Source organism: Haliotis asinina, chromosome 4 (assembly GCF_037392515.1).
Source record: "Haliotis asinina isolate JCU_RB_2024 chromosome 4, JCU_Hal_asi_v2, whole genome shotgun sequence".
Taxonomy (NCBI): domain Eukaryota; kingdom Metazoa; phylum Mollusca; class Gastropoda; order Lepetellida; family Haliotidae; genus Haliotis; species Haliotis asinina.
The window spans coordinates 43,879,782-43,946,133 of record NC_090283.1 but is presented as its reverse complement, the minus strand read 5'-3'; the positions used below and the strand labels follow the sequence as shown (position 1 = coordinate 43,946,133).

At 40.2% G+C, this 66,352-nt stretch overlaps 1 protein-coding gene across 1 annotated transcript; it reads left to right on the top strand.

Moving 5' to 3' along the window:
• The first annotated feature begins 13,966 nt into the window (after positions 1-13,966).
• On the top strand, positions 13,967-64,858 carry LOC137280963 (uncharacterized). The gene is made up of 34 exons (XM_067812138.1): positions 13,967-14,311; positions 16,799-16,867; positions 17,493-17,544; positions 18,657-18,724; positions 18,961-19,041; positions 19,607-19,680; positions 20,423-20,560; positions 21,146-21,281; positions 23,375-23,463; positions 24,003-24,115; positions 25,050-25,120; positions 25,569-25,655; positions 26,430-26,653; positions 27,730-27,830; positions 30,778-30,878; positions 31,873-32,010; positions 37,361-37,418; positions 37,706-38,047; positions 39,580-39,593; positions 41,082-41,150; positions 41,740-41,791; positions 44,046-44,113; positions 44,507-44,587; positions 47,766-47,839; positions 48,867-49,002; positions 49,575-49,663; positions 51,222-51,334; positions 52,157-52,227; positions 52,956-53,042; positions 54,015-54,226; positions 54,837-54,914; positions 57,904-58,004; positions 59,018-59,127; positions 64,709-64,858. Exons 1-34 carry the CDS (start codon positions 13,967-13,969, stop codon positions 64,856-64,858), a joined length of 3,792 nt encoding a protein of 1,263 aa, XP_067668239.1.
• Positions 64,859-66,352: the final 1,494 nt, after the last annotated feature.

Here is a 66,352-nt window from a genome sequence, read left to right as displayed (position 1 = left end):
ATGGTAACGTTTTGGGAGTAATTAGATAAAGAGACTCCTAAAAAAAAAGTAAAAAATATTCCTTTTAACCATACTGAATCTTTCTCATCATCCAAAAAACAAAATTAACCCCCCTCCAAAAAAACCAAAAAAAACCCAAAAAAAAACAACAACAACAAACAAAACAACAAAAGACAACAAAAGCAAACAGAAACACGCTAATAATTATGCATTTAGTCCAAGCAAATTATTCGCATAAAGTTGTTTTCAAAGCGTACCCCTACACTAGTTAATATGCAACATGAACACCTGTTTCAGATCTGTAAAACAGTTTTGATGATATTTGTTTAATGAATAACTACATAAATGATAACAATAATGATGAGGCTATTTATATGGCACCAACACCATATTCTACATGTATGCGCATAGCGCTACAAATACATTACAAAATAACTCTGTCAATGGGACACAAAGCACAAGGCAGTGGATTCTGCTCAAGGTATGACTATCGGAAGAGCTATGTTTTTAACTGAGACTTAAAAAGTGAGAGAGTTTTGAGTTCTTTGAGTTCATTTGGAAGTTTGCTCCATAGACCTGCAGCATTATAATTGAAAGATCTTCGGCCAAATCGCTTCAAGTTAGCCTTCGGAATGTGAAAGAGATGGAAGGAATCTGAATAGTTTATACACCTGAGTGATCCATGGTAACACTGATATGCCAATACCAGTAGCTTGAAATACACACTTGCTTGTACAGGGAGCCAATATAAATTGATAGGCCATGGTTTTATGTGTGCGAAGTACTTCGTCCTGGACACAATCCTTGTCGCCGTGTTCTGTCCTCTGTAGTCTGGACAACTGTTCCTGTGAGATGTTAACCAGCAGACTTTAACGGTAGTCCAGTTTCGATAGGACTAGGCTTCTGAACCACCATGTGAGCAGCGTTAGGGGTCAGGGGATGTATGATACTGTCATTATTTCTCAGATGAAAATGGCATGCTTTGCAGATCATACTAACATGATGCCCCAGTGAGAGGTCACACTGTCCAGAAGGACTCCCAGTTTCCTGACACAGTCTGCAGCTGATACATAGACATGAGATTCTCCAACAAGCGTTTAGTGCGAAGCGGGGTGTATAGTATTAGTATAGTATAGTATAGTATAAGAAAGGTCCCAATCAGGTTTGGTGACCTTGGCCTTCATTTCAAGGTCACAAGGGGACTTAACGTTTTACCCTTGTCAGCAAGATATCTCAAGAACCGCCCACTGGATTTTCTTTATATTCGACAAACTTCATCCAGGAAAGACACAGGACCTAATCGATTTTGGTGACCTTCATATACTTTTCAAGGTCAAAGCGACACGTTGAAGGTACCAGCATATTAAACTGCATGTTAAGATTGTCAGCGAGATTTCTCAAGAACACCAATTACGTACCTGAATTTCAACACTACCAGAAACAGCAGGAGAAGAAGAGAATAAATTTTACCTCAGACAATGGCGAAGACTATAATGAATTATTTTCATTACATGAGCTACACACTGCCCTTGAGCAAGCTTATGATACAGCGTCAGGAGCTGATGGTATTCACTATCAGCTCCTGAAACATTTGCCCAAATCATGTTTGGAAACAATGCTAAATATTTTTGATTCAATATGGACTTCGGGAAATTTCCCGTCTTCTTGGCGTAATGCTATTGTAGTTCCTATTCCAAAGCCTGGCCGGGATCATACTGATCCGTCGAATTACAGACCAATTTCTTTAACGAGTTGTGTCTGTAAAACCATGGAGCGTATGGTAAACAATCGATTAACATGGTTTCTTGAAACTAACAACCTTATCACAAATATTCAGTGTGGTTTCAGGAAGAATCGTAGTACCATTGATCATTTGGTACGTTTAGAATCCTTTGTAAAAAATGCATTTATCAATAAGCAACATGCTGTATCGATCTTTTTTTATCTCGAGAAAGCATACGATACCACTTGGAAGCATGGCATTTTAAAGGATTTACATGGTTTCGGTTTAAGGGGTCGTTTACCTCTTTTTATATCACACTTTTTACAAGGCAGGCAATTTCAAGTCCGGGTAGGTTCTACCCTGTCTGATCATTACAATCAGGATCAGGGTGTTCCACAAGGCAGCATTTTGTCTGTGACCTTATTTAGTATCAAGATCAACAGTTTATCCAAGGTTTTAAACGATTCAATAGATGGATCACTTTTCGTGGATGATTTTAATATTTCCTGTCGCGGTAAGAATATGCATACTATTGAACGGCAAATGCAATTATGTTTAAACAAAATAAATAAATGGTGTCTTGAGAATGGTTTTAAATTTTCTAAGACAAAAACTAATTGCATCCATTTCTGCCGTAAGTATAAACCACATAAGGACCCAGAATTATTTTTAAATGGCACTCCTATCAAAGTCGTTAAGGAGGCCAAGTTCTTAGGTTTGATTTTCGACTCTCATTTAACTTTTCTTCCGCATATCAAATCCTTGAAAACAAAATGCCTGAAGGCACTTGATCTATTGAAAGTTGTGTCAAACTCAAAATGGGGAGGGGATCAAGCTACTCTCCTGCACCTATACCATTCACTTGTCCGTTCGAAGCTTGATTATGGCTCCATCATTTATGGTGGAGCCTGTAACAGCAATCTAAAACTCCTTGATTCTATCCACCACCAAGGTCTGAGACTTTGTCTTGGGTCGTTCCGAACTTCTCCTATTGACAGTCTCTATGTCGAAGCCGACGAACCATCTCTTACACACCGCCGTATCAAATTAGCTTTACAATATATTACAAAACTATACTCTAACGAATCCAACCCTGCTTTTAACTGTGTTTTCGATCCTCTTTATGAGCATTTATACAACAAAAAGACTTCTCTTGTTCCGCCTCTTGGGCACAGAATTAAACCATTCATTTCTGCTGCCGGCATTGAGTTGAAACGTATAGCGCCTTCTCGTCTTCTTTCTTCTCCTCCTTGGCAATTAGTGAGGCCACAGGTTGACCTCACATTAACAAAGTTAAAAAAATCAGACACAAACGAATTACAATATAAACAAGAGTTTATGCAATTAAAAAATAATTATAGTACATACAAATCCTTATTTACAGATGGGTCCAAGGATGGTGGCACAGTTGCTTGTGCCACTGTCATTGGATCCAGAACAATATCTTCTCGATTACCTGATAACAGCTCCATTTTCACTGCAGAAGCAAACGCAATATTAACGGCTCTTCAATATATTCAAAGACATCCTAATCATGTACAGTATATAATTTTTTCTGACTCTCTTTCTTGCCTTCAGGCTATTAAAAATTTGTCTTGTAAACATCCACTTTTAATTGACATGATTGACTTGTATAATGATCTTGCAACTGGCCAGTGCGACATCGTCTTTTGTTGGTTACCCAGCCATGTAGGTATTTCTGGGAATGCAATGGCCGATCTTGCTGCTAAGGCTGCACTCAACAAATCTGTGACACCACTTCTTATTCCATACAGTGACTATAAAGCTAGCATTAGAACGTACATTCGTGATCTGATGCAAAAGAAGTGGGACACCCAAGTGGGAATAAATAAATTACATGCCATAAAACCTTATATTGGTTACACTCACTTGGGTTGTCAGTCCAGATTTGAAGAGGTCATTATGCGACGATGTCGCATTGGCCATACGCGTTACACCCACAGTTATTTACTGAAAGGCGATGATCCTCCGTTTTGCATCCCTTGTGATGAGAGAACCACGGTCAAGCATATCCTGCTTGACTGTGTTGAATTCTCCATCACAAGGGATAACTATTTCAATGTCAAAACAATGAAGGATCTTTTTAGCACAGTTAGTACTCATTTAATTCTTAAATTTTTAAAAGAAATTGATTTTCTTATTGAATTGTAATTGATATGTTCTGTAGATAGTTGTATTTTAATGATTGGTAGTTTAAATTAGTAACTTAGATTGTTAGTGGCTGTACCCTCAAAGGGGGTTGAAGTATTGTAAAATTATTGTCCTCCTGAGAGGGTACGTAAGTCCAATACACTCATAGTCAATTTAAATCTACTACAAGTTTTTAATCGTAGAATATTTGTTGTTTTAAGTAATGGCTAAATTTCAGGATTATCGCCAATAGCTGAGGGGATGGTGTAAATCCAGCTAGGGTTCATGCAGGTAGCAGAAGTAATGTAAGTCCCCATGGGCCTTAGTATGGTGATCTACCTTCAGTTGTTGGCGATCTATAGCCCCGGTTTTATGTTGTATTGACTTCTTTAATTCCAATGTTTTATCTTTCAATGCTAGTTTTATGTTCTGTGATACTCTAGTGTTTTTACTGTCCTTCGCTGACAGGTTTTACTTTTTCTCTTTTTTCATCCTAACATTACTATAACTTATATTGTTCTCGTCACGATATGGCTGCAATATTGCCGATGTGACGTTAAATGTTAACTCACTCACTCACTCACTCTCAAGAACAGTTCACTGGATTTTCTTCATAGACTTTCAAGACTTCTTATGAATGAATTGTCTTTTTCAATAAGCAGTTTCTTCATTACTATTGCATATTTCCTAAAGTATGACATTCATGTCAAGGTCAAAGTGAGTAGTATTGAAATGATTTGTGCGTTTGAACAACTACAGCGCAAGATATGAAGAAATGTTGACTCATCATGGGGTTTTTTTGATAAAATTTAAGTTCATTTTAAATTACGACCTTCACTTTCATTCCTCGTTCAGCATCAGATGATTAGTATTGTAAGCACGGTTCAAGCCGAAACACTTGGTTAAAATGAACGAAACATTCAGCTCTGAGATACAGTCGTCTTATTGCCAGGTCAAAGATTTACCGGGAGTATTTAAAACGAAATTCCTGAGAAGGTTATGATGCTGTAAATAACATAACTGTATGCAGTGGTTGCCACCGGTCGATTATGAACAGCTGGTGTCATCACAGCTTAAAAGTAACTCATGACCCAATAGACTCAGCATTCAACTTATGCTGTTTTCTACGTTTGTATATCATAGCGGTATCTGTTTGTAAAATGCATAGTTTCTTTGTCATGGTAATTTTACAACACTTTCCGATGATTACATACTGTATTATTTATTCCAATATAACGAAATTGATATTTCACTCGAACGGAGAAAGAAATAGAAATAGCATTTGAAAGGACGTGATCAAGCCGCCGCTAATTTAATTGTCCGGAGCGTATACAAAATTCCAGTGGGCGCCATTGACCCAATAAACTAGGCTCCGAACCAGCGAGAGAGGATCTCGACAAGGGGAATCCCCGTATAATCAATCTGACGTTTCATTGGATGAAGCTAACGGAGACCGTTCAACCTTGTACATTAGTGTGTAAATGTATTGGTACCATTATGGAGTTTAGTATACAGGAAATGAGTGTTTGCTATAGTTCTGTTAGTGTACCCAAACAGAGACGATCAATATATTTCAGGCAATTTCATACAGTACTACAATAATTACTAATCCACAAACTCTCTCTGCAACTGTAACAAAGTGTGGTAAGTTAAGTAGCTAAAACATCGATCAAAAGATTAAACGATAAAGCTTCACTAAGTAATCACTTTTGTCATGGATAAGGACAGGTATGAATGAATGTCTACGTTACATTGGGAGCAACGTTTCGGGGAAGGTTCTGATACTGTTAATAAGCACGTAATCTCTTGAAGCTTTACTGTTTTCCACTTGCTTTTATCTTGACCAAATTCGAAATTCCTCTCAAGGAATTTTCATTTTATCCCGCAAAGCGGAATTGTCAAGTTCACTACACCTGATGGAATACTCCCATACCTTGATGCACAGAGAGGGACGGTGGGGTAGTCTAATGGTAAAACGTTAGCTCGTCACGTCGAAGACCCGGGTTCAATTCCCTACATGGTACTATGTGTGAAGCCCGCTTCTGGTGTCCCCGGCCGTGATATTGCTGGAACATTGCTAAAAAGCCATACACATTAACTACCTCTTGGTGTAGGGTGCCTTCGAAATTAACAGCATGCATTTTAACCAAGGATTAAACGATAATCGATTGACTGGTCACTGTTATCAAAGTCATGGTCCTCTTTAAGACCTCTTTTAAGACATTTGAAAAAAACTCGTGATCAGTCGCTGGACGAAAGCGACATATAGCATATCATATCATAACATGGAACGTCAAGCAAGTGTCTCTGTACAGCTTCAGATGTATGAGACTCCTATATTTGGATATTTGCCAATATAGTCTTTAAGCAAGGTAACTACTTAATATTAGGGCAAATGTAAGGAGTCGGTTACAGTTACATGTAGGTTACAGTTACGATGCTCATGTTGTTGGTCACTGGATTGTCTGGTCCAGACTCGATTATTTACAGACCGCCGCCATATAGCTAGAATATTGCTGAGGGTGGTGTAAAACTAAACTCACTCACTCATCAAGCTGGCAGAATGAATGAAACCATGATGTGCTGGTCATTATGCATCACAAAGATGCTATTTATTGTGTGAAACCCAAGTAAAACCAAACTGGAACAGACGATAGAACAAATGTCAGTATGACTAGTTATTAACGTTGACTAAATGAATAGAAATGTACTCATTTGGGTCATCTAAACATTCATAAATGAAATATTAACGTTTGGGGGTTGGATTGCCCTGGAGAATGGTACTAATAGCCTCTTCTACTGTGCGTTTGTAGTACAGGACAGCTCAGGATTGGTGTCCGGTTACCTCACTGATCAGTTGCTCGTCGAATCCTGTCCGGAGAAAATGATTTGTGCGATGTCCAGTCAGACCTGCAGTCTTCCGTAGACGTACAACGACTGACGTAACTTCATGTCTTCCCAATAATTGACCCACATACCAGACATCTCCAGTAAGTTTACCCAGAGACCATACATCGGTATGTGGTCCCTGGTTAATCCAACGGGCGTAAGTAAAATGCGTCAGTTTTGGTTCTTGAAGGGCGATAAGCTAGGTACATCACAAACAACGCCCCAACGCACCTGTCAGGTTTCTCCAGGTTTTCATACACAACAACACGTTTGTTCTCAAGACGGCAGAGTTTGAGTTATCCACTGTTAGATTTGGATGTTCGTTCGGTGTACAGCAAGTATCTCCCACTGCTACTTTCACACGCCTGAAACTATGGAATCCGAGAAGGGACATTGTCGCGTATCGCGTGTCGCGTGTCGCGTGTCGCGTGTCGCGTGTCGAATAACATTTTCTCTGTTCCTCCAAAGTGCGACTCACCCCAAAGGGCGTTGTCGCATTGTCGCCTTATCTAAGATATGTAAGAATTCACTAAAACGCGACACGTGACAATGCGACAACGCGACATTTCATCAAAATGTCGCGATGTCTCACTGTCGCGTGTCGCGCTTTATTAAAATATTGACCATAGTATGCATTTAACAAATTGACTGAAACGCGACACGCGACAATGCGACAAAATGTACGTCGCATTGTCGCGTTGTCGCCCTTTTTGTTACCGGTGCGCATGTGTAGAAAGTCAATTAATCTACGCATGCGTAGAAAATGTTATACTCTATTCCAGACTTCGCTGGTCTTTCGTTACCTTCAATGGTTTTTAAAATGAAGTAATGCTCGAAATGGCAATAGGCCTTCTCTTCTTGAACTTAATGCAAATCTTTCTTTATTGTTTTACATATTGCAAATGTACTTAGCCAGTCAAGTGTGTTCTAGCAGCAAAACGAATTAGTAGCGCAACTATTCATTGTAATCACGGCGCACTGTACCCCTGTCATTCAAGGCGGGGCAATTTGCTGAGCAGAGTTAGTCTGTAGTCACACTAGATAGTTTTTATCATACGTTCGAATACCAGCACCATACACATTAATCACTTTGAACATTTCGATTACAGGTTGTGATTACAGGTTGTGAGAAACTAAAATATTGTTAAAATTCAAGCCACATTGGCAAATTCATCAGGTGATGTCCTCGAATGGGTCACCATGTTCTATAATGTGGCTCCTAACAGTTTCGTGGTACAGTCCTGTCCGGCGCTGATGAATTTGTTCGAGATCTGCCTCTGTTCAGCCAGCAGTGGATGGATACCAAGTAGAATGAGATATCACGTAACCACCCGACACTTCAAAGACAGTTTAGGTCGGGTTTGAACGTGATAATGGGAAAACGCCTTACGAATGGACTGTTAGCAGATATTAGAACCAATGACATCACTTGGTAAAGTTGCTTACACTTGTAGTGCCAGAAACCAGCCTTCCCTCCCTCACACCTCTCACTCTTCTCGCCGCTCCACTCCACTCACCCAAGGTTTATTGGTATAAAGAGCACGGTATTTCATTACAATGATGTATTGTGATGCCCGTTTTCATTTCTGTTGAATCCTATTGTTAATCCTGCACATTGCCTGATTCACAAAATGCCTCATATTTATTTTCATACGGATACTATTTCCAGCGACACACATGTATTTGTATAGTTTCAAACCTACGGCTGCTATATCCAAAAAAAAATCACCAAAAGGGTCACTCTGAATAGAAACATTCCTTTAAGCAACGACACTCAACCACACTGGACTTCACGGCTAGATGTACGTTAATTTATTATTGTTCTGATTTCGATCTCTTGCTCTCTGAACCCTTTAAAAATATCGAAAAATAATCATGCTTGTGGTACATGTATATATTTTTTTTACATTTCGCCGTAACTAATAAACTTTTGATGAAATGTCGTATTCACGCATTGCCGCGCGTCGCGCTTTGTTAAAATATTAACCACAGCATGTATAATAAGATATTAACTAAAACGCGACACGCGACAATGCGACGACGCGACATTTCGTGAAAATGTCGCGTTGTCGCATTGTCGCGTGTCTGGTGTGACAAAGAGACATTAATCTGCATAGCAAATCGCCCCGCCTTGAATGACAAGGCAACCGTGTGCCCTGATTACAATGAAAAGTTGCGCAAGTATTTGTCTTGCTGCTAAAACACACTTCATTCACTAAATACATTTATATATAAAATAATTTTCAAACCAACAATGAAGACTTGCAATAAGTTCAAGAAAAGCAGTCCAACTGCCATTTCAAGCACTACTTCATTCTAAAAACCATTGGAAGTAGCAAAACGACCATTGAAGTGTGAAATAGAGTTTAACTTTTCCTGCGCATGCGTAGTACAATTGAATTTCTACGCATGCGCATCGGTAATCGGAAAGGGCGACAACGCGACGACGCGACAATGCGACATTTCGACATGTCGCATTGTCGCGTGTCGCGTTTTAGTAAATGTTTTACACATCGTAGATAGGGCGACAATGCGACGACGCGACATATTTTGACCTTGAAAAGTGTCGCTATGTCGCGTGTCGCACATTGGAGGAACAGAGAAAATGTTATTCGAAACGCGACACACGACATCGCGACAATGCGACAAACAGGCGAAATGTCGCGTTGTCGCATTGTCGCATTGTCGCGCTTTGGTTAATTTTTGCCTCAGGTTGCTTGTTTTCGAGAGATAGATAGATAGATTGGGTATTTATATAGCGCACATATCCACGCACTAGTGCATGCTCAAGGCGCTGGTATTTTTCCCTCGATCACCGGATGTTAATCTCAACAGCACATTGTATTTCAATCTCAACTCCCTGGGGAGTATACAACTCTTGCTGCCACTAGGCGCACCGAGTTTATTGTGGCTCTCTCATCCTAACGAGGTACCCAGTTGACAGCTGGGTGGACTGGGACACATAGTCACAGCACTTTGTCCAAGTTTACTGCACGTTGCTGTACCCGCAACTAGGTGTATGCACGTGTTCATGTGGTCACCATCTGGTCATATACCAACGGATTCGTGGGTTCTTTTAACTGCACAGGATTGTGTACTGTACACTAGGGGTTGTGACAACACTGAAAGAGTCTGCACACAAAGTTGACTCCAAGGTTTTTCACACCCGGTCACAGTTGGGCTCGATCCCGAAACCTCAACCTCGCTGGATCACTAGCCTGGCGCCTTAGCCAGCTCGCCCACCATACCCCATGGGCGACAATGCGACAATGTCCCTTCTCGGGTTCCATATGAAACTGTGCTCCTGGCGTCTGAATAATGCAAAATGTAATTCCAATCAGGGAGACAAAGGTGTCCAAGAGCTGAGCAGGCGTATTGCTGCCAAGACAGCCTGCAGACTACAGTACATCCTCCGCTTGTCTTGCACATTCAGCTGTTAGTCTTCATCACGCCATCCAGTGTGCTACGAATCTGACTGAAAGAATTGTCCGACAGAAGCTTGAAATACTGTTCAAGGTATTCGGGGATATTCACATCCGTCCACTTTCTTCACTTCACATATGAAACGTGAAACGGAATAATTCAGTTCATCGCAGGTCATGTAGTCTGTGTCCACAAGAATGAGGCTTATGCTGCGTTGATCTGCCAGCTGATTTTTGTTTTGTTGCCATTCCTTAAACGTTTTAACAGCCCATTGGATTTCTGAAATTGTGCTTGCGGCAAATCTGAAAAACTGAATCAATACACGTTTTCAATATAAAATCAGACTTTTATCATCACCAAGAATCATCAAGAAATAGTTTTTTCCTAATTTAGTATTCTATATGGAATAATACAACTACAGTGGAATCTGTCTGTTACGGACATGTATAGGACCGTCACTTTTGTCCGGATTTTTAAGAAGTCCGGATTGCAAAACTTATGTCCGTTACCGTACGCGTTCTGCAGAGTATCTGGTACAGTTCTGTATACGGTTTTGCAATACATGTATATTATTGTTGAACTGGTGAATTCAAGCTGCTAAACAAAGATCAGGATAAATAGCCACAAGCTGTTACGCAAAGAATGAGTTTAGTTTTAAGCCGCTATTTAGCAATATTACAGCAATGTCACGGCGAGGGACATCAAAAATGGGCTTCATACATTGTTCCCATGTGGGTAATCGAACCTGGGTCTTTGGCGTGACGAGTGAACGCTTTAACCACTGGGCTACCCCAACATCCCTCTAACACATCCCTGTAAAGACCGAAAGCTGGTCATTTTGCTACAATGCGCACCTCATTTAGTTACAGTTCGCTGAAATAAAGTGTTGAATAAAAAAGATTTATACATAAACATTTCTATGCTACATACCACTTAAAATCTGGTAAATGTGTGACTGATTTTTGGAAGGGACGTCTCACCTTAACAGTTTAAATTACTCAACTTTTATACGAGGAATGAAACGTTTCGAAGAAATTCGAAGAAAAAAGTAGCCGTACCCAAATAACCGAATGCATTCAGAGAACGGAGAGTCGGGAACCACATTACGGGAGTGCGTGGCTTGCATTTTCAACACGTCACCTCCAGGTCCTAGCTTGTTCAGGTCATGCATGCACGTGCTTTGAAGTTGAGGTGGGTTTTACCTTTACATCGGCATTATCCCAGCCATATAGTGACGAGATCAAGCATCCATTACCATTTTACATGCATCGTCCAGAAGAGTTTGGCTTTAAAAACAAATATTTTCATTTCACCACCATTTACAATCAAAAGATGTCACAGCACCGAATACACAAGCAAGCAATTTTCCCAATGAAACTACAATTTGTGATATAGGTCAACTTCCCTCAGGAAATCGTGAATTTGTGGTGTAGGTCATCTTCCCTCAGGAAATCGTGAATTTGTGGTGTAGGTCAACCTCCCTCAGGAAATCGTGAATTTGTGGTGTAGGTCAACCTCCCTCAGGAAATCGTGAATTTGTGGTGTAGGTCAACCTCCCTCAGGAAAGTGTATACAAGCGAAATAGTAACATCTGAGAAATTCTGAAATTGATATCACAAGCACCCTTCACTTAACTAAACCATAAATGAATTGGTAATTTGGACACAGATGCCGACTTGAGTTAATTCTTTCTTACCTAGTGACTGTTCATCATCTGTTACCAGGGGTGGCGGTGATTGTCTAGAGAAGCATGTACGATGTTAGAACTTTATGTTAAAAGTAAGTGATAACCCCTCTCCAACCCTCCCTCCCCAGAGGAATATGTGTGGCTCTCCACCCACCCCTTAAAGCCATCATCACCCAGACCCACAACTGACCCCTGACCATAAATCATGAACGACCACCTAGTCACATGATAGTTATATATGTCTGGATTACACTAGCCATAATGAGAGCAGAATCAGTCCTGTAAAATCTGACTCATTCACAGTCACGTCTTGTGACTATTTACTATGGAAGGCCACAAGTCCACACGTGTCAAGACAGCGATACCTCAGCAGCGATCTCAATCAGTGGCATGTCTGCTCATATATATGTTTACCTATGTGCCAGTCTTGAATCGAACTACTTATTAATGCTAACATATGTGATAGGAGTGCCAACAAGCCGTGCCATAGCTGGCTCCTGGATGGTTTAGAAATCAGATTCGCGATGACTAAGAACATTCGGTTTTTCAGCCAATAACGACTAGAGTCGGTGGACGTGTTTAAGAAGAACTTGATACGCCTAGTGTCACTGTGTCACTGGTTGAGTCTAGTCAATGCCAACGATGGAACGTGGTCATCTTCCTCAACCAAATTGGAACGTCTTCGGCTGAAAAAAGAGACGTTTTTGTGTATGTGAGGATGCCTGTAACAGGTTGATTCAGCTTCAGATACTAACCTAAAACTGATGCCAAGTTTAGGATGTGCTGTACCGTCACACGTTCTCCTTGGCAGGGGTGCACTTCATAAATGTCATAAGTGAATTGTCTATATTTTCTTACAAAAGAGTAATTATTATGATAATAATGTATTTATGTCTTTGAGTTTTCTCTGTACTTTCTGACAACAAGATTCAGAAAAAGCATGCTAAATATGCGGACCTCGCCTTTGAAATATCTTGTTTGCATCACATGTACTCTGTCATCAGGCTCCCCGTTGTTCTCGATGCTGTTAGTTTAATGTAGAATGCCTCGGTTCTCCACAGGCCGCACAGCCTTATTGACACTTTGGGTAATGTAGAAGGTTGCAGTGTTAGGGAGTCTATACATTCTCAGGGCAGCGTTTCCTGGGGGAAGTCCCATTCGCTGTCTGGACATGTGTGTACTTAGGACAAGGACCCTGAGCTGATGACACGCCTAACCAGTTAGACTGTGCCAGCAGCACCCGAATCCTGCCTGCTGCATACCATATTTAATCTGTACGAAAAAATAGTCGACTTTCAAACCGCCATTCCAGAATGAAAATCTTGCTTGAAGTGTTAATCTATACCAGTATACCATGAATCTGTCTTCCTGGTTATTTTTTGTTTTGTTTTTATTTGTTCTGACGGGATCGGGTGGTCAGGCTCGCTGACTTGGTTGACACATGTCATCGGTTTCCAATTGCGCAGATCGATGCTCGTGTTGTTGATCACTGGATTGTCTGGTCCAGACTCGATTATTTACAGACCGCCGTCATATAGCTGTAATATTGCTGAGTGCGGCGTAAAACTAAACTCACTGACTCACTATTTGTTTTGTTTGTACTGGACACTTCACTGAATTGAAACGCACGGTATTCAAGTACGTATAAATGCAATGCTGATATTTGATTTTCTTTTTTCCAGCATGGTGATTCAAACAACATCTTTACCTTTTGACTGACAATGACATCTTCGACGGCTTAGCGCAACGTAGATCATTGACGTTTATGCCGAAATGTACGCTATCCACTGGTTCCTTGAACGACGAATATTTTGAATGCCGATAGGCTCCCAACTACTTCTTTGTGAACCCCAAGTGTTGTCTGTATCAAGGCGTTCGTGGAAACCTCAAGGCGTTTCTACGTATCCTAGGGGACAATTCATTCAGAAGTCCATTTGTTTACTTGTTCTACTGTTTCATAACATTTTGAAACATTTTTACCGTTAATCAAGGTTATTACTAACAAAAATAACCATTTAAAGCAAAGGAGTGTGTAGATTTATTTGATTTACGACACAAACGTGAAAGCCAAAACAACAACAACAACAACAAAAATGGCAGACCGTCAACACAGCTTCCACGTCGCCGACTATGTGGTCTTCGGTGCCACCATCCTCATCTCACTGGGGATAGGGCTCTACTTTGCTCTGTCTGGTGGACGTCAGCGAACAACGTCCGAGTTTCTGGTCGGTGGCCGTGCCATGAAGTTTCTCCCCGTGGCCTTGTCGCTGGTGGTGTCGTTTGAGTCGTCAATCATGATGTTGGGCACCCCGGCTGAAGTATATGTGTACGGGGCTCAAGTCTGGATATCGCTGTTTGGTTTCCTGTCGTCGTTTATGATCTGCAGGGTGTTGATGATACCACTGATTCATCCTCTGAAAATCACCAGCGCTTACGAGGTAGGTTCAGAAATATACGTTATTCCATATGATCCCAAGGCAGGCAGCGCTTAGATCACCCGTGAAAATCCGGGCTAGAACTGATCTTCGGCAACCCATACTTTCCTTAATCTGCGTGGATTAGGTCAGGCTCGATAACTTGGTTGGCACATGCCACCGTATCGCAGGTGCGTAGATCGTTGCTCATGCTGTTGTTCACTGGATTGTGACTCCATTATTCACAGACCCCCCATAGCCCATGCAGGACACAAATGTAAGTCCCCATGGTCCCAGGTATGGTGATATACCGTCAGGTGTTGGCGATCTATAGCCTATTTTCATATTGTCTTGTCAGAATTTGAAATCCTGTTTTAGAGATAGACATTTGTTTTACTTCTAAAATACTGTGATATTCTCGGTGGTTTTACTGTCCTTCGTTGACAGGGTTTTCTTTATAATTGTCACGTATTCATGGTGAATTTACAGTTTGTTTTTAGGCACTATACGGCTAAACTATTGCCGATGTGACTTTAAATGAGTTTAAATTTTAACTCACTCACTCATTCACAGACCACTGCAACATAATTGAAATATTGCTGAATTCAGCATTGAATTACACTAGCCATATAAAGATACTGTGCATACGATCCCAGCTGATAAGTACGACACCAACGTCAAAGGTAGATATAAACTTTAATGGAGGGATCATGAGACCATAACAAGTCAGGAGAATTTCAACTGAAGAAAAGTTAATCACATTGACGTCACGAGTCCACAAGCGGGACAGGGGTCAAACGACCATGTCACAAGCTCAACCATCGGCATTGTCAACCATCGGCATTGAGAACGGCAGTGCATCGACGACGCATAGAGCCTATCAGACGTGTTAGAAAGGCTTGTGGGATGTCACGCCAGATTCTCTCAAGTTCCGTTTCAAGGTCAAGGACGTTATCTGCCGGATGAGGAAGACGTCGATTCATCTTGTCCCAAACATGCTCTATCGGGGCGAGATCCGGTGAATATGCATGCCAAGGCAGTAAGTCAACGTTGTGGTGTTGCAAGAAATCCATAACAACCCTATGTCCTGTTGGAATGTTAACCTAGGGCCATGACGCTGCAGAAGAGGAATTGCCACAGGTCGAAGAATCTGATTCCTGTAATCCACACCAGATACGTTGCCCTAAACAATCACCAAAGGAGGTCTTTGGCGTGCTGCTATTCCACCCCAAATCATCACGGAATCACCACCAAGGCGACTCCTCTCCAAGACACAGACCTGATCATCACTGCGGAAAAAATGTTAAAGCTGGACTAATCTGTAAAAACAACATCTCTCCACCAAACCAGGGGTCTGAGGACATGATTTAGGCACCAATTTCGGCGAGCTTGTCGATGACGTTGTGTGAGGACAGGTCGTTGGGCGAGACGTCGTAGTCTGACCCCGTGATGATGTAAACGTTGTCGAACAGTGTTGGGGTGAATAAGTCATGGGATGGTCCGGGCAGTCATCACAGCAGTCTGAACCCTGTGGAAGATGGGTCACCCCTATCCATCTGCCCTGTCTTGTAGTTGTTACACGTGGACGTCCAGAACGTGGCCGAGCGATGAGGTCATTTGTGTTCTGTTAGCGTCTCACCAGTGCAGAAATGGTGTTCCGGTGGCAGTGGAGTGGCAATGTGCAGCCACTTGTCGTTGAGACGTTTCCCTAAGGACCATTTCAGTGGCCCCATTATGTTGTGCAAACTTGGCATGCCATATGTTTCAATAGCCGTTTAATTTTTTGAACGATCGCAAGGGCAGGGGTTGTGTGCAAATTAATTTGCTCTGTTTGTCTTTCCCGGAATGCACGTGCAACAACGTATTGCACGTCTCACGGATGAAACCACTGACGTCACGGAACGTGGCACGTACATGCATGTTAGATACATGCCATTCACCTCTGAGGTTAAATTCTTATATGCCTACGCAGGTTTGATAAATTTACATTTTAAATTTCTGTATGCACAGTTTCTTTATGTGCCTGACATGTGCACAATAAAAAAATGTAGCAAACTAACATCGATATCAGTGATGCTGTTCCTGGATCAAAAAAACCCCCAAAAAACAAAACAAAAAAACACATTCATCGTCTCCAACGTCATGCATTGGAAATCAACTCTGATCTTTAACATATGTGATTGTTCAAGGGAATGCCATATTTGTATGTTTTTATATTTTAATTTATGTTAATGACTCAGCAGGGTAGCCCAACGTTTAATGATGTTCCATTCTCAAATCCCGGGTTCCATTCTAGCAGGTAATGCGTAAGAAATCCACTGAAACTTTTTTATTATTATTATTATTTTTTACTTTAGTATTTATTTTACTTTGATATATCAATGTCAACCATTCTTAATTGTCAAAGAGTATATAGTATTATAAGGAGACATCCAAACGGTTTAATATTATATATTATATAGCCAAAGTAATACAACCAAAGACTTAAGTCAGTGTTAATTTATGTTTTAGTATCTTGATGGAAGGTTCAAATCCCGTGCTGTACGTCAAGTGGGAACGGCTCTTGGTGTCCTCACATACGTAAGTGCGGATGCGTAGGTACCAGAATATATCCGGTCGTAAAGATGAACAATCCGTAGGAAACACGTAGAATATCGTAATTCAATCTGTGTCCAGCATCCTTCAATATTTTTAAAAAGTTTTCTTCCCTATATTTCCGTTTTTCCTATTCTCGTGGGATTCCTGTTCTTGTAGGTTTCCTATTCTCGCGGCAAACACGTTTTCTGCCGAGATCGCCAATGCGTTATACTTATATGATGTGGCCCAAATCTGCGAATGATAAAAATCTTGCAGTATTTCGAATATTGGTGAAATTTCACCTACTTGGATATATCATAACTTTTCCCCGACCTTTCCGACAGGATTTCACATCCATCCACGTCATAACGTTGCTTCCTCGTTATACCGCGAGAATAGGAGAGGACTCATTTAGTCAATGGCGGTTGGCATTATTTATTACCGGGCTTAACAGCTGACAGGTGCAGGTGTTAGAGGACAAGGCCCTTTATTTAAAAACAACAAGCATTCATACGATGAGAACTGTTCGTATTACTAGTATGTTTTCAGCCGATATCCGTAAGTACCGCGAGAATAGGAAAGGCCCTCCTACATAAATATTTCAAGTTAAAAGTATTTTTCATTGAAGGTCTTCTACATGGGCATTGTGTTATTTGGACCAGCCATAGCATTGGAAGCGGGTATGTGAGCACCTGGTATCATCAGTAATCAATAGTGATACCATTAACACATTTTTATGATATCCTGTGAATTGAATTTATTTATTTATTTATTTATTTATTTATTTATTTATTTATTTATTTATTTATTTATTTATTTATTTCATGTTTATTTTTGTTTTGATGCATTATATTTTATGATATTTTATTTTATTCTTGTAATTTGTTTGTTTACTTTGCTTTTGCTCTTTAATATTATTTATAGTGTCCGCATGGTAGTGAGTATGGTTTGACGCCGATCTTAGCAATATTCCAGCGATATCACTTCCGAAGAAACAATGGATTCACACCTTGTATCCATCGGGATTCGAACCAAATAGTGAACACCTCATTGTCGAGACATGTATGAAGTCTGTAGATAGCCTGTGGTGGCCTAGTGGTTAAAACGTTCGCTCGCCACGCAAATGTGTGAGTGAATCTGGACCAGACAATCCACTGGTCAACAGCATGAGCATCGACCTGCAGAACTGGAAACCGATATGTGTCAACCAAGTCAGCGAGTCTGACCACCCGATCCCGTTAATCGCCTCTTACGACAAGCATAGTCACCCTTTATGGCAAGCATGGGTTGCTGAAGACCTACTCTACCCCGGGACCTTCACGGTTCGCCGAAGACCCAGGGTTGATTCCCGACATTGGTACAACGTGTGAAGCCCATTTCCGCCATGTATTGCTGGAATATTGCTACAAGCGGCGTAAAACTAAAGTCATTCACTAACTGTAGATAGAGCACGACTACTTTAGCCGTTGTAGGTAATCCGTGGTTTGTGGAATCTAGGTTCGTCTTAATGTCGAGCTTTTGTGTTCGCTCCAGACATCACGTACTCGTCCAGACAAAACTGATATCCATTCACACTGTAGAGACGATGATGATAAAACCGAGTACATACGGTTTATACAATTAAAGCCAACAAACAAATACATGTATTTCAATTTTCTTGACAAATATCAAAATTATTCATGACAAGATTCTTAGGACTGTCTTTCTTTCCTGTTTGTAGAACAATTAAACATCTTGTTCAGGATTTGATTTTTTCCATTAAACCATTTATGTTATGTTGTTCTATTTTTAGTTACGGGGTTTCCCCAGGCTGGATCCATCGTCTTGGTAGCATCTGCAGCTATCTTGTACACCGCCATGGTGAGGAATGGCATTTATTGATTCATAAAAAATCGCAACGAGTTAAATGTAGATAATACTCAAACATGTCATACTCTGAGCACGACCTGGTCGAAATGAAAATGTTTTGGTTCACAATGCGGACAAATGAGTCGATCCAAGGCCAGTCCCAAAGGGACAGATTTTACTGAATGTCACAAGCGACGTTTATGATTTAACATGCCCTGTTATAATTTGAGCGGGTGCATTGTTCGTAGGGTGGACTGAAAGCTGTCATCTGGACTGATGTCTTCCAGGCAGCTGTGATGTTTGCAGGGATGATGGCAGTCATCATCAAGGTAGGACACGCCCGCATGTTATCCTGGAGAAATGTCCGGATGTCTTTTTTTTTGTTTTTTTTTGTTTTGTTTTTTGTTTGTCTGTTTTGTTTTGTTTACGGTTGTTTTCGTTTGCTGCTTAATGCCACGCTCAACAATATTCAAGCTACGTGGTCCCGGGTTAAAAGTGGTTTCTACAGCCCATATTTGTCGTAAAAAGTGACTAAAAAGGGGATCGAGTGATTAGGCTTGTCGATTGACGTTCATGCTGTTGATCACTGGATTGCTGGTGCCTCGATTATTTACAGACGCCATACAGCTGGAATATTGCGGTGTTAGACAACAAACCAACGAACCAAGCAATTACAGTCAGATGAAACGCCAAGCAGTGTTTATTTCATCGTTTAAAACGAATAAAATAAAAGTGGTCAATCACTAACGTTTGTTACACAATGTCGTATATAGAGTCCCATATCATAACGTGTACATGCAAGGACGCGCAAGTGAAAAACAATGTAAATTTATTAAAGACTGAATTATGAATAATGATTCATATCATCATATTTGATTAATTGTCTTATCTCAGGGCACATTAGACGCGGGTGGAGTTACCTCAGTCTGGACATCTGCGGCTAGGGGTGGACGCCTGAATTTCTTCAAGTAAGATTTGATGATATATTTTAATGCAATTACTTGATGAGATTATTTGTTCGAAAATTCTCAAAATGTTCAGCAAAGTTCTCTGAAAGAAAATCGTCATTAAATCAAACCGTGATTGGGCTGGTCTGTTGTAGAGAACTTGTAACCGGCAAGAGATTAGCAGTGCCCTAGACCATGGACTTTGTTGTTATAAACTGTAGGGGATATGAGCAGTAGGGGATATGAGCTGTAGGGAATATGAGCTGTAGGGAATATGAGCTGTAGGGGATATGAGCTGTAGGGGATGAACAGTAAGATCTTTCTGGCCTGTGGCAGGGTACTATGCTATGCTGAACTCTGGGTAGGAGAGTGAACTGAGAGGTCATCGGTTATCCAATCAAATCGTTAGAATCTCAGGTCAAGTCGTTACGACACAGGTGAACCCGACACGACACGAACCCATACGTTGACCACGTGGGTAATAAAATCATACTCACTCTCAGACGTTACATATCTTCACCCCAGCTTTTGGCGTAGTCTAGTGGTGAAAGTGTTCGCTCGTCACGCCGAAGACGACATGGGTAAAAAATGTGAAGCCCGATTCTTTTACAAAATACATTAAAATACATGTACATAAGATTTTTATCTTTAAGAGGGACATCTGTAAAGTACATCTGACTTTTCTTAGCTTTCAAAAAAGAAATTTTCAGACATTTTTTATGGAAACACCAAAGAAGTAATGCCGGCATGATTCCTGATTCAGTTTTGACCCCGACCCGACTATTCGTCACACTTTCTGGGGGCTGTTCCTTGGAACATTCGCTCGATCGTCCGGCCTGATCTTCAACCAGTCAACTATTCAGAGAGTCTGTTCAACGCCAACACTCGCTGCCGCCAAGAAGTGAGACTTTCTGTTATCCGTTTAGTCCTGCATATAGTTACCATACCCATATAATAAAGTTCCTTTAAATTCCACGTGATGGGTAATTTCAGGCATCGTTTTTTGTAGTGTGTTCCTCCTCCGTCTGAGAATACAAACGCCCTATTTAATGAATGAACATTGTATTAAGCGAGCATTGCAGGATATACGTTTTCCACCTCAAAACCAAATCGCGTGATAGCGTGTATTAATTAATGATGTGCATCAAACATATATCCTGGTTCTATTCGACAGAGACGTATATAAATGTTATCTATTTGCAGATCTTAAAGGTAATATATTTTAAATAAACTTGGTATTTAGCAAGCTTTTCGGAATATGCATATTACACCTCAAAACTGAATCGCGTGATAACAATATAACATATGTCTATGGTACATATCAAATATATACCCTGGTTTCATTCGACAGAGTAATGTCCTATCAGTGTGAGATTGTAAATATACTTTAAATAAACATTATATTCACCAGCCTTTCGGGATATACCTTTTCCACGTATATATTTTCAATAGTATATCAAACATATATCCTGGTTCTGTTCTTCAGAGTAATGCTGATAGTGAGTCCTGCGTTCTGGATAACCATCACCCTTGCGATTATAGAGGGCATCGTGGCCTATGCTTACTACGTGAACCTCCGCTGTGACCCTCTGGAGTCAGACAAGATATATAACCCGAATCAGGTCTGTTACGTTTAGACCCATGAAGGTAGAATAGGTCTTCAGCAACCCACGCTTGCCATAAAAGGTGACTGTGCTTGTCGTAAGAGGCGACTAACGGGTCACTGGGTTGTCTGGTCCAGACTCGATTATTTCCAGACCGCCGCCATATAGCTGGAATATTGCTGTGTGCAGCGTAAAACTAAACTCACTCACTCACTATGTTACGTTTACTGAATCAATATTGTTTGACAAGTATCAGACGAGCCACGACCTGGAATAGTGACCCTAATTTACATATTGGGAACGCCCTCCAGAACATTCCATTTGAAACAAGAGGGAAACAGGTTGTCGTCTAAATATTGAATGTTTTACTTCCTCGTGCGAATCGTGTTGTGATGGTGTTTGCTGAACTAAAACGCTGTACGAGACACGTGTTAAACAGTAGCGGTATTGATTTCACGCCACGGTCAGCATGTATTGCGCGTGCTTAATCGCCAGTCTACCTATAGCAACCAAATGTATTCGTCCAGATTACTTGCCCCGCCTGCTTGTCACAAACACGTTCACTCCGCTGGCTCCTCAAGCAGTAAGGATCTACAGGATCACAAATGTGGATATTGTACAAGGGAAAGGAGTGTCCTTGGCTATAATTCCGGCAACGACTTACGCTTGTTTAGGTTCAATTAGTCAATTATATGCATATTTTTGTTGAGTGTGCGAGTTTGGTTTTACGCCGCTTTGACAACATTCCACCAATATCGGGGGAATAAAAGAAATGGACTTCACACATTGTACTCATGTGGGGAATCGAACTCGAGTGTTCGGCGTGACGAGCGAACGTTTCAACAATTAGACTACCGCACTGCCCCTTATTTTTTTAAAAAACGTTCTCATTACATTATTAGATATTGTCCTTAATCAGTTTTCAAAGGATCGTGCTTCAACGAATGCGTAAGTGAGCGCCGCACTCAGCAATATTACAGCTATATGGCGGCGGTCTGCAAATAATCGAGTCTGGACCAGACAATCAAAGGATCTACAACATGAGCATCCATCTGCGCTACTGGAAACTGATGACATGTGTCAACCGAGTCAGCGAACCTGACCCCGATAACGAAAACCGCCTCTTACGACAAGTCTCCTTTTATGGCAAGGATAAGCTGCTGAAGACCGATTCTACACCGGATCTTCATGGGTAGATCAAGGAATGAATTTGCTTTACTTCCGCTTACACTAACGCGATCGAAGAAATAGAATTAATGATTGTGTAACTACAGTTGCATCGGCTTTATTTAAGTCATGTCGTGACAAAATCAGTAAAACATTTTAGGGCTATCAAAACCAGTCGTCAAAGGATAGTGAAAGGACCAGACTAGCACAAATATAACATTTAAAACTGGTATGTAAACACTAAAATGTTACTATTTATTGTATTGGAGATTAAAAATACACCTGAGGGCCTGAAAAAGTACATCCTCGATATATCCGAGTTATACGTTCCAATATATCTCCACTATACACTGAATGTATCTACGAATCGGCCTGATGAATTTATGACCTCCCTTCGTTGGAGTTTTGTCCAATCGGGTGTCTACCCCTGTAAGTTGATCGTGCCAATCACAACTCACTTAAATTATCTGAACGATTAAACTTGGCAACACAAATCCCGCAGAGGTACTCTGAAAGAGGTAGGAGGTGTTCTTGCATACGAATTCGTTAAGGTTTCGCACTCGTCAACAAACCTCGGCAGCTGCCACCGCTATCTGTGTTGACACTGGCAAGCTCAGCTGTAACAAGGGCTTAGCTGATTGGCTACTGTGAGAATGCGGAACCAGCAAAGGGAGGTAATCAAATTATCTGACCGAGCCATAGATGCATTCAGGGTATAGTGGAGATTCCTGGGAACGTATACCCTGGATATCTCCAGGGTGGAGATTGTAATAATATTGTTTATAATGACAGGAAACCTTTCCGTGAATGTTGGATGTTTTGTCTGAGTCACGCCTGTTTTCGGACACGTTTTGAAAGCATACAATCATGTCGTTCTTTGAGAACTGGGGCAACAGAATTTAATTTTGCAAATTTTGCATAATATTTTGTTATATTCCTTTTAGATCATACCATTTATGGTAATGGACATTTTCCGGGGGTTGCCTGGCATGCCTGGACTCTTTCTAGCCGCTTTATTCAGTGCATCTCTCAGGTAACGTCCTTGTGAGTCATGTGTTCATTCATCGCAGGAAACAATGTCGGTACAGTCTCTTGCGCCAGTGCGCCTGTAGCACATGCAATACCGGGGGTCTTTCTTGCCGCTTATTACATAACCGCCGCCATATAGCTGGAATATTGCTGAGTGCGGCGTAAAACTAAACTCACTCACTCACTAGATCTATAATGCATGCAATATCTGGACTCTTTCTGGCAGCTTTATTCCGTGCAATAACGTAGGCAATGTATGCTTATCGTCTTGCCAGTAATGGTGTTTTGAAAATAAATTACAAAAACGTCTTTACAATTTGAGAAATATTACAAAGACCATGACCAGCCAAATATTGTTTAGTTTCTATTAATGTCTGCTCATCTAATGTTGCTGAAATTGGCAACTCTTGAAACCAGGCAATCTATATTTTACAAAGAGAATACATGTTGGAGCGATATCGCTACGAAATATGTAACTAACTGCATGTACTATCTTCACTAGCTTTACTATTCAAGAAAAAATCATGCATATTTCTTCAACAGCACGATTTCATCTGGACTGTCCAGTCTGTCAGCGATGACATGGGAGGACATTCTCAAACCACGTCTCCCAAATGTTTCCGACCTCACAGCAACGGTGATAGCTAAAGTGTCAGGTGAATGTTCTGTAAAGATGCGTCATATAAAGTAGGGATGTAAAGCATATTGCAATGTATTGCGATTCAGGTACCCGTATTGCGATACGTGTTCGGAACTTAACTGTGACACTCAAATTGAGGGACGATACGCACTGCTGTGTCCGGTATTTAAGCGAGCACTCCTAATATAAATACGATGTGATATACTAATATAGCTCTTGCCTATTTGATAATTATGGATGATCACGTATGTTTTTTTGGATGGTTGACATCCTGCTGCATTGGGAATAAACATTGTATTTAGCGAGGCTTGGCGAGCTTAAGTCTAAGATCGCGATCTTAAGGATTTACAATAATTGTAGCGGTAAGATCGTGGGTCTTGCTCGATTGCCCACATGATACAGTGTGTCAAGCCCTTTTCTGGAGTCCCCAGAAAAAACATATCTCCAGAGTATACGTTCTGATGAATCTCCACCATACCCAGGGTTCATCTACGGCTCAGTCCGATAAATTTATTACCTCCCTTGGCTGGCTATTTATCCTATCAGGTGTCGACGATAGAAGTTGAGTGAACCATTCACAGCTCACTTTCGCTCTTTCATTATCTAACCGATTAAACTTGGTAACACAAACCATACAGAGGTACTCTGAAAGAGGTAGAGGGAATTCTTGCGTATGTTTTTATTAAATTTTGGACCTATCAGTTTGTCTCCGTATGATTTACCCCAAATCTGAGTCGTGCTGCAAACAAACCTTCCCAGCTGCGACCTTTGCTATCTTTGTTAATACTGGCGGCTTAGCTGATTGGATTTTGTGAGAATGCGGAGCCTGCAAAGGGATGTAATAGACACTTCCAGGGTATAGCGGAGACTTCTCGGAAAGTTTGCCCTGGAGATATCCAGGATGCAGGAAAACGGCGTAAAACTATACCGGCGACCCCTGTATGTTTCAGTGGTCGTGTTCGGAGCCCTGTCCTGTGCGGTAGCTATTCTTATTTCTCTCATCGGAGGAACACTCACGCAGGTCATTAATAACATGATCGATCTGTTGATTGATTGATTGATTGATTGATTGATTGGTTGGTTGGTTGGTTGGTTTTCAGTGCTTGGAGAATGAACGTGGTCACCGCCTCTTTTCAGATGCATGCATGATTACTGCGGCAATGTTATCTTTTAACACACTCAGGGATTTCCTTATCAAATGCTCGCTCTTTTAGATTTCTACGTGAGTTTTAACAGAAGGGTTCTCGTATTAAATGCAAACTAATTTAAGAATACTGCGACAGTTTTATCAGTTAACAGAGGGATTCTCTTATCAAATGCATGCCTTTTCAGAATACTACGACAGTTTTATCTATTAACAGAAGCGTTATCGTATCAGGTGCGTGTTTGATGAGATGACTACAACAGTTTTATCCAAATGTGATGTCCTTTAACAAAAAAGTTATTTTATCAAATGCATGCATCTTCAGATTACTTCGACAGTGTTATCCGCCTTCAACGGTCCTCTGTGTGGCCTATTTATCCTCGCATCTCTCTGTCCATGGGCTAACGCTAAAGTAAGTAATTCTGTAGGGCCGGACAATTTCAGAATTAAACACCCGTCAACAACAAACAAACGTTTCGGTTTTTTTTATACTTTTATCAGGTCTATCCCATAACGATTAATGACATGTGTTAAACCGGATCAAAAACGAATATACTTGAAGCAGCGCAATCAGGATTAATCAGTAGAGATATTACGATCAATTCTGTATCTATCGAGGTCACTTGATTGTCTGGTCCAGACTCGATTATTTATAGACAGCGACCATATAGCTGGAATATTTATGAATGCGGCCTAAAACTGAACACACTCACTCACATTATACAACAAAAGTCAAAATGGTCAAAATGTGTTAGTGAATAAGAATATACCCTTGCCGTTTAACAATAATTATAGCAAAAAAGACAGTCTTTAAGTGAGCGAGTGTGTATAAGGTTACATCGCTTTTATTCCTGCGACATACATACATATTAACATTTGTATGTTTGTATAGCGCCAAAATCCAACTTAACTGCTCAAAGGCGCTTTGTTTTCCCGTCTTCGTTGGATGCCCATCACAACTGCATATCATATTTTCAATCTCAACTCCCTGGGGATTATACAAGTCTTGCTGCCTCCTAGGCGCACGTGTGGCTTTCCCACTTTACGAGGTACCCATTCACTGCCGGGGACACCTGGTGTCGGATTTTCACATTGCACTGATGTGGGCAATCGAACCCGACTCCTCGGTGTGAAGTGTATGAAAACCCATGACGTACTGATGTTATCAAACGTTCATCTTCCTCAGGGAGCAGTCATTTCCACTGTGGTAAGCACTCTCATCATGATGTGGTTGTGTGCTGGCTCTACGTTCTCTGGAGCTACAAGACCCACTCCTTTCCTCACGCCGGCCCCTACTGACCAATGTTCTGTTCATAATATGACGTCACTGATCATGAATACAACAGGACTCATGACGTCAACAGCAGAACTGTATGACGTAACAACAGTCGCAACTGCTGCCGAACCGATGCAAGTATTTTATAAACTTGACCATATGCTGGAAATAGTCATGTTTTTGTTGGGTATAACTCAAACCTTAAAATTCAAGCCGAACTGTGTAGATTGTAACTGGGTTAAATATCTATAAGTGCAAAGGGCCCGGAGAAAGGAACATGTCATGATGATCATATTCCTCATGTGACTTCTACTAGAATGAACACAAATACACACAAATAAAACAACATAAAACAAGGAAAAAATCATAAAACTTAAAAGGAACAACAAATGAAAAATTAAAAATGAAAAGCAACAAACACACCCACGCAAGAACACAATACACACACACTGTCCCCCACTCTCTCTCTCTCTCTCTCTCTCTCTCTCTCTCTCTCACTCTCTCTCTCTCTCACACACACACACACACTCAAACCACATTACAAAGAGAGCACGCATACGAGACAACAGAAGATAATACAATAGGACAGAGGCTAAGAAAATCATGCTGATGCATTGCAGCAATATTAGCTAACTTAGCAACGCTATTATAGTTTTGTATCAAACGACAACTAACATTCTTGTCCTATTTTAATATTCCAACGTAGTTGGGTTTTTTTCCAAATTGTCCTTTTCGTATCGGAATATAGAGCCCAAAACAGTTACTTGACACAGGTCTTAAGGGTTTGTATGGTGGGCACCCGTTGACTAATTTGGACTTTTAAAGTATTTTGGTGTGACAAAACCGGGAATCGTAAGCACGAGCATGTAACCGTCTGGCCAAACATACAGTGTTCTGAAAGTGGTAGTAGCCTAGTGGTCAAAGCGTTCGCTTGTCACACCTGAGACTCGAGTTCGATTCCCCACATGGGTACTGTGTGTGGAACCAATGTTTGGTTTCCCTCGCCTTGATGTCGGTAAAGACGACGTAAAAAAAACTGAACGACTTGCAGACTTTGACATTTCCTAAACAGTACCGCTATCATTTGTAGATATTTTAAATTTCTGTAAATGTTCGTTATCATGTATATATTTTATATAAATATAAGATGTATAAATGAATTGCGACATAAAATGAGAATCACCTTACAGATTCAGTCTTCTTGTTTCAGAACGGGGTTCAATGTCATATACACCCTGTCATACACATGGCTCGGTGCTGTAGGAATTGGCATTGTACTTATCGTTGGTTTCTTTGCAAGCTGGGCAACAGGTAGGGAATACCATTTTATAGAACCATGTATGGTTTATCTAGCCCGGACCGGAATCTTGCTTAAGTATGTTTGGTATTGGTATATGTAGACGTTAATATTGTCCATTAGGGTACTTAGTAATGTCATTGTGGCAGTATATTTTACATTGCAACACTTCCGTAGTGGCATTGTGGCAATATATTTTACATTGCAACACTTTCGTAGTGCCATTGTGGCAATACATTTTACATTGCAGCACTTCCGTAGTGTCATTGTGGCAATATATTTTACATTGCAACACCTCCGTGGTGTCATAGTGGCAATGTATCTTGCTTTGTAAAACTTTCGTAGTGAAATTGTGGCAATATATCTTGCTTTGTAAAACTTTCGTAGTGTCATTGTGGCAATATATTTACGTTGTAGTACCTAAGCAGTGCACGTTGTGACAGTTTACTTTGCTCTGTAATACTTTCGTACTGTACGTTGTGGCATTGTATTTTACGTTCTAGTACGTACCTTTACAGTGTATGGTGTGGCAATGTATTTTACGATGCAACACTTTCGTAGTGCCATTGTGGCAATGTATTTTACCTTGTAACACTTTCGTAGTGCCATTGTGGCAATGTATCTTGCATTGTAAAACCTTCGTACTGTCATTGTGGCAATGTATTTACGTTGTAGTACCTTAGCAGTGCACGTTGTGGTAATTTACTTTGCTCTGTAATACTTTCGTACTGTACGTTGTGGCAGTGTATTTGACGTTCTAGTACGTACCTTCGCAGTGTATGGTGTGGCAATGTATTTTAGGTTGTAGTACCTTCGTGTACTTTGTTGTGCACTTTGTGGCAATATAGTTTACTTTGTCTTACCTCATACATAAATGTCGTTTTCTGATTGGCTAAGCACTCCACTTTGTGCTTTTCAATGTATCCCGCCGCGAATGCCGAATTCATTTGGTACTTCGTGGTAGTACTTCTTTATCTCGCATAACATTGAATCAGGTATGATGTACGGAAATTACCGATGTTTTGCGAATGCAAATCGATTGAAGGGAAATAACTCTGAATCTGTGTTTCTTGCGTCGTCTGCAAAATCGAACGCCAGCTGCGAAAAGATTTGCTTGGCATTCCAATAAATATTTTTGTACAAAACGTTCAAATGTAGTCCCTGTTAGTACTATGAAGAGCAATTATGCTGCAGTGACTTTAAAAATACAACACCTGTTTGGAAATTAGGAAAATGCAAGATTCGAATCGTTTGACTCATACAGGTTGCCTGAAGTGTACGATCAAACAGTTCAAAATTAACATTGAGGTGTTCGGTAAGATAAATGCGTTGTTCACTGATCCAACCGGGCTCATCGCTTGATGCACCCTCGATGTAAATAAACATCGGGGTACACCAACCCATGTCCCTCTCATAACCAGTAAACAACATGTTTTTAAAAAAACGTGTCAGTATTCATTGTGGCAATGTATTTTGCTTTGTAATAGCTAGAATAGTGTATGTTGTGTCAATGTATTTTGCTTTGTAATAGCTAGTATGGTGTATGTTGTGGCAATGTATTTTGCTTTGTAATAGCTAGAATAGTGTATGTTGTGACAATGTATTTCACACTGAACTACTATCGTAAGATATGTTGCGGCAAAGTTGTACTTAACGTTGTAGCACTTTCGTAGTGAACGTTGTGGCAATGTACAGTCTCGTTAATCCGACATCCTCCTTTGCACACCTAATAGTCGGACTACGGATTATCGATTTCTGAGAAACATATTACGCCCGCGGTCGAAAAAAGGAGAACCATTATTCAAATCCCCGATGTCACTATAGCGATAATCAATTCAGAGTTCATATTTAATTTATTAGCACATAACATGCACAATGCAAATGCACAATATGTATATGTGTCATTTGTAATATCATATATATGTATGAATGTTTTTGCGAATAACACCACTTGCGTGTACATGTACTCACACATGTGTCACATTCATTTACACTAGTCCATATACACTGTTAACACTGTATTTTACGTTGTCGTATCTTTGTAATGTACGTTGTGGCAATGTATTTTACATTGTTTATCTTTGTAATGTACGTTGTGGCAATATATTTTACATTATTTATCTTTGTAATGTACGTTGTGGCAATGTATTTTACATTATTTATCTTTGTAATGTACGTTGTGGCAATATATTTTACATTATTTATCTTTGTAATGTACGTTGTGGCAATGTATTTTACATTATTTATCTTTGTAATGTACGTTGTGACAATATATTTTACATTATTTATCTTTGTAATGTACGTTGTGGCAATATATTTTACATTGTTTATCTTTGTAATGTACGTTGTGGCAATATATTTTACATTATTTATCTTTGTAATGTACGTTGTGGCAATATATTTTACATTATTTATCTTTGTAATGTACGTTGTGGCAATGTATTTTACATTGTTTATCTTTGTATTGTACGTTGTGGCAATATATTTTACATTATTTATCTTTGTAATGCACGTTGTGGCAATGTATTTTACATTATTTATCTTTGTAATGTACGTTGTGGCAATATATTTTACATTAGTTATCTTTGTAATGTACGTTGTGGCAATATATTTTACATTGTTTATCTTTGTAATGTACGTTGTGGCAATGTATTTTACATTGTTTATCTTTGTAATGTACGTTGTGGCAATATATTGTACATTATTTATCTTTGTAATGTACGTTGTGGCAATGTATTTTACATTGTTTATCTTTGTAATGTACGTTGTGGCAATGTATTTTACATTATTTATCTGTTGCATACATGTGCATGCAAATGCATATCTTAAGGAGGATATTCTCAGGTGACATTTTCGAATGAATATGAACATTGGGAGTAATTCAAATATGGTTTTTACTCGTACATTTCTTAATTTTAAAAATATTATTATTGTTTTATTTATTCTTTTCTACGTTTACAGGATTCAACAAAGATGGCAACCTGGATCCTCGTTATGTCATATTTTTATCTGAGGTGGTCAGAAATATTCTCAGGTGCGGGAAGAAGAGTACAAGTGATGAGGTAATGACTACTGATTAAGTAATACATTGCCGGTTCAGTGACGTATTTCATCGATGTGCAGGAAATACCCTCATATCATATGATATCAGTGAGATCCTTGTTTATTCAGCATCGTCGTGAGAGGTCAATAAGAGGATCACATGTATCACCTATCTCAGATCAGATCATGTGTTTATGTCTGGCCCTGACTTGATTATTTATGAACCCATGTTATATAGTGGGAACAAGCCAAACAAAGTATTTACGATGAAGGCTGTGATAGAGTTGGTTGATGGAAGGGATTACATCGATACAACAACAAAAATGAAATGTAATAATAACATAATGACAGTGTATATGAAATGGATTTCTCTGGCACCCGGTATCCATCTCGAAGCTGTTTAAGCTTCAAGCTTTACCTCGAAAGCCTTAGAAGGTTAGAGGATGTTCATGTTCATAATTAGAAAATCACTTGACGGTTGATATTTTCTATAATCTACCCGGAATGAAATATGGTGACCTAAAGTGGCCGTGTGCCCTAATAAGATCTGGAGAGCATCTAAGGCTAAATTTACACGTGAATTTTAAGGTCAGCTAGAAGATTAACAGTGACTGATTGAGTGCGTGAGTACAGCTTTGTAACCCTTTAGCAATATCCCAGTCTGGAATATTCAACTCATGTTGGGAATCGAACCCTGGTCTTCAGTATGACCTGCTGAGGTTTTAGGTTACCCATTGTCCCAGAAAGAATAAGGACGCGTTGATCAAGACAAAAGGTGCAGTGAACAATCACTAGCGACCATCTGTCGGTTTTATGGTCTCTGGATGTTACCCGAATGAATGAATCAACGGCATCATCGTCAGAGTACATTGCTTCCATTGTCTGTGTCTACAGAGTTGCGCGTTGCCTCAGTGTAACTCCATCATCCACTGAACTTGGCTTTGACGAATACTTTCATTAAACTCTTTTTCCGCATTGTATGTGGTAACCCAATGTAAGCCTGTATTGTTCCAGAAATCCGAAAGAAAAGACAGTGTGTATAACACCGAGATAGAAATCGAACCCGGAAAGACAGCTGAGACAGAGCTACCACTGCTCACTGATGTAGGAAAGGAAAAACCTGTTTCCCATCTCCCTTCTCACATCAACGACGTGAAGGATGAACACAAACCTTGACAGTTGTACAGATACCTTAAAACGGATGGTTCTTTGAGGAAAGTACGGTTGTGAATTGTCTTGTCAAATGGTCAGGTTATATAATGACCTGAGCAGGATTTGAAACTAAATTGTTCGGCATGTTGGATGCTCTCTAATCAATCAAATAGATTTTAAGAAATTAATCAGTAACTTGTTGCCAGGCAAAATGACGTAATGTGGATCTGGGGATTTCAGACTTGGTAGACATTTTAGAGGTTACGTTAAATGAAAACACGAAAACCATTCAAGTAATCAAAATACACATCTGGTAAATGCTGGGCTCATTATCGATTTCGGGTATATCCTTGAGTGAATATTGTTTTACGCCGCCTTTAGCATTATTCTTACAACACCAGGGCTTCACACATTGTATTCATTTGGGAAATCAAACTCGGCCTGTGACGTGAACGCTTTTACCCACCATCCCGACTATATCGTAGGTCAAAGAGTCAACGATCCTCCAATGTTAACGATCCCTAGTGTTAGCGATCCCCCATGTCAACGATCCCCTATGTTAACGATCCCCAATGTTAATACTCGCTGTTCGCGTAAATGTGACACTCGCCCCAAACTTATGCAGCTGCAAGTCAATTTTTCACATGAACAAAATCAGGAACATGTATCCATTTATCTACACGTCTACCATGATAAAATTTTGAAGCAAGATTATTTTTGTTAGCTACGGTATTGACTTTACGCACGTCTGTAAGGATTTTGCGAAAATGATGTTGGTCAAAAGACGACAAGATCATGGGAGTTACTTAGCTTTAGCGGCGCTGTCATAACTAGCTTTCGTGATGTTTGTTATTTGTCACTTTTGTATTTATACCAGTAGTACATCCCAGTGGATGTATTTCATGTACAGAAATAAAGTATATATTGTAAAATATATCTGTTCTTATTTTTTTATTTCGTCTATATGTATGCACGTGTGCGCGTGTGCGTGTGTGCGCGTGTGCATGGCAAACTATGCCCAAAGTAGAGTACGTGGCAAACTAGGTTAGACATCCAGCAGAATGCGGGGCGCTTACAGCTTGTCTAGCTTGTCCTTTGCTTCACCACATATTCATGACCCGGTATCTCAATTGGCACAAACGGCAGGTCATTAAAGAGGGGAGCAGAGAATGTTTTACGGCGACGTTGTCACGTCTGTTCGGTCATTGTGAGTCTATTCTTGACAATCAGCTGACAAAAGGGGAACCCCGTCATAATAATAGACCCGACCAGTTATGACACGGTCACGCAATGCATTAATATTCACTTGATCAGGTCAAACGGAACAAGCTGTAAGACCAAACAAACCCACACATTAACGGATAAACATTTGAACTCAAACAGATAAACAGATTAACTCAAACCATTCGCATACTGGCAAACACGACTACTCTGTAAATCAGGGTATGGTGACGTTATGGCATTGTACCATCAACGTTTTGTGGATCTGGAACATGACGTTTCTATTGTTCTCAGGTCAACTTTTTATGTTTTTGGTTTTGTGTGTGTACTGAGTCAAAAAAGAACCTTCACAAAATGTAATTTTTAAAAATAATAAATATTTTTTCTCTGATGATACGTCTTTGTATCCGAAATGGGATCCCTATACCTACTCTAGAAAAACGTTAGCAAAACCCACTCAAACCCATCCATTCGTCGTGCAAATGACGTCAGTACAAAATCACGTCTTGCACGTGAAGTCGATCACGTGATCTTCACATCGAAGTTTTCTTCATTTGCACGTGTTTGCATTGGCCTCAAGATTTGAAAAAAAAACCCACAAACTTTTATACCACAGTTCTAACGGTACTTGAAATGCCACGATTGTCAAATGTGCAACGTGAACGTGCCGTTGGCATGTTGCGAGCCTGAAGATCAGTTATTGACGTCGCAAGAGCAATGGGATGCAGCCATCGTACTGTGTATGACTTGCGAGGTCGTCTAAAACAAATCAGCACCACTTCTGATCGCCCAAGGTCGGGTCGTCCACGTGTGACGTCACGAGCAGAAGACCGTCAAATCGTCCTTCGTCACCTTCGTGACTGATTTCTGCCGGCTACACGAACCAGGGCTGAGATGTTTAGAGGTCGACTTTTCCCCACAGACCATTCGAAATCAGTTGCGGGCTGCCAATCTCCATTTCGACGTCCATATCGTGGGCCAATATTGACGCCGTTTCATCAACGTCAACGTCTGCTGTGGGCCCAACGTCACCTCCGATTGACCCAGAGAGACTGGAATGTGTTATTGTGATTGTGTATGTATGCGTGTCTTCTCACAGCGTAAGCCTGTGACTGTGTGATTGTGTGTGTGAGTGCGTGGTTGTACGGTGTGTGCGAATGCATGATTGCGTGCGTGGCTTAATGAGCGCATATGCTTGCTTCCATATGGTTGAAGGTGTGATTACGAGTGCATATGTGTCAACAAAACAATTAATATGTTATCAAATCTGAAATGTATGTAATGATGTGTTTTTCTTGTATTCTCTTATTGTATGGTATTATTTATTGGCCTAAATAGCAGGATGTTTTCTATGTTTGAGTGAATGAGTTTAGTTTTACGAGTTCTTGATGATGTATAACAAGTGCAAATGATGCAATGATGACGAATGCCTCTAATGGATCCACATGCCATATGGTCCACGCGGCGCATGATCCACATGCCACGTGATCCACATGGCGCATGGACATGAGCATTTTCCAGAAATATACTGAACACCAAAAGAAACGCAACTATGTTTTTATCAAGTTTTTTTACAAGACATTTTATGAGTTATGAGATTTCATTTATCGAAACTTGCGTATTATTTCTGATCAGTATACTTTATTCTTTGCACAATTATTTCAAATATGTTCACAACACTGAAATATTCGTAAGAAAAAGACGGTTAATGTTTATTTGAAGGCCCTAATTAGTTTGCATCCTCAGACTGACTTTGAAAACATTATCCAGCACTGACAATTATGCAGAAATGCTTCAGCACGTACAGACCTGTGCATCGGCATCGTTTTGGTTGAAAGGCAGTCTTCACATGCATAATGATCGAAGCATGCATAATGATATTGAAAGTCACGCAGGTGTCTCACATTCTGCTTACTTGGAGACGACTGTGGTAGGTGGGTTTCCTTGTATTGTCAAGGCATGTTTATACAGAGATGTGGGACAGTTGTTGTTGTTGTTGTTTTGTATGTCGGTGGGAGTGATATTAACATTTTCGATTCCGGTCAGTGTTAAATGAAATCTTCGCGTCGACGCACCTATCGGAGATAACTTGAGATACCTTCAAACCCTTCATTTCTGACCTCCTCGGTGTCTACACCAAAACGTGAGTACCATGTGTACCATGGCTCAAGAACACATTTGCCCTCTTTTTGGGACTCGGTGGTCAAAGTTTAGGTGATGTTTCTTGACCTTCTATTTAGGTGACCTTCGAGACCAGATCGTCCCGAATTTTATGAAAGATAATTATTGCATTGCCTTTGAGTAAAAGCCAGCGATATATAGCTTTGAGCACCGGCAGTTGAAATAGCATATGACAAATGGTTATGAATTTTTGAGGGATGGCTATTAAGAATGACAAACGTGAAATCTGTTACATTTTCATAAATGTCGGTCTGCTCAGAGGGGTTCTAGTGTAGAGAAATGGGGTCACCGTATTCGATGAAAGCACTGTAAAAACATATCACCCAAGGACATTTTTATATAGTTCTAAAGGACGTTGCGTTGATCTTCCTTCTTCAATTCTTTGGTGATTTTTTGCTGAGACTGTATTTAAAAGAACACGTACTAATGACGATTTGACAATAAAATCAGTGACAGCTTCCTCAAAATGGTACATCGATGCTCATGGTAGGATCACTGGATTGTCTGGTTCAAACTCGATTATTTCCAAATCCCCGTCATATATTGGAATATTTAACACAAATATACCCCAAGAAGGATCACTCAAGCATAAAATGCAATGTTCGTGACTTTAACCTAGTACACCGATCTACATGTAATTGGTGAGAACAATGCCTCGTTCAGTATGAAATATTTCAAAGTAAAGTCCTCCAGGGAAATACTTTCAGGCTTACCAAATAACACTTTTACATCTGGCAACTGATTCCATGGCTAAAGTCGAAGGTCAAGGCCAAGTTTCAAAGGTCAAGGAAAGCATTGTTTTTATGAAACTGATGTCTGGTCGATATGTGTATCTCTTCACAACTGTGATCGAGTGTAAATATAACATTTCAACAGAAACGTTTTTGCTTCTAAGGAAGTAAGCTCGACAAAGAGTGAATTAGTTTTATGCCGCACTCAGCAATATTCCAGTTCTGTGGCGGCGGTCTGTAAATAATCGTCGCTTTGTTGTCCTGGTGCACACGCGATTCAGAGTTTTATGAACATTTATTTGCAAAAACCGTTTATTTCACATTTTATCGATATATATGCGTCATGTTCCCTTGTATAACAGTTATAGTATTAGGCCTGCAAAGTGACCTTTTTATTAGTGAACTGGCAAGTTTTGGAATGTAACTTTATTGTCCGCCAAACATACCGATGTATCTTATGTGTAAGCGAATATGACTTACGTCGCTTTAGGCAATGTTCCAGCAATATAACGGTGGGGAACACTAGAAAATGACTTTACTATTTGCACCAATACAGGGAATCGAACCTGTGTTCGGCGAGACGAGCGAACGCTTCGACCACAAGGCTACCCAACCGCCGTTACATATTGATATGATGATGATGTGGTGTTCAGCTTGTAATAGTAAGAAGTAAGATGTTTCGTGTATACATTTTAATGCTTAGGGTTTATACCTGATTTTTTATTATTGCAATTTTTCATAAGCATTATGATATTATATACTGTAGCCATACTTTTGAAATGAGAGTTGTGTTTGTATTGTAATGAAATGACTGTGATCAAAGGTCCAATAGATATTACCGTCCTGATTATGAGTCTCGATCTGTCGAGATCTTTGCTCTTGGATTTCACGTAAGTGGTACATGTTTAAAACTGTTGGGCTTTCATGAAACTAAATAGACAACGATAAAACACGGTATTTTTCATACTGTTCAAAGGCTGTTAAACCAAACACACTCAGTCACTGGGGTCATTGGGGCACTTCAGAGATCATCCATCACCTTAAAGAAATGGGCACCAGCAGTTTAAATGACAGTTCAAAATACACACGTTCACCGGGGTCATTTTGGACTCGTCAGAGACCCCCATGTCCTCCTTCCCATGTCCTCCTTAAACACACTGGGCACCAACAATTCAGTGGTGATCAGATCAAACACGCATTCTCTGGGTTCATTATAGACACTTCAGAGACCATCCTTCACCTCCTTGAACACAGTCTGCGCCAACAGTTCAAATGGTAGTCGCTCAAAATAAAATCACTCTCTTTAGTCACTTTGGACTCTGGGCATCAACAGATGGCCGTTACACCAAATACACTCTTTCATTTACTCGCTCACTCACTCACTGGGGACATCTTGGACATTTCAGAAAACACCTATCACGTTCAAAAACACAATAGGAAACGTTTGGACACTTCAGATCCATCTTGTCCTTTAAACACAATGTGCACGGACAGTTAAAATGGGCGTTAAACCGTATGTATAATTATACATTCAGTTACTGGTGTCATTTTGTACACTTCAGTGACAGAAACCAGCATAAGCATCACAGGATTCTTCCTTGCAAAGGTCCGTTTGGTACGACAGCAACAGAAAGTGATTACAATGGTCAGCAGTCACAGCTTCCACATCGCCGACTACGTGGTCTTCGGTGCCACCATCGTCATCTCACTTGGGATAGGAATTTACTTTGCTATGTCTGGTGGACGTCAGCGAACAACGTCCGAGTTTCTGGTCGGTGGTCGCGCCATGAAGTTTCTCCCCGTCGCTTTGTCGCTGATGGTGTCGTTTGAGTCGTCCATCATGATGCTTGGTATTCCTGCTGAGGTGTACGTGTACGGGGCTCAGATCTGGATCGGAATGTGCGGCTGGCTGACGGTGCTTCTCCTCACCAATAGAGTGCTTGTCCCGATGATTCATCCGCTGAAAATCACCAGTGCTTATGAGGTAAACTCATGGGCAAAAGAAACTTATCACCCGACATTATTTGTGTTAAAAACGACAAAAACAAAAAAATGTCAGAAAGAATGTTTATATAAGAAAGATAAGCCATTTACACAGCAAAAACTGTATTTGTTGATGCCCTGTCAATGTTCATGCATGCAGGAAGTGAGGTAGATGACACATGGGGTGGACGTGAAAGTTTACACAGAGGATTGCATTCACAGAGTGTGTGGAAAACTGAATCTTGGAAGTGTCTGAGCACTCAGTACCTAGTGTGTCCACCCCTTGAATCAATGCACGCTAGTACACGTCTCCGCATTGATGTCGTCAAACGCCTGATGACGTCAGGAGGAATCCTCTGCCACAGTTCCAAGAGAACTTGCTCCAATTGTTGGCGATTTGCTGGTGGTTGCTGTCGTTGTCTTAGCTGTCTGTCGAGATGATCCCAGAGGTGTTCAATGGGATTCATGTCTGGGGAACGTGCTGGCCAGGGCAAAACGTTGATGTTGGCGTTGTTGAGGTAATCTTCAACGATTCTGGCAGTATGCGGACGTGCATTGTCCTGTTGCAAAAGAACACCTCTTGGCTGTTGACGCACAAAGGGCAAAACAACTGGCCTCAAGACTTCGTCCCTATACCTTTGGGCTGTCAGATTTCCATGCAGGATGACAAGCTGTGTCCTCTGATCAGCACAAATCCCACCCCACACCATGATACCACCTCCTCCAAATGGGTGCACCTCTTGAATGCAGTTCCTCGCCAATCGCTCACCTCTACGTCGGTATACACGGGCTCGGCCATCATTTCTGTACAAGTTGAAACGACTTTCATCAGTGAAGAGAACTCTCTGCCAGTCACGTCGCTGCCACCGACGTACTGTTCGTGCCCACTGCAGCCGACGTTGACAATGTTGGCGGGTCAAGGGCATTCCACGGAATGGACGGCGAGCTCTGATACCAGCAGCACGGAGACGTCTTAGTACGGTTCGTCTGCTGATGCGGTGTCCCAAGGCTGTGGTCGCCGTTGACGTCGCTGTGACGAATCTGTTCCGTAGGTGTATCGTACGGATATGGCGGTCTTCGGCGGGCGTCGTAACCCTTGGTCTACCTGATCTTGGACGGTCAGTGGTCTGACCTGTCTGCTGAAAACGTCTCAGGAGGTTGCTGATTGTTGCCTGGCTGCAGTGGAATGTTCTGGCAATCTGACGTTGTGACGCCCCCATATGGGCCATACCGATGGCCCTATTGCGTTGCTCCGATGACAGTCGTGGCATAACTTTGATATGCTTTTTGATAATGCATGATTGCACTGTCGAACAGCTGTATTTATGCAACCAATGTGCACGAGAACTTTTGGTTACACTCAAAAAACCTTTTTCACTGTTTTTCGTGCTTTCACGAAAATCACAATATCTCGGGTTTTTTGCTTGCTACTCAGCTTAAAAATGTGTTTTAGCGAATGTTTTCTCAGTATGTTTTACCTAGTTCAGTTTTGTTTAGAAGCGTAAATGGAAATTTTAAAGTGATAAGTTTCTTTTGCCCATGAGTTTATATCATTGTTAAATTGCTCTGTCTGGATCTGCGTTAATTTAAGAGAGAGATCGAGTTACATTTTACGCCGCATTCAGCAATAATCCAGCTTTTAGAGACGTTCTGTAAATAATTGGGTCTGGCCCAGACACCCCTATGATCAATAGCATGAACATCGATCTGCACAAATGGAACACGATAACATGTGTCAATCAGATCAGCGGGCCTGACCACCCGATCCCGTTAGTCTTCTCTTATGACCAACACGGGTTACTATAGATCAATTCTAAACCGGATCTTCACGAGTCGCTTTAATTTAACAAATGGGAACAACAGTTTTCTTCTACGTGATTAGTTTGTCAGTGGGGCGAGCACGTACCTGTACTTCTCTGTCTAAGGATCCTTAACGGGATCGGGTAGTCAGTCTTACGGGGTCTGTTGACACATGTCATTTGCGTTGATCGATGTTCGATGCTCGTTGCTCATGATCACTGGATTGTTTGGTCCAGATTCGAGTTTTGATAGATCACTGTCCTGTAGCTGGACAATGGCTGGACGTGGCGTTAACCAACAAACACAATACACTATCACAGACTTTCAGAGAGAACGTCTTGGGTTAAACAAAGTAATAGTCCTGATGACGTCATAGTAATAGTCCTGATGACGTCATAAACGAAGTTGTGATGTTGTGTTGTTATGCGTTGTGATCATGAGGGCACACAAAATATATGTGAGTTCTATACCAAAAATACGATTCTATGGTTTGAAGAAGCAGATTTCTGTGTCTGTAAGATAGCATTTACTCTTCTACTCGTTGCTTGGAAGTGAATCTACGCCGCTGACGCTCACCGGACACAACTCCTTGTAAGACGGTCCCTTTGAAGCACTCGAAATGGATTTAGGGCAGAATACGTACATTATTATATTACCACTGAAAATATACAACAAGCTTATGTAATGACCCTGATATCTACATTTTAGCGAGTCTCTGTGTCGATTGGTCATTTGAAGCACATCGTTTTTTTGCGGAAATTGTGATACAGCATTAATTAGATATGTGGATTACGTCACAAACTGATCACATGACGCCATCTAACCAATAGTTTTCATTCAATGAATTTGGTCCGTAGAATAGCCATTGCATTTAATCATAATGTGATTTCTCTCTTAAAATGTCAATGAGTGATATGAAGAGTAACCGGCCAGCATTTCAGTGTTACTAATTATCTGCCCCTTGCGAATTTAGGTTGTAAATTGAGCTACAAAATACACATCCATGAAAAAGATCATCGCCAAGGGGATTAATAACGTTCCATATCTGAGGACAGATAATCCGTAATAACTTGTGTTACGACGGTTAACCTTCCAATAATATTTCGATATGTTCCACTAATCTGCCAATACTGACAGCTGCTTGTCTTGTTTCAGTATCTTGATGGGCGCTTCAAATCCCGCCCCATTCGACTTATTGGGACGACGCTTGGAATATTGCACTATGTAAGTTACGACATTAGCTCACTAACAGAAATCATATGTCATAGTCCACAAAACAATGTAAAGTTGACTCTACTGACAAGACGACATTTGTAAACTATAACCAGCTGTAACCAGAGACCATATAATAGATATATATTATATGGTCTCTGCTGTGACCAATCATGGATTAATAATTTTCTTCAGTTAATAGCGATTGCTATCTATCATAAAGACAGTCAAACAAGTACTACTCGTTATGAGTTGCATTGACTAATAATTTACACACGCACACGCACACGCACACGCACACGCACACGCACACGCACACGCACACGCACACCAGTCCAATGTCTAATTCGCACAAATCTTAACAAAATAATGAAATGGTTTAAATGATAATTTCTAAAGCAACTTTTAAAAATTAGCACATTGCCCCTCTAACAGACTGGCGTAGTAATGTCCACTAATCTAGACCTACCTCTTTAAAGGATAGAGCAACTATACACCCATGGGCTTGGTATGCAGTGCAACCTTGGAACCAATTACCCAATATGTCCACAATGAACCTAAAGTCTGTCAAATATTCAAGATGGCCTGCTCTTTGTTCAAGATATTCTACATGGGCGTCGTCTTGTTTGGGCCAGCCATTGCAATCGAAGCGGGTGAGTACGTTATGAGGCGCACCTGTTGGGGCAAGTTGTGCTTTTTTGTTTGCTTGGTTTTTTATTGTCTTTGTTTGTTTTTGTTTTTTGGGGGTTTTTTTGTTTCTTGTTTTGTATTTTTTTGGGTGTGTGTATGTGTGTGTGGGGGGGGGGGGGTTGTTTGTTTGCTGTTTATTTTTTTAATTGATATGGTAAATTAACTATAGACATCATTACATTCACTTCGGGTTCTTTTCGTCTTGCACGTCTTACCAATTTTACATCACAGCAGTATAACGAAAAACAGGGGAAAGGAAGGTTTACATAGGAGAATTGATTACAAACACTGTCAAAACGTTACCAGGATGAAAACGGTGACCAAAACATTCCAAGTATTGGAAAACACATATTAGTGACAATCGTATCAAATACCTTAAACAAAATACCAGTTCGAGTTTTTCTTGTGCCATCATCAGCGTTTGGTGTATATTTTATTTTGTCTGGTAGTGTAGTTTTAGCGTGCAATATATCACTGTTATCGTTGCAGTACCTGAAGGAGGTTCGAGATAGTTTAGCGGTATCAGTTGTTTACAAGGTTCGATTTCACACAATCAAGTTCGAGTATGGCATTCGGAATTTCATCCCACAACATAGCAGCAGCAGCGTAAATGGAGTTAATAACCATTGGATGTCTAGCTTGTTGCTCAACACTCACGGGTAGCCTTGTGGTTAAAGCGTTCGCTCGTCACGCTGAAGACCCGGGTTCGATTCTCCACATGTACACAATATCTGAAGCCCAATGCTTTTGTCCCCCTGATATTGCTGAAATATTGTCAAAAGGTGCCTAATACTAAACTCTCGCTCTCACTCAACGCCGCAGGCATTGCACGTTATTACACGTTGGCTACTGGTACTCGAAATAATCCAGTGATTAACGTGTTTTCTCATCATGTCTGTTCAAAGCCCATCGTGGGTGCAGGATATGAAAGCCAGTTCTGCTTTTCCCTGATGGCAGATCTGAAAATTGAAATGGCGTAAAACTGTATTCACTCAGCCAACTCGCAATGCCTGACGCCAGTCTCCTGGTAGACGGCTAGAACGATGGCGCTCGAACCCGATGTGACTACGGTGTTAAATTCACGATGAGCAGTTTTAAACAGTTGTTTATGTAATGTCATCCAAATCATGGTATGAGAGATCCCCCCAATGACTTCGAAATAGGTGAATTAGTACCAATGCTTCTAAATTCTCTAAAGGAACACTACCTGATATCTATTATTCGAAAATAGACATACATGGGCAACTGAGAATGTAAATATAGGCCACGTTAATATTGTTCATGGTATTTAGGTATTAACCCATTTGATTAAGGGCATCAATGTATTATCGTGCAAAAAGGTAGTTCTATCAAATTAATATTAGTGTTTTCAGATGTTTCCTCGTGTTAGGGTCAAATGTAAGAGTGAATGAGTGAGTGAGTTTAGTTTTACGTAGCACTCAGCAATATTCCAGCTATAGTGTATGTTGTGGCAATGTGTTATACGTTTTTATACCTTCATAGCGTACGTTGTGGCAATGTATTTTACACAGTATCGTAATATATCGTAATATATGCTGCGACAATGTTGTTACTTAAGTGAGTGAGTGAGTTTTACGTGGCAATATTCCATTATATGGCGGCAATCCAGTGATCAACAGCATGAGCATCGATCTGCGCAATTGGGAACCGATGACATTTGCCAATCAAGTCAGCGAGCATGACCACCCGATTACTTTAGTCGTCTCTTACGACAAGCATAGTCGCCTTTTACGGCAAGCATAGTCGCCTCTTACGCCAAGCATAGTCGCCTCTTACGACAAGCATAGTCGCCTTTTACGACAAGCATAGTCGCCTCTTACGACAAGCATAGTCGCCTTTTATGGTCAAATGTAAGACTCAAAGGAGAAAGAGATGAAGCTAGATCGTTTTGGAAAGCTGACACCTGATTGGATCAAAGGCCTAAGGAATCAATATTGAAATGGGATTCATGACACCATCGCCTGCGAGTGTATGCTATTGAAATTAAAGATGCCATTTTAATGTGATTTGTGTTTTAAGCTCTGTAAACATAAACCCAGACAATAACAAATAACGGTGAGTACTTACTTCTATGATATGTCGGTTACGTGTGAAACTGGAAGCGGAAAAGAACTAAGACCAGTAGAATATAAAATTGTAACTGAATATCATCCAGTAAAAAGGTTCAGACAATTATGTGCCACGTTTTGATTTCAGTGACTGGGTTCCCTCTGACTTGGTCCATAATACTGGTTGCAGCTGCCGCAATAATGTATACGGCTATGGTACAGTATTGAGCCTATTGCAGGTTGACGCCATCAGTTTAGCATCCTTCAAATCCACCCGTTAAGATCAGTGTTAGAACTGATCTTCAGTAACCCATACGACTAAATTCCTCCAATCGGTTTCGCTAACTGATTTTGTAGAAACAGTGTGAAATTGGAGTTTCATTTGTTTGTTTGAGTTTTACAAAATGGGCCGGCAGATTTCATTCAGGGTCTGTAGATTTTAAAGTTTTAAAGGTGGCCAAGTAACAAATTAAAGCATTGCAAACACTGATTTCAGGTATCCCCAGTCGTGATATTGCTTGGTAACAGTAATAACAGACACTGTAGAGTAGACTTGAAAACTATTTCTATTTGTGCAAGACGTCTACGCATTGATTGTTTATCCTTCAGGGTGGCCTGAAGGCTGTTATCTGGACTGACGTATTCCAGTGTATAATCATGTTCTCTGGGATGTTTGCTGTGCTCATCAAGGTAAGACAATAGAAAATACCTGTCAGGTGAGTCAACAGCACCATGCTCGTGGAACAGCACTTATACGTAGTTTTGCAAGATCAGCATTTACTGAGCAGCCAATGAAATGCATCACCTACTTTCTGTCAAGGTTTTACATAGAAAGCATGAACGATTCCGTTTTTGAGATTTCTTTTTCGAAACGTGCGTTTTTTATGCTGCGCAGTATATTAGTAACTGTACCTGTAAAACAGAAGTGATTAGTAATTATGCAGATAAAACAGTAACGCTGCTTATAATGATATATATTATCACGCGGGTAGGACAGTACTAACTGATAGTCATTCAGAAAGGACAGTATTTATTATCCATGAAGTTCTGGGTACGAACTGTTTTTCAGCAGCCCATTTTGTTGTCGTGGGAAGCAACTAACGGGATCATTGAGTCAGGTTGGGCCCATTCTCGATTATTTATGGGAGGTCGTTCTATAGCTTGGATATTGCTGAATGAGCTCTCTCTCTCTCTCTCTCTCTGTCTCTCTCTCTCTCTCTCTCTCTCTCTCACACACACACACACACACACACACACACACACACACACACAAACAAACAAATAAAAAATAATAAAAAACAGAGAGAAGTACACTTGTGTACCTGGTCCTAGAATAATGAAATTCTCTGAATGCTTCAACACGACATGGCGGCATGGTGATAAATGTCCTGGTGAAATACACACGTGAAAAAAAGCATCGCAGCACCTAATACTTTTTTCTCTTAATATCTTGAATTACCACGTAACAACATTAAAAAATTACATGAAAACAATTCTCTATTACCTGTGAAACACAGCAAATCTTGATGCACGTGCTGCAAGTAACAAACGTTAATTTTAGACAGCAACTTGACCTGGTCAGGACATATCAGAGATCATTGGTCATTAGTAAGTAAATATTTAGAACATCCAGATCCCAAACATTTGCGAAACACTTGAACTTCAAACCATACTTAATTTGATTTCCGGTGTGACAAACGATGATTTCGGAAAGTTACGAAGTTTTCCGAATGCATATAGAAAAACCGGTTTTTTATCGATTTCATGTGTGAACCGGTGTGTGACCATACGTTTTTGACGCATTATGTTATCGCAATTACAGTTTTATTACACGACCCATGCTTAATCAAATTATACCATTCTGGTTCTTTATTGTTAGCTTTTGTGTTCATGAAAAATCCTGTCAGCACTTTGGCTACGCTACAAAATATTTTCCTGTGACATATAAACAGTGATTAAATGCAGCTCCTGCCATAAAACTTAAGTGTTGCAATACTCTTTTTTCCGTCTGTTTATGAAATCTTCAAAGATATTCAAAACCTACTTAGTGAAATTGAATTGCGTGCTATGTTAAATGTCATGCTATCAGTTTCTGGCTATGCGTGTCAAGAAGAAATTAAACCTCTCGTTATTTTTCACATTTTACCTGTATGATCCTGAACCTCATCTCAGTTATAATGAGTGGTGTCGTTTTAGAATTTGCTAACATGATATTAGTCTGTAACGCGTTGGTTGATATAAGTTGCTTTTAAACGTCGAAGCAAATACCGACCGTCGCTTCTGAGGCGGTGTTGAGCAACAGGGCTATGTTTAATCTGACCAGTTTAATTTAAAGGCGCAATGTCATACATTTCTGACATTTCGTCCTCTTTTTCATATACTGGGGCATGTGCACTCCCTTTAGCTTCCTTCTGATGTCGCTTCCCACTTATTATCCTATACGATTTGTCTGAAAACGATAATTGAAACTTCGAGGCGAACAGCTTCCGAACAGATATATTCGTAAAGTGCCCCAAGGGACGTAACTCTATGTGGTTCGCCTGATATAATGTAGAGAGCGCAACGTTTAATGACGCCCCCAACAATCCTTCCCTAAAATAATTGTGCAAAGAACATTAAAATGCGTATTTTGAAAAGTAAATCATATGGTAGCTTCTCTAAGGGCAGATAGTATCACTGAGAGAAATGCATTATCCTTTTTTAGAGGCGTGCGGTGTGACACAGTACCTTTAACTACAATGTACTGTGACATTACAATCTGGTATTATTTTGGTAGATATGACAATAGTCCCTAGAAATGATATACATGTGTAGTTTTAGTTCATTTTGAGAACGAGGGAAGACTGTTACAAAGGCAATGTTGAAATTTTGAAAAGGGGGTATATTTACAACTTAGGTGTAAGCTCAAAATACGACGAAGAGGGATTTTATGAACTTATCAACTGACATGTAGCGGTGGTACAAATGCCACATCCAGCCCTTTGCTCGACAGATGGAAATTTGTTTGTCGATAAGTGTATGTATTAGATACGCTTTAATCATAGGTCGTTCAACGATTTTCCTCTACCGTGATATTGCTGAAACATTGCAGAAAACAGCGGAAAACGATACCCACTCACTTACGCCAGGGCGGTGGGGTACCCTATAGTCCGTTGGCTCAAAAGCAGACAGATGAATTGCAATGTAATTCGAAAACTAATAAGCATAACATACTCAATGAAACGTTGATCATGATCAAAACCACACCAACTCTGTGAGGCTTTTGCAGATTTTTTGTTCTAATAATAAAAAAAGTTGTTTAACAAACTATCATTAAAATAGTGACACAGTTCACTGTGAGGAGTGCAGAGAAAGGCACGGCCAGGTGTTCGAGAGGCACGTGCACAAGTGTCGAGAAAGATATACATTCATTACCCTGTGCTGTGCTGTCTCCATGCCTCCTCGCACACCTGGCTGTCCTTTTCTCTGCACCCCTCCCTCGTAACAAATAGTGAACTGTCAATATTTTTTAAATATTTGTTAAAGAATCTTTTCATTTTCAGGACAAATCTTCTGCAAAATCTCAGAGAGCTGGTATGATGTTCTGATTATGATCAGCGTTTTATTGAGTATGTTATGCTAATTAGTTTTCGAGCTAAAGAGCAATTCATCGGTCCGCCTTTGAGCCAAATGGACTATAGTGCTTGAAGCGTTTGCTCGTGACGCCAGTCACCGGATTCGATCTACCAAATACTATTCCTCTGTACGTTTGTGACTTGGATTTTTTAAATAATATTATATTTGTGTGTTTGTGTTTCCGAGTGTGACTGAGGGTGATGTATTACGTACGTGACGTCGTGATGCCGTGATGTATTGATGTCGTCAACAGGGAACTATCGATGTTGGTGGCGTGAGGAAGGTGTGGACAACGGCCTACGAGGGAGGGAGACTCAACATATTCAAGTAACAAGATTTCTTTTAAAAAACAACTATTCAAGTAATATTTTTGTGTTTGTGGTATTGGTACCAATTATATCTAATGGTTGATGATGATTCATGGGGACTAGCTACCCGTGAAGATCCGGGTTACAACTGATCTTCAGTAACCCATGCTTGTAGTAAGACTAACGACGGTATCGGGTGGTCAGGCTTGCTGACTTGCTTGACACATGTCATCGTATCCCAGTTGCGTAGATTGATGTTCATGCTGTTGATCACTGGATTGACTATTTCAGACTGAATTATTTTCAGCCATATAGCTGGTATATTGCTGAGAGCGGCGTTAATCACCAAACAAATTTAATTTTCATCATTGACTGTAAACACTTGCCACTTTCTTAAAATGGATGTCTCTGAAAAAAGGACAATATTACATGCTCCTGCCACAGTGCAGAAATTATACTCGTGGAAACAAATAATGAAACGCCTTAAAGAACAAGAGTTCATATATTCTTTTCCAGGTTTCTCCCAAAAGTTTATGAGTGACTCAAAGTAAGCTAAAGCAATTCAAATGAAATTTCAAATAAAATTTCAAAGTGAAAGTATACAGCTTTTTTTCACCCCTATAGGTTAAACCGTGGATAGGAATAAAGGAACGCTTGTTCTTTCAAGCGTCCATAGGTACATATTCTTGATCATGTAATGCATGAAAGATGTAACTTAAGGAACAAATGTTGAATTATTTCATTAGGAATGTGTTTACAAAGTTGACATACCCTACAATAGACAGCGAAGAGTAATGGTACTCGGGAATGAAATGAAGAGCCAAAACTGAAACACGTGCAGCTCTTTTAAGTTGTCACAGTAGTATTCTTAATTTGGACTGTGCATTTTGTTTGTAGATGAGTATTTTTAACATTATTCCTTACACCAAAAGCCAGTCATGAGATGTTGGCATAAAATACCCGTCTCCTTGTACGACGTGGTCGAGTAGTTCATGTGTCCGTTTGTTAGTGCTCACATTCAACCTACGAAAATGGCTTTGTTTCAGAGTCGTTTTTGTCATGGCTCCAGGCTTCTGGTTGACGAGCACGCTGGCAATCGTGGAGGGCATCGTTGCGTACGCCTACTACAACACTATCAAATGTGACCCTCTGCTCTCAGGCCAAATCACAAACCCCAATCAGGTATGCTGCATCTCTCCAGATCTGATAGACATGATCGTATAATCCCTTGATATCTAAGACGTACGTATAATTATACCTCCTTAGGCACTGCACGCTCATGTGGCTGGAATTCTCTTCTATCGACGTAGCTGTATAGCTAAATAAAATCGCGTTTTTTATACGTTCCATTTGCAAATACGCAACTGTCATTCAATGGCACAATTTCCAAATACGTATCATGAAAAGTTATGTCGAATTCACACGCACTAGCTGCTAATGCACAAAAAACGTTTTCATCATTAAACGCATTGTTCTCTAAACCACAGAAACGAGACGCACCATAATACGCACTGGTAGCTAGCACACAGAAACGATTCTCACCATAACACGCACTGGTTGCTAACACGGAAACGAGTCTCGCTCAAAGATCGTTCTACCAAACTCCTACACTTACTCGCTCAGAATGTTGAGTGTGATTAAATCAAACCGAAACCACTGAGCGAAAAATATCAATCGAAGAAGAACCGACGAATGTGTATTAAATATAAAACGGTTAAAACTTAGTATACATTGTATGTTCAGCGTCTTTGCAGGTTATTCCACTGCTCGTCATGGACATCTTCAAGGACATCCCAGGAATGCCGGGACTCTTTCTGGCAGCTCTCTTCAGTGCCTCGCTCAGGTGAAGTATCTCCGTGTCTAGTGGATGGCATGTTCTGTAACGCCGCAGGCCGGAGTACAGGCGTGTCACCTAGTGCTCGATATAGTTTTCACATTTTCCTAGCCAATCTGGCCAGCTTTGCCTTAAAGTTACTAGCCCACAAAATAATTCACCAGTCCCAGATTTGAATGTAGACACTAAGCAAATGATTACAAAAATAGATGATAGTAAGAAACTGTCTGCATGACACAGGTTTCGTCACGGAACTGCTAGTAACATGAACATTTTTATCAGGCCACAATCTAGCATGATTTAAAAGTGTATTATAACTTAACAAGTCGGAGAGAGTGAAAAACAATGTATTTACAAAATGACCAAATATTTTTTTCACAAGCCAGGCGAACCAGTGACTGGGGAGATTTACTGACCCGAGTGGATTTTTACTAGCCACGTGCTTGTGGGCCAGTGGTTCTTTCGCACACTGGTGTCTAGGCGTACGTCATCTATGGAACAATTCATATAGCGCTATATCCAGAATAAACAGTTAGTTGTATTCGTCACAGAAGTGATGTCTTTAGCTGTGATTTGAAAGAGTCCAGGGTCTTCATTCTCGAAACCTTCGTACCCAAAGAATTCTTAACTTTGATCGTAGCCAGTGTGTTAAGAATGGACTTAAGAAGTACGTAGGGCTACCGACGTTTCGAGAATAGCCAGCCTGGTCGTAGTTAGATCTCAGGTGTTGTGGAGTTCATTCCACAAGTTTGGCCAGGCAGTTTGGAAACAACGGCTGGTGATGCGACTAGCAGGTAGTTGAAGGAGAAGCTGGTGAGAGGATCGTGGAGATCTGACAGGTTGATATCTGGCTATCATGCGGAAGACATACTGAGGGGATTCACTGTGGAGACACTTAAAGATAAGCAGGGCAGCTTTGTAACTGCTCCTCTGCGGCACTGGCAACCAGTGTAGATGTCGGAGAATTGGTGTGATGTGATCATGTCTCGCTGTTGTTGTTGCGACTCGGGCGGTTGAGTTATGTACAACGTATTACTTCTTGCTCAGATACGAGGGCAAGACTTGCAGGAGTGGGGTACAGTAGTCAGTGTTTGACAACACACAGGCATGAGCTTCTTGAGAGTCATATAGAAGTTGGTGAATATAATAAGACGAGTATATGGATGACAACTTCTTTTAGTGTCTAACACGACGTTTTTACGAGGCTTTATTTTTTTTAAAGTATACAAATTTGAGATGACCCCCGACTCGAAATACTTTACAGATAAAAAACCATAATGATGTGTTGTACAATGAAGTATTTTGAGTCAGGGGCCAAAACAACATTTTCTAAAATCTTTAATCTTCGCAAAGACGTAAGGTCTGAGGATGGCAGTTCTTGTGTTCAAGTACTTTCATAGCAAGGCAAAGTAAAGAATGACAAGACAAAAATGAGACGGATAGGTATATGCAATTTAAAATGAAGGGCCCTCTCTCCGGTTGTCATTGACAATGTAAGCTGTTCAGACATTTGTAAATATTTGTCTTCATCGTTGAAATCGAAGGTGTACGCTCTTGTTATTTCAAGCACTGTGTCGTCCGGGTTGTCCAGCCTGTCGGCCTTGACCTGGGAGGACGTCCTCAAGCCTCACATGCCAAACATATCAGAGTTCAAGGCCACCGTTATAGCAAAGGTATCAGGTGAGTGTCTGAGTCACTACCTCTAGCTGTCAAGCAGCGCTGACTGATTGATGGAGTGAGTGAGTGACTTTACTTTTATGCCACGCTCAGCAGTATTCAAGATGGCCTGTAAACAATCAAGTCTGGGCCAGCGGCGTAGCTACCATTATAAAGACTGTGTTGCAACAATCTGTCTGCTGTGACAAGGGTTCTCATTTGTAACTGTGGGTATTCTTCATCTACTTTGGTGGAGAAGAACGAGTAAGCGAGTGAGTGAGTGAGCGAGCGGCTGTCTGTACATGATCAAGTCTGGACCAGACAATCCAGTGACCAACATCATGAGCATCGATCTATGCCAATGGGGTACGATGACATATGTCAACCAAGTCAGCAAGTCTGACCACCGGATTTTCTGGTCGTTCACGCTTATTTGGGTGCCGATCTAAGGCGCCACATTCAGCTCAGCAGAAACATCCGAGAATCAAATTACCGTGGATTTGAGTCCTGGGTTCGCCTTGGCTACAGGACAGAGAGAAGTGTATCAAAAGCATATTAACTACAGGGCAATCCGAAAGTTACGTGTTGATAAGTACCTCGGTGATATTATGATTCGCATCCTGTTCAGTAAGGGATGCATCGATGGCGTAGCAGAGTGGTTAAAGCGTGCGCTCGTCACACCGAAGACCCGGGTTCAATTCCCCACATGGGCACAATGTGTGAAGCCCATTTCTGGTGTCCACGACGTGATATATCTGGAATGTTGCTAAAAGTGGCGTAAAACTAAATTCACTCAGTCCAATAACCAAATGCTGAATACCAATCTATGATTTGTGTTTCTTTCAGTGATAGTGTATGGCCTTCTTGCTGTGGGCGTGGCAATCTTAACAACCATAATTGGAGGAACGCTTATCGAGGTACCTAATATACATAATATTCTGACAGTCAAAAGAAAGTATACAATGCCAGCGAAAAATGAAACAAGCAAGAAACGTTTATTCGACGGTTATGTAGTTGATGGTATCACAGATGCGTTTTGAACCTTGTGTTTCCAGTGGTCCAGTGGTTTACCCCTGCAACACTTTCGAAACGGTTTTATCTTTTATCAAATCAAATTTTCCAGTGCACAGCTTCTTTTACCGGGTCCATTATTTCCGAGTACTGCAGTCATGTGTGTTTAGGCTAGTATATGGTGGACTTCATAAAGATAAAATAAGAGAAAACATGCTGGCAGTATGCGGTAAGTTGACGATGATGAAATGAGTAAGTTTTGCACTTGATAGGTCATCCATGCAATATGTCAGATGAATTCGAGTTCCTGAGCACCGTTTTCTAATCATCTTGAAATGTTGAAGTTTTCTAAATGCCCTGAAATGCTTAGACATGCTTGCTTGTTGTTTAAAGTCGCACGTACCAACATAACCTGGTTCGAGAAATTATCTAAAATGATTGTCATGATAGAGAAAAAAACTGAAAAGCACGCTTACTTTACAGCACTTTTGTTGACACCAGGATCGGCGGGGTAGCCTAGTGATTTCCCACATGGGTACAAAGTGTGAATCCCATTTCTGGTGATATTGCTGGCATTTTGCTAAAACTATAGTCACTCACTCTGTTTAACTCATAAATATGTTTGTGCTGTCAGATAAGCGGCAGCGTTCTGGCCACGTTCACTGGCCCGCTGACTGGCCTGTTCCTCACAGCGTTCTTCTGTCCATGGGCCAACGCCAAGGTAGGTCAGACATGTTGTGTCCCTTGTCAAAGAGATGGACGATGAAGTAGCTTAGTGGTTAAAGTGTCAAACGAATGGCCGGTTTGGATTCCCCACATAGATAAAATATATTGAAGATGCGGACAGATTTACGAAACCTTCGACGGATCATAAAACGAGCAGTGAGTATGATTTAAACCGCTTTAAATGTAGCGTGTACATGTAGATACGTTTTAGCACTTTCCTTTCACGATGAAGACCCGTGAAGATCCGGGTTAGAATTTATCTTTAGTAACCCGTCCTTGTCGTTAGAGGCGTCTAACGGGATCAACTGGTCGGGCTCGCTGACTTGGTTGACATATGCCATCGTATCCAAATTGCATAGATTGGTGCTCATGCCGTTGATCCCAAGATTGTCTGGTCCAGATCTGATTATTTACAGACCGCCGCCATATAGTTGGAATATTGCGGGGTGCTCCTTAAGACTAAAGTCACTCACTCACTCACCCACCGTGAATGAGCTCAAACACAATTTCTCAGTGACATTTAATTCTCTACAACCTTGTACTGTGTGGTCCATTGGAATCTAACGACCATCAATGGCAGTGGGAAAGCATTGTGGTTGAGGTTCGTCAGGCCGAGATCGATTTCCACATGGGTTCGGGGATCGAAGCCCTTTGCTGGTATGCTGCTGCAGGCACTCATTATCCGGATGAACATACAGTGGAAACGGTACTTGCGATTCCTCAAATATTATTTGTTTCTATAAGGGCGTTAGGATAGTCTAGTGGGTAAGGCGTTCGCTCGTCACGGCGAAGACTCGGGTTCGATTCCCCACTTGGGTACTCTGTGTGAAGTCCATTTCTGGTGGCCTCCGCTTTGATGTTGCTGGAATTTTGCTTAAATCGGCGCAAAACCAAACTTACTCACTCAACATGCATGCTTGCTTGCTTGCTTGCTTGACTGACTGACTGAATGTTTGATTGATTGCAGGGGGGTTTTACGGGAACCATTATCGGCACTCTTGTCCTTCTGTGGATCAGCATGGGTTCCACATTTTCTGGTGTGAAGACACGGACTCCATGGCTACCTCCTGCACAATCCGACATGTGCTTTCCTGAAAACATGACGTCATCCGTATATAATTCGTCACTTTTGATGTCAGCAAGATCTAAGTACACAGTCGGGAAACCTGTCCGCGACCCGTAAGTATCAATGCTTACACTTGTGGGTAAAATACATTTATCTTACGTTTTAACAATCGGCTTCATCCGACGCTCTTGTTGGTTACAAATTGAATAAATGTAACTTAGTCTCTTTTATTTAGTCCGACATCCTCGTTAACCGACAATTTGATGTGCAACGGAAAGTGTCGGATTAAAGAGACTTGACTATCCTTTGAGACCTTGACTTCTAGCTTCTAGCTTCTAGCTTCTAGCTTCTCGTGGAATTCTAGCAACAGACGCAGGGTATGTTTGCAGTGTTTTATATATCTTTGCCTGTACCAGATAATATGGGCCAATCTGAGATGCAGGTATTCGCTTGATGCACCTTCATTTATACATCATCGACAATCTGATATTTTTGTATAATGTCTTGTGTCGTGTCTCCAAAGATGAAACACATATAAACATGTTAACTACACTTTACTCAGCCTTTGTTGGGATGCATCGTATGGAATTTAATAGGAAATGGCGTTCAAACACATTTTACATTTAAAATGTCACAGTATCACTGTTTGGCATGCGCCCGAGGAAAGTCAGTTAGTGGGTCATATATACGTTTGTTGAAGTGGGTACCTTGCATGACCTCCAGTTGGCGTTCAGAACTGCGCGACATCGTCTCGGCCACGTGTGAGCTGTGCATGTGGGAGTTGATGAAGTGTCTGGGGCTGTGAGTTACGTTATCACATCCATCTCTTCAGGGCATCCAAAGATGTTCGATGGGGTTTGGGGTTTACGTCTGGGGATCTAAGGGGCCATGAAAGCATGTCGATGTTCTTATTCTGGAATAGCACCCTCTGATGGTTGAGAATTGGACGCAGGTGTGGACGAATTATGTTAACACAGCAGGGTTGTGCTGTCAAGTTGCCTTGGAACAACACTTACTCAAGTTTAGTGTAGGTTATTCCCTCCCACATCATCACGGAACCAACTACGAATCAGTCTACCTGGTAGACACAGGCATAGGTATCCATGACGGCGCCCGTACACCCTAATGCTCCCATTGCGTGGTTCCAGCAGAAATCTCCATTCATCGCTGAACCAGATTCGACACAAAGTTACTTGGGTCGAGGCCTGAATATTGATGTATCATTGAACACGATGCTGGCGCAGTATGGTGCCACCGTAGCCTGTTCCAGTTCTCGATCCAGGTATTTGCCTCACAGTATTGGCCGCTGTAGCTGTTCGATGACGCAGATGGTGTACCCGGATGTACCGATTTTGCGCTGCAATGGTCGTCCACTTCTAGGTCCATCTTCTACCGAGTTCTGCAGGTGATTTATCTCCCAGAGACGAGAAATGGTGCTTTGTTGGAGCTGAGACTGTCCTGCTTCCAGGAAACATATAGCAATATGTCGAGTGGCGTGGCTCAGTGGTGCCATTTTTCTTTCCCCAACCTCTTCCAAACCAAACACAGTGATCGATCTTTTATACCAATCAACGACACGATTTGATCCCAAAGTTTTACAAGTATTGCACGTGCGTTATGTGGTTTGTGACATTACATGAGTCTACTGGACATCATGCCGTTACAAACAGGTATTTCATGTGGGAAGCATTTTAAGTCAGAAACACCATAGAAGTCATAAAACATAAAACATTGAGCACAAACAGTTAAAGTGTTTACGTTAGTTCAGCTACAATATTTTTCGTCATATTCGGGCCCCCAAAGTGGTTTTTACATTCAGCACCTATCGCGAGTAATAAAATGTGTATGTATTCTGGTGGTTTTAATATTATCAAACTTATGAAAATACAGGTGAAAAAAAGGTTATTTCGCAAAACAGGCATATAGTAAAAGGTGACAAACTCGCTTGTAACAACAGGAACAAAACAATAGCACAATAATCATCATGATCAACTGTATTGTAATTTGAAGGACAAGGTGTCACAAAGTGACAGTGTATTACTAGTATAGTCTGGTTCATAATTATTGAGAATTTTTCTTCTTACTTTGGGCTATCCTAACACCTCAACTGATTCACTGATACTTAACACTAAGTAATGGTAAAAGGGAGGTAACTCATCTTGGCCTACTGAGTATAGTACAATTAGAGTTACCTCCCCTGAATTTGTAGCAGACGTTATTTTCCTCAGCACTGTCAACAATGTCTGCTGAGGATAAAAGAAGGTTGATTTTTGAGTTGTGTAAGCAAGGAATTGATGATGTAAATACATTGGCAGAGAGAACAGGAACTCCTCTTTCTACTGTGTATAGGATTAGGAAGAATTTTAAAGAGGGAAAGGATTTTGGGCACCAGAAAGGAGCAGGGAGACCCAGAAAATTGGACTTCTCAGATCGCCTCCGGCTGGGAATTTTAGCGTCTAAAAAGCAAAGGGCAAGCATCTCCAACATCAGGTATGAAATGATAGAAAGGGGATCAACAGTTGTATCAAAATCTACAGTTAGAAGAAATTTGATTGATCTTGGATGGGAGAAAAAGACTGGAATTCCTTCTCCTCTCATGAAACAAGAACATAAAGACAGGCGTGTTGAGTGGTGTTTGGCACATGAAAACTTTGACTGGGAAAATGTGATTTTTACTGATGAAAGCTCAATATGGGTATATCCCAATAATGTGAAAATATGGACAAAGTCTGCGTCAGCACCGTTGTATCGACGACCTAAATACAGCCCAAAGTTTCATGTATGGGGAGGGATATCCTTATTAGGAACGACCCCGCTGTGTGTGTTTGAGGGAAATCTGACAAGTCAACGCTACACTAACATATTAGATAATTTTCTCCTTCCAAGTGCACATGTGTTTTATGGAAATGACTGGATTTTGCAGCAAGATAATGATCCTAAACACACCGCAAAACATGCCAAGCAGTGGTTTCAGGAGAAAAATGTGACTGCATTACCATTTCCTGCGTATAGTCCTGACTTAAATCCCATTGGGAACATTTGGGGGATGATGAAGGAATGTGTGAATCAAAAGGGGTTGACAAAAATTAAAGACATGAAGAGAGAAGTGGTCCGATACTGGGACAGCATAACTCACGAGACACTAACCTCTCTGATAGGAAGTATGCCTACCCGTCTTAGACTGTGCCGTGAAGCTCAAGGAGACTTGATAAAATATTAAATTGTTACCTACACAACATGAAAAGGTCAGTTCACTTTCACAATACATTCAATTTTATCTGATTTGTTCTCGTTTAATAATATGAAATGCTTTAGCTATTCTCAATAATTTTGAACCATACTGTATATGATTGTGTATTGTTCGTCTGAACAGCCACGTGTTATAGTGGCTGTACAAGTCACTACCTTGTAAGTCTAGTTATAATCCTCCGTGATGAAGTGGAAGACTGAGAATGGTTCTACTCCGCTTTTAATAATAGTCCAGCAGTATCACAGAGAGGAACACCAGAAATGGGCTTCGTACATTTTACCCATGTGGGGAATCGAACACGGGTCTTCGGCATTAACGACTAGACAATCCACCAGCCCCTCAATAGGATAGAAAATCTGCATTGAGTTTGTTATTTTGAACTCGTTGACCTGATTGATGTCATCGGTGCTTATGAAGTCAACCACTGGATTGTCGGGTCCTTCCCCCATTGTTTACAAACCGCCGTCATATATGACGATTTGAATAACAAACAAAGCAACATTTGACGTGACTTAAAGTGTGTTTATTCCTGCGTTACAGAGTCTGGATTGAACACGTCTACCAACTCTCCTACACCTGGTTCAGCGCAGTTGGTTCCGGTGTCACCTTCGTCGTTAGCTTTCTCGTCAGCTGGATGACAGGTAAAATATCTGTGAATGAGTGAGTGAGTTTAGTTTTACGCCGCCTTGTGCAATGTTTCAGCGGGGTACAATATGAATGGGATCATCTTACACTGGAGTACAAAATACAAAAAAAATCTTCTGATCCCAATATCAACCGATGTTGCTGTTGGTGCATGCCATGCTTAGCTTGTTCGGGAATGTGTGGTAGTAACTAAAGTGTTCGCTCGTAAAGCTAAAGCCCGTGGTTTGATTTCCCACATGGGTACGTGTCCGGTATATTTCAGGTATAATGTTATGGTCTTTCAGCCTTGATGATGTATAAATGTTTGCCAAATCCAGTTTATACGGTTGTAACGTGATAAATTGCAAAGAACTAGAAAATGAATGAGAAGAACAAGATGTGGATTAATTCACAATCAAGCATTGGTTTTATCATGCCGTCAGTTCCGGAGATTCGAATCTGTGCTTGCAACTTGATAACGGCGTCTAATGGACTGTTATTAGAGGATAAAATGTTACCCTCGTATATAGCTGGGATGATATACAAATAGGTGAAATGATTACATCCAAAAGTGGACGACAAACAGCTAACGATCCAGCGAGAAAAAGTCAGATCGTCAAAACTGATGCTTAGAAATAACAAACCAGTTTTACAAAAAACAGACATTGCTCGGATTTTATAATGGGAGCAATCATATTTCATTAAATACTTTTAAGCTTGCAATTTATATGAACATACTTAGAAATTTTTGAATGATGTTGATATCTTATGAATGAAAGTCGTGGTCCTAGATATTTGTGCAATAATGAACGAATGAGTGTGGTATTACGCCACTTTTAGAAATACTCCAGCCATATCATGGGACACCAGAAATGGGCTTCACACACTGAACCCATAAGAGGATTGGAACCCATGTCTTCGGCATAGCGAACGAACGCTTTTAAACACTAAGCTGCACCGCCGACCCTTACAATAAATCAATGAAAGAGAGCATTACCACTAATGTTACGTGTAATTGTATATCTTTCAGGTTTTAACCGCAACAACAACGTAGATCCCCGATACATGGTGTCTTTTACAGAAAAACTGTGTTGCTGTATACCCCGTTTTATTTGCGGGCGGAGCAGGGAAGTGAAGAAGGTGAGTTTTTTAGTCATTGTTTGTTAATGATATGTGCGCATTTTACGCAGGTGTCATTTGTATTCAACGGTGAAATTTTCAAGTCGAATCAGTCTTGTTTTCACGATACAGAAACGGTTTTGAAACTGGAGATAACGATAGGGGTACATGTGGTTATTACGAACTTCAAATAATTTTAGTTCGTTTAAACCGTAGTTGGTAAACGTATATGCGTTATAAGTATCTATAATATTGGATTACGTGATGTGACCATAACACAAAATCTAGTTTTACTGTGTTCTGTCATCAAATGAACTAGATGTTTTGATTAATGAGCTTTATTAATTAAGCGTAGACAAAAGAATTGTCATCAGTGGAGAATTTGTTATTTTCCTTTAGATGGATCCGGTAGAGAGTTCTCTAATTTAAAGACTACATGATAATTATTGTCATCAGTTGAGTTGCAAATATGAAGGTAACGTGTCACAAAGGGACAGTGCTCACAGTTGTCTATTGTTCCTTTGACCAGCAATGTTTAGCAACTTAAAGCAATATTGGCTGTTTTAACAGTGTAGGCAACGGTCCGACATCGAGTCTGAAGTTGTTGTCAAGCAACTGACTGTTCACACCGACATTAGAATCTATTAGATATGTGGCTGGATGGTAACCCAGGATTAAGACAGCACACCTGGCGACGCACAAAACCTTTGAAGCAAGTTAGGCTAGACTTCTTTCGTATATCAGAAACTCTTTGTAGAAACGCATCGCAAGTGAACAGACACCGAAGGTTACCGAACAGATCATATACTAGTTAGCTTCAATTTTACCATGAAAGGTCACATAAAGAGAACTACTTACTGGAAATTAAATAACTCTTCGCTGCAGGACAAGACATGTGTTGAGAAAATTAAGAAACATATAAATTCAGGTAAGAAAGAATACGTTACGCCAGTCTACAATCTGAATAACATTCATTAGATGGTATGGTAGTAAGATCTAAAGTCAAATGGATAGATGAAGGAGAGTGTATCAGTAAATATTTTTGTAACTTAGAGACTAGAAACCACATTAGTAAAAACATGAAAGAATTAGACACACCAAATGGCAAACTAATTACTAATGACAAGGAAAGTATGAAACAAGCCACACAGTTCTATCATGGACTATATCCATCCGAAGAACATCTTGTAAAAGGTATAGATTTGAACAGTTTACTTAGTGAACAAGACATATCTAAAGTTGAGAGTCCTGACACAATTGAATAACCTATAACTTAAGATGAACTTTTATCTGTACCTTAGAAAAACAAAAATAATAAAAGCCCTGGCTGTGATGGTTTCTCTTACGAGTTTTTATATATTTTTCTGGATTGACATTGGCGGTTTCTTATTACGATCACTCAATTTTAGCTTTGAAACGGGTCACTTATCCACAACTCAAATACAAGGAATTATTACCTGCATACCAAAGAGGGATATACCAAAGCAATGTATTACAAACTGGGGCCCAATCACTTTGTTGAATTCCTCATATAAACCTGTGTCTTCAGTTATTGCAAATAGATTGAAAAGAGTCATCCCTAAAATGATTAGTGAAGAACAAACAGGGTTTATGCCTTATAGATACATTGAAGACAATATTCGTCTTATTTATGATTTACTTCTACATACAGAAGCCAAACAAATACTAGTACCAGGTATGTAGACTTTGAAAAGGCTTTCGATTCAATATCCTGGTCTCTTATTTTTAAAACTTTTCTTTTTTAATTTAGAATGAATATCTGTAAATGGGTGCCCATATTGTACAGAGACATAAAATTAAGTTTATGTGCTCACGGCAAGATGTCACCAAGGATATCAAATCATCGGGGCTTCAGACAAGGTGATCCTCTGTCCCCCTATATATTTTTACTATGTGCGGAAGTATTGTCTAGTCTTGTTAGTAAAAAAGATATTAAAGGAATATATGTGGATGATACTGAACATCTGATTGCGCAGTACGAAGATGTCACTGTATTCATCCTCGATGGCTCTAAAATATCTTTTGATGCAGCAATAGATACTTTAAGTATATATGCACAAATTTCAGGACTTAAAATCAGTCATGACAAATCAGAAGTTGTTTGGATAGGAAGCCTCAGAGATAATGAAGTGAAGTTCAGACTTAAACTTGCGGTGGACCCTTGATGATTTGAGGATTCTTGGAATACATTTTTCAGTAAATGGTGACAAGATGATAAAACTCAACTATGAAAGTAAAATCTATGAAATTGAAGAAATTATCAAAAGATGAATGGAAAGAACCATAACTCCATTCCTATAACACAGTCGCTGCTCACTTCCAGATTTAACGTCCTCTATCTTACTCTTCCACCTGCAGATTTTCTTCAGAAGCTAAACAGTATTTTATTCAGCTTCCTTTGGGATAACAAGCCTGACAGAACAAAGCTGTTGTGGAAGGAGGGAATAAATAATATTTTTGTTTATGTTGCTCTGAAAATATGGTTTTAATACTAAGCCATGTACTTATGAAAACTTTGTTAGAGAACCATTCTTGTATAACAGCAATATCACTGTTGACTCAAGATCAGTTAAAAGTGAAAAGCACTATGAACAAGACATAGTTAGTATTTCATGACGTTTTTAAAATATTGGTCATTTGATGACTTTTGAACAATATTGTTGTGTGTATTTGAGGATAAATTTTCTTGAATATCATGAAATCCTGAAGGCAATTCACAAATATCGTAAAATGCTTGATTTAGAAATATCTGAAATTATATTAAATGACACTTAAAGTTTATGCACTAAGAGACATTTTCGTGTAGAAAAGGATCAAAGAACTATTATTTCGTTCTTACAGCCAATAATGTAAAACTCAAAGTAATGGGAAGAAGATATTTTGATAAACACCATCTGGTTTAATATTTTTATTAAACCGTTTAAAACCACACTAGATCCAAACCTAAGATGGATGCAATTCAGACTGCTCCAATGAATTCTACTTGTGAATACCCAGTTGAAGAAAATGCGCATTGTTGAAAGCAATTTATGTAGTTTCTGTGAGGCAGAATCTGAATCAATAGTTCATCTTTTCTGGAACTGTAGAATTACCAAGAACTTCTGGCGCAAGTTTTCACATTGGTTGGAGTTAAACTGTGTGCACACAGGTGCTTTATATCTTCAACGTGATTTGATCAATTTTGGGGGTTCATCAACTTTTCATTCTGAGGAAATATTTGACTTGATCTTACTTTTAACTATATGCCACAAGGAATTGCACATTGGAATATATCTGAGTTTAAAGAATTTGAAAGAAAATGGGCACTATCAAAAACTTACCACTGACTATCTTAGTTTGTAGAAGATATATGAGTATCAATGACAGTGTGTATGGTGTTAAAACAAACAAGAAGGTGATGCATGCGTTGCGTGATCTCATTGCTTTATGTATGCACTGCTTGTATCATCACTGATAAAAAGGAATAAAAGAATCTATGTCGAAACGTAAAATAGTCCTCATTCTTCCTCTACCCAATTTCTAGAATGCCAATCAAAGAATACGCTGTTTGACTCTTTTACACCTTGTCTGACTTTGTCTGACTTTGTTTTACTTTTTATTTTTACTGACTTCGTTATGCTTTGTTTGACTTTGCCATACATTGACATTAGCATGTTTTATCTGTCTTTGTTATACTTTGTTTGACGTCATAATAATTTGGCGTTGGCGTGCTTTTTCTGACCATGTTTTACTTTGTCTGACCGTGTTTCACTTTGTGTGACCTTGTCATTCTTTGACGTTAGCGTGTTTTATTTGACTTTGTCACACTTTGCCTGGCATTCTTATACCTTGTCTGACGTTATTATATTTTTGACGTTAGTGTGCTTTGTCATGACGTTTTTATGTTAAATGGATGCATGGTCCGAGGACTTCCCCGAGTAAACCGACACGAGTCAGACTTCACCTAACCCCAGTTTTTAAATATGCTGATAGGAACGTGTGAACGTTTAGCCTGCATTCTGTGCCAAGTTTGCAGTGGACATTTTTGACATCTGATTCTCTGCTTGTTTAATCTCATTCTCTAATTAAAAATATTGTCTTTTCTGCGTACAGTCATGTTACATGTAGACTAAAACTTAATGTATAAGGCCTTCCTAGCTAATGACGCACCAAATAGATCTCCAAAGGGATGTTTGCGAAGATAATTGAGTTGTTTGGTTTGAGCTGATGGGAACGAGTTTCTTTAAAAGGCTGCTGATTAAAATCAAAGAAGAATCTTAATTTATCTTGATGCTCATTGTTCAAACATTGATTTTCTTCGCTATTTGTTTATTCGCATATTTGTATTTGGGAGGGACTGGGTAAATGAGGCACCGCTCCACAGTAAACAAACTTTAAGTTGGTTGGTTGTTGTTTACCACCGCACCAAATAACACTCCAGCTATCCTACGGCTGTCTGTACAAAATCGAGAAATGTGCCAGGACACTTCTCAAACGATGACATGCACCAGTGAAATCAATAATAAAGTTATCAGAGGGATATCTGTCCAGCCAATGAAATCAAACGTGTGTTGACGTCACTACATGTAATTTTGCAATTGATTCCGAGCAAGGAAACATGCATTTGACTTTCATTATATAAATTATAGAGAGAGGATAGGTCAACTATCAACTATCAGCTGTACAAATTGACATTGCTAAAATATTATCTTTTACCAGTACGTAAACCCACAGATGACGTCATTACATAAATATTGTTACATAATAAATATGACGCCACAGCACGAAAAAGAGAAGCGTGAAAAGCGTAAAATATAAGACTCTGCGCTTACACTCTATTTCTGTTCGTTTGTTTTTGTTTTTTGTCTGACAAAGTAGGATGCCCCCAAAAGAAACGCATACGTGCATTTAAACGAATTTGAACAGCTAACTTTAGAGCGAGAAAGCACACATAGTTTATAAAGAGTTCAAAAGTGAAGGCTTCCGTGCTCTTATATGTCCACAAACATTGCGCATTCCAGATGTGCATCAAACTGACACTGTATCTATCAATACTTCAAAAAGTCACCAAATAAATTCGCCACAAACAAACTTCCGCTGCACTCAAATCGACCTTTTCAATGAAAGGTGATCGCTGTGATTAATAGCCAGCCTGCATAGAAAACAATAGTGTTGCTGCTTACGTGCACTAAATGGTTTTGTTGACAGTATGTAGTTTGTTGTTATGAAGTCACGTGCTTTTAGTGGTAGCGTGTGGTCATGTAAGCAGAGCTCTGGCCACGAATGAGTTGAAGCTAAGCAACACTGACCGCGTAGAGGTGTTGGATGGGTGACCTTGACTCAGTTTGAGACAGTTTCTCAGACGTTAACCCACCATTAAATGGGTACTCGGTGGGATACGTCAGCTTGGGTTACCCGGGGCAATAATATGTCAAGCAAGTGTGTGAAAAAGGCACGGTATAATTGGTCATTATCACTATCATTATATCATTATGACGACAGGTACTTCGAGTTATGCATAACATTCGAGACGCCGGGATTCGAGTCATCGGGATTTGACTGTTTATATACTTGCTTCTCACTTGTATTGTTGTTTGTTCAGGATGAGACAAAGCAGGATGTCCACAATTCCACCGGTGAACCTCACGATGGAACTGAAGTGATCCTCTTGTTGAAGAAGTCAGAACAAGAAGGCGAAGTTTTTGTACCACCACCTAAGGCCGGTGAAGAAAACACGTCACAAAATACCTGAGTTCAACTTATAATTCAACTAAATGTTGCTGTTAAACTACACACTATTCGGGTTAGAGATATTATACTGAAGATGCACGCACTTTCTTGCCGTGTCTTCATACAAAAATGATACAACCACCATCCCAATGCTAAATAGTCTGTGAAAAATGGTGTCAAAAATGGAATAAACCTTTCCCGTTCACAAGAAATCTATGTCAAGAACATTCCCAGTGGACCCTGTACAATCCGACGCTCATTGGGATCGGGAAAATATGTCTGATTGATCAGAGAGTCGGATAATTCAATGTATGCTTCGTTAACTACTTTTCAAACAACGTCATACCTTGTAACTGGCTTATATAATGAGGTTAGTGCTTTATAGTCATGTTCTTGGTAAATAAAGAGAAAAGAACACAAATTGTGTACTCTCTTGCCGTTGCCAACCATAACTATTATACTATTTTTTTTTATTTGCACATTTGTTTTTCAAAGTACAGGTCACTACAAACTAGGTTACAATTGCATGCTCTTAATATTCCAAGACAATATGCAGGGCTGAATTCAAGCGACACTATCCTATTTGCACCAGGTGCAACCTATGACAAGAGCCCAAGTTGCACAAGCCAAATTCCAGCTGTAGGTTTTTGTCCTTTTCAACACAGTTATACCATTAATTACAACATACCGCAATAAAAACATCCACTGGATCTCTAGCGTTGTTGAGCACTGAAAAAAAAGGCGGCCGGTAGTATGGGCAAAGGTCAAGGTCGAATGTCATTGTCAACAGAGACATCACCTATATTTTGTACTGTGATGTTTCCATATTTGTGAAAGTGAGTCAGTGACCGTCGTTTGATTTTTACAATAAAACAATGACGATGTTTTACTTCTATTTTATTAGGAATTCTATCCTTTTGGGCTATAACAACGTTAACGCCGTTTCTCAGTGCATTATCATTTGCAGAAGCCCTCCTTCGTAGGGCAGTTAATGAAATACTAGTAATGCGCTGAAAAATAGCGTTACTCTTATAATACACACACCTACAGCATTCATCACAAATACCTCAAGTACACAGTCTCACTCTCTCACATTCGCACACACATATACATTCTCTGTCTGTCTTCCTCTCTCTCTCAACGCACATACACACATATACAAAATGCAATCTCTTGGTGTCTTTATCTCCCTCTTACTCCCTCTTTCTATCTCACACTCTCACACACAATTGATCTCTGCCTCTGTCGCACTCCCTCTCACACATATGTTACATAACCAACAGTTAAAACATCCTACATATCTCATATCATTCTTTGCCGTCTGTTTAATGATATTTCGCCGTATAACACCACACTCATCGTTATTCCAGCAAATGTCGGCGACATGCACATGATGAGGTCTTGTACAGACTAACCAGTTGATCATCATAAAATGAAACAGAAAAACATGACTGCTAACTCTAGATACAGAAGGTTTTATTATTTATTAAGCCATTTGATCACATTAACATAAATG

Coding starts and splice junctions, on each gene's coding strand:
- LOC137280963 (XM_067812138.1), top strand. CDS start 13,967: ATGGCAGACCGTCAACACAGCTTCCACGTCGCCGACTATGTGGTCTTC. Junction 23,464..24,002: donor TTATTCAGTGCATCTCTCAG/GTAACGTCCTTG, acceptor TTTCTTCAACAG/CACGATTTCATCTGGACTGT. Junction 47,840..48,866: donor GGGAGACTCAACATATTCAA/GTAACAAGATTT, acceptor GCTTTGTTTCAG/AGTCGTTTTTGTCATGGCTC.